This window comes from Leuciscus leuciscus (assembly GCF_965113295.1).
Source record: "Leuciscus leuciscus genome assembly, chromosome: 17".
NCBI classification, from domain to species: domain Eukaryota; kingdom Metazoa; phylum Chordata; class Actinopteri; order Cypriniformes; family Leuciscidae; genus Leuciscus; species Leuciscus leuciscus.
The window spans coordinates 26,734,587-26,795,534 of NC_138741.1; the positions used below are offsets into that span (position 1 = coordinate 26,734,587).

At 37.4% G+C, this 60,948-nt stretch overlaps 4 protein-coding genes across 4 annotated transcripts; 2 read left to right on the forward strand and 2 right to left on the reverse strand.

Annotated features, from left to right (window-relative positions):
• Positions 1-16,422: 16,422 nt before the first annotated feature.
• sec23a (Sec23 homolog A, coat complex II component) lies at positions 16,423-49,616 on the reverse strand. The gene is made up of 20 exons (XM_082142326.1): positions 49,483-49,616; positions 47,160-47,395; positions 46,921-46,978; positions 46,476-46,562; positions 46,151-46,387; positions 45,968-46,047; positions 41,330-41,474; positions 39,613-39,771; positions 39,007-39,122; positions 38,604-38,727; positions 38,374-38,454; positions 38,164-38,253; positions 31,169-31,275; positions 30,581-30,734; positions 30,388-30,465; positions 30,142-30,303; positions 26,641-26,727; positions 25,078-25,233; positions 18,981-19,046; positions 16,423-18,822 (listed from the first exon to the last, which is right to left on the reverse strand). Exons 2-20 carry the CDS (start codon positions 47,378-47,380, stop codon positions 18,733-18,735), a joined length of 2,298 nt encoding a protein of 765 aa, XP_081998452.1. The 5' UTR covers positions 47,381-47,395; positions 49,483-49,616; the 3' UTR covers positions 16,423-18,732.
• On the forward strand, positions 31,286-38,157 carry LOC309478715 (adenosine receptor A3). The gene is made up of 3 exons (XM_082142399.1): positions 31,286-33,875; positions 34,488-34,641; positions 36,646-38,157. Exons 1-3 carry the CDS (start codon positions 33,182-33,184, stop codon positions 36,836-36,838), a joined length of 1,041 nt encoding a protein of 346 aa, XP_081998525.1. The 5' UTR covers positions 31,286-33,181; the 3' UTR covers positions 36,839-38,157.
• Positions 49,617-50,218: 602 nt separating the features above from the next.
• Positions 50,219-55,977, reverse strand: srp54 (signal recognition particle 54). The gene is made up of 17 exons (XM_082142338.1): positions 55,855-55,977; positions 55,193-55,313; positions 54,972-55,073; positions 54,801-54,892; positions 54,627-54,711; positions 54,351-54,455; positions 54,176-54,242; positions 54,027-54,084; positions 53,789-53,939; positions 53,527-53,675; positions 53,341-53,441; positions 53,132-53,218; positions 52,934-53,007; positions 52,732-52,840; positions 51,425-51,595; positions 51,233-51,328; positions 50,219-51,019 (listed from the first exon to the last, which is right to left on the reverse strand). Exons 3-17 carry the CDS (start codon positions 55,047-55,049, stop codon positions 50,928-50,930), a joined length of 1,515 nt encoding a protein of 504 aa, XP_081998464.1. The 5' UTR covers positions 55,050-55,073; positions 55,193-55,313; positions 55,855-55,977; the 3' UTR covers positions 50,219-50,927.
• Positions 55,978-56,330: 353 nt separating this feature from the next.
• Positions 56,331-60,249, forward strand: LOC309478691 (uncharacterized protein). Its single transcript, XM_082142364.1, has 8 exons — positions 56,331-56,534; positions 57,104-57,225; positions 57,312-57,450; positions 57,539-57,660; positions 57,927-58,037; positions 58,132-58,238; positions 59,370-59,469; positions 59,603-60,249. The coding sequence occupies exons 1-8, from the start codon at positions 56,438-56,440 to the stop codon at positions 59,723-59,725; spliced, it is 921 nt and encodes a 306-aa protein (XP_081998490.1). The 5' UTR covers positions 56,331-56,437; the 3' UTR covers positions 59,726-60,249.
• The last annotated feature ends 699 nt before the right edge of the window (positions 60,250-60,948 follow it).

Below are 60,948 nucleotides of genomic sequence, written 5' to 3' on the forward strand. Positions count from 1 at the left end.
TTTGTTAATGTGATACCAGAACTTTAGTCATTTGGAGTGCTTAAGAAAGAGTAAAGAAATGAAGTGAGAACGTAAATCAGAAAAAAGAAAGACCATGGCAAGATCGGAGTGTTTAGATCTGGAGTAAATTCCCCTGGGTGCATGAGCCATGAATGCTGTTAAACATGGCTACAATCGAATCTGAAAATAGAAAGAGAAGACCATTTCGAATGGAAGGTTAAAGGATTCCACTTTCTGTAATGTTGCTGTTAAAGCATTTCAACAATTGCAAAGTTACAATGCACAGTCGAGCATGGAGGACTTAATTTAAAGAGATTGCTTTGTAAGGACTACAGTAACGCTGAGAGGGACTGAGCGGCATTGCTCCCGGATAAGTGGCATTGCAAACCCTAAAGTTACATGAATCCAGCTCCCAGATATGATTTATAGCCTATCGAGACAGGATGAGATAGTGAATGACTAGAAGATTACTACGCATAAGCTACATAATTCATCGACTAACCATCCGGAAATGGTGTCTACATGTTGACGCTTCTGAGTCTCTCCATCTCTGAGTAGGTTTGAACGAAGCTAAAAGTTTTGAAAATGTCTGTGAGTAACCGGAGCTGCAAAACGAGCTGTTGAAACTCCACCCCCTGTGCCAGGGAGCAGCAGCCTGACTGCATCCAAAGGGACAGACAGAAACAATGCACTTTACTCACACACAAATGACAACTCCAGCATAATAGAAGAAAATATCTTTGGAGCATTCCAAGTCAAACCCCTCACACACACCCTGGAGACCCACCAGACATTGATTTCGTAATTGTAGACTTGGAAGGAACAACCGGCCGTGATGAGGATGGGAAATAAAGGAATCTGAAAAGAAAACCGAAACATTATAAACAAATACCGCAGAAATATAAGCTTTTAAGATGTAGGGAGCCACGCCTCCAGTGATATATGGACTAGCTGGATTGAGCAGAGCGACTAATTTACATAATCACTGTTAGAGGAGACGGGGTGATGGACAAGGGTTGCTGAAGGCAGAGCCACCTGAAGACTAGTGTGTAGCTATAGCATAGCAGTGGTCAGGAATGTGCTCAAGCAACCTTAATCATGAAATTGGAGACTATTGCCAGATAAACATCTCAGGAATAGCATGTTCGTCTAATGAGAAGATCTGCCTTGATGCAACCGAACTTTGTTAGCACATACAACGTAAATTTTTTTTTTTTTTTTTTTTTCACCACTTCGGACCCAAAAGGATGTTAGCAGCCACTATAGGATAATTTCTGTAAAGCGTGAATGAACGAAGCCTGAGCAGGCTCAATAATTATTATTATTATTTCTTTATTTATTTTAATTAATTAATTAATTAATTTATTTATTTATTTAATAACCACTAAATCTTAATCTTATTAATCCTATTACAATACTTACCTGAAGTAAGGTGACGGCATACCGATAAGATACAACCTCAATCACACTTGATATTCTGTTGTTGACTTTTGAGCGCAGAATCTATTTCTCAGCTGTGCAGTGTACACCTGACATTACTCTCGAGTTGCCTTTGTACGAGTGAAGTTTTATTCACGGCCGAGAGACCGCTGGCCATGGCAACCAAGTGAGTCCCTTGAATAGAAAAATCTCTGAACATTTAAATCATACAGATGAGTGAATATGTCACTCGAGTCTTCTTGACTAAGATTCCTGGTGATTGGTTGAATGATATAATTTAAACATAACTATTAGGTCTACTGTGTTAATCACATTGGCAAAGTCCGTGACCTTTGACCTGAGCATCCTAGTCTGCCCTCTTTGTACATTTAATATCAAATACCTATTACGTAAATATTTCTATGACACATATTGGTGGATTAACGTAGTCGCCGAGAACAGTTGCGTTACAGCGATTGTACAATATTTCTGTTACTGAAGAACTTAAATGCAAGTATTAAAAATCTTGATATGAAGAAATATATATCAGCACTGTAAATGTATAATTTATTTCCTTTGTATTATATACTCCTGCAACATAGGAAGTGGAAGTGGTTGACAAAAACATCTCCAGTCCATAAATGCCGAAGCAATACCGAATTCAGAAAAGGCGTAAAACAAGTTGGATAGGTAGGCTATGCTACTGCTCCTTTAAGACGGAGTGCACTCTCACGATGGTGAGTGAGCGGGTGAGGAGCGCGAGCTGTAAGCATAATTATGCATATAAATCCGATTAATATCTTAGTTGCTCTAAAGCTTGTTTTAAATGTTATTCAGCAACCCAGTTGTTAGTATTTTGCAACTGCCCATGAGTGCGTGGGATCAACGATGCTGAAAATAGATTACCAGAGCTGTGGGATATCAGTTACGCAAGTCTTTGCATACACTTGCTACAACCAGCGAGCTATCCGGCCCTAGTAAGTAGTGTAGTGTAGTAAGTAGACTGTAGTGTAGTGAGTAGACTTTTTTTTTTTTTTTTTTTTTTTTTAAACTACCACGTCGCCAGTCGCCATTTAAACTTGACCGCTGATGAAGGGAACAGTAGAGTAGCAAGTTATACTTACCTGAATGAAGTTTAATCATAGTAAATAATGGGGATATGTAAACAGTGGCCGCTGAAGCTCAACGTAAAACTTTGAAAGTGGAACTTGAACTTGAAAAAACCCTGTGTGGAAATAGTTTCTCATGGGATTTCAAGCTGCCACGCGCTTGTTTCCTACACGAGTGTGTCGCACTCGCACACCGCGAAAGTTGCTGAGATCTAATCAACGATATGACTTGTGTTGTTAGGGTTGGAATCAAAAACGCGAGAGCGCGAACTCCGGTGTCGGTTTCTGCGAACCGAATGGGGCGCGTAATTGGCGCCGTCAGTATGCGAACTCAGACGGATGTAAGTACCATTCTTTTATACTGAGAGTGTTAACACATGATTGGTTAGAAGTGAGTTAATTCATGACGCGCTGATTGAGTCTTCCTGGCAGAACTTAACGCTAAGCTTACATTTCCCTTTTGCATGGGAACTCACACTGTGTCTGAACAAGATACTATGGGGAACACCTCAGCATGACCGGTGTCTGAAGCACATGTCTAAACGGGATAGTTGTATTGGCCGGCGACAGCCTATGACGTCACTACCAGTAGGACGTAAGAATAACGGGACACCTGAGGAACATGTCATCCACTTCGTCGTCTGAAGGAGCTGTTTGTTTGTATGCACATGTAAGACAGAAATGACGCGTTTGACTCCTCGAGCAAGCTGGATATGCTCATAAGATGATGCATTCTAAAAACTACTGAAAGAGACTGATAAGAAGTTTTGTGCTTCCTTTATTCTCTCCTGAGGGAGAGTAGTCAGCATTAGCATGAGCGCGTTTGGCTCACGAGGGAGTTAAAGGCACTCGTAGCAATGCAATCATGGCGGCAGTGTCTCGTTCCCCTTCTTAGGGAACCTATACATATATTACCCAAGACGTTAGTTGCCAAGGCTACATTCCCCCATTTCATGCTTAAGATTTACATCTAAAATGTATATTTTATTTCAGCTTTATTTCAATTGAAAGAGATTGTAATAGTCTTAGTTTTAGTTAACATTAACAGCACTGTTGGCTTTCCCTGTTTAAAAACTCTACTGCCAATTGGAGATCTAGAGAGAATTCATGTGATTTTAGACTGTGCAGAACTTTAAAGTGTGTTATTTACTATTGGGTCAGTAAGAAGGACTTGTGTCTAATATGTATAATAAAAAATAAAAAAACTGAGTTCATTTATGGTTACAGTGTCGTTTTGTCGCAGTTGGATAGAGCTGAAAATGGAAGTGAGCTAAAATGACTGGTAATCATCAGCACTGAAGAGGAGACAGTCATCAGAGTAATTTAGCTTCAGCAGATCCAAACACACCAGCCCATCATTACCCAACAGAAACCATTAAGATATTACTCCAAAAAGAGCACTAATTCAGTTCCCCCAGCAGTAAACGCATTATACACATTATAGAAAAGTAAAATCAAAGCCTAATTTTACAGTACGGTGTGTGTTTAAGACAAAGACACACAACTGTTCAGCGATGTGCAGAATATTGGAGTGCACTGGCAGACTGTGAATCTGTATAAAGCTGTCAAAGCTTATTCCTGTGTGGGGTGAGAAATGTGAGGCTGTTAGTCTAGCACCACATTTTGTGATTAAAGTGACCTACTACTGTTAAAGGATGGTGAGAGAGCAGCGCTGTTGGACTCAGGGACACAATCACTGACATTTCACACATCATTAACTCTAATGGTCTAATGTCAGAATAACCTGCCGAGAGGCCTTCACATGTGCTGGCTTTCAGAATGGCCAGTGAAGACACTTAGAGCCAACACTGCTTTTATGTTTTTTTAAATGATTATTTTTTATCTTTCGCTTATTTATTTATTTCATATTTAACCTTGTGGCATGTTGAATACAAAAAAACAAAGTGATTTGGACTTTTGTAAAAATCATGTTTACAGTAATGCACTTACAATGGAAGTCTATGAGGCAATACATTACACTGGAAAAAAAAAACTTATGCACACAGTTTTAAAAGTATACTCACTTTAAAAATGTTAATATGAGACCAATGTGATAAAATCACTTAATTTTGTCTGTCTAAAGTTGTATCCAATTTTTGAATACCTGTCATGGCACTAAAGCTGCTAAGCCGCTGAGTCACTAAAGTAACTCACTACCAGAAGTTCATCCACTTAAAACTCCACCACAAAAAGGATGATTTTGACTTTAAAGCTCTAATAATACATTTTTGTACTGAAGAATTAAAATAAGTGCTTTCACAAAAATACAAGCAATATATTTCTGCTTTTAGACTCCATGAAATGTCCTGCCCTACAGATTCCATTGTACGTGCATTTTCATATAACAACTTTTTTGTTGTTTGGTTTTTGTTTGTTTTACAAACAGAGTTTGTGGTCTGTGGTTTCGCCAACATGCTGTTTAGTACCCAGGGCCCAGTTGTTCCATGTTTTGCTATCCAGGTTAAAGTCCGCGTGAACCGGAAGTTGCAAACGACTTTTCTCCAGTGCTGTGACGTATTTCCCAGTGAAAAGGAATATTGAACAGAGGGCAGGGTTTTACTCTAGCGCTCCTCCTCTCCATCTCTCGCTCATTACAGACTAACGATTTGAGGGGAGTGGTTAAGCGTTTCCCAACCTAAGTCCTCAAACCTACGTCATCAGGGAAGGTCATCCAATGCAGAGGGGAGGGGCATTTTCAGATTTTGATTAAAGATTACGAAGCCAAAAAAATTGTTTGTGTGTTTTAACTTGCACGGATTAATTGTTCACCACAAGACTAGTAATATGCGCTAACAAAGTAAATACGGTCCATTTTGATTTCAGTTGGACTTTAAGGTAATCCATCTAACTTTTGTGCTGGTTTTTCAAAGCAAAATTGGATTGGATCACCCTGATCCAGATACACACTTTTACAGATTACCAAATCTGGATTATACAGAGCCCATAAAGGGACATGGAGATGGAAAAAAATATGAGATGGGGGGGGGGGATAAAAATATTTCATTGCTTTTGCGTTTTCTCAGAAATGTTTCGCGTTCACCCGAGAAACTTTGAGTTCACTGATCATCTCTTATGATTGTGCCAATGTAGTTTACAAACAGTATCCCGTATCTTACTAAAAAGTTGTAGACTTTTTTTAAAGTAGACTGAACACGTAATATGGATGCGCATGAGATCACGGTTTTCACAATTGCATGTTTTTATAGTTTACACAGAGACAATAAAGGTATCGGTTTAAAAAACTTGCATTTTGAAACCCGTTTTCATAAGTTTGCGTTCTCTGCCCCCCAAAACACTGTTGTCGTGTAAATGAGCAGCCAAAAAGCACAAAAAATGTATGTTTTTAGTTGAAAACGGTGTTGTGTAAATGGCCCCTATTGTGGTGATCATTATTATTAGCTGTGCTGGCGGTGTCTAAAGCCTGTGTGAAGAGTTGAGCAAAAGAATGTTGGTGTTTTGTAGTTGCTGTAATTTATTTCTCTTCTCTCTGCTGTAATATAATTTCACCACTTTGTGTATGTCCATTTCTTTTAATTTGTTCTTACTCTCTAGGTGTCCTATCTAACTCCTCAGTGGAAGTCATGAAGCCACAGCACCTTTCAAATGCTTTGAGCTTGGTTAATATAATTGTTTCCTTTAATCTCTTGTTGCGTTCCATCTGGGTGACCGCAGTATGGGTCGTAACATAATTTCTACATCTCAATGAAGAGGAGCTCATTAGAAAGTAATTTGATTTTTGTCAGCCCAATATACACTCAAAAAGCTAGTAATATGGAAGATTAACCTTTTTTCCAAGAAATCTTCATCTGACAGTTGTGCTGAAGTGCTGGTTGACCTTTGAAAGTGTGACGATTCTCTATTAATGTAAATGCTCTCAGTGTTGAAAAGTAGTTTCCGACTAATCACCTGCTTTAGTGACAGCTCATGTCAGAGACTGACAGGAACATCCAGAATGCGTTGCATGTACATAGCATTTTTGAAAAAGGTTTCACACTATCGCTGCTGTACGCTGTGCACAGAATGTAAATGTATGCTTTGGTGCTTACAACCCCTTGAACTATATGCAACATGGATGATGCCGTCTTTTTTTATGGGCTCCACAGTTCAATGCCATTTGATCATTCATCACTGTAAAAATGAATACGCTATATCTAATCAATAAAATTGTGACAACAGATTACAAGCAATATTATTAATTAAATTTAACAAATTAGAATTGAGTAATAATTAATCAAATTAATTCCTTAAAAGTTAACCATTTAAAATGAGTAAAATGTAAAACAATTGTTTAAAAAAAAAAAAAAAATGATTGCCAACATTGAAGACACCTGATGTTGACAAGCAGAATCACTGAAGGAGAAAAACTTAATTTTAAGTCACCATTATGGTGATCAGTGTTTGTTTTAGTTGGGCTCTTGACCCTTAAATCATTTACTTTAGATTTTGTTTGGCTGCTGTACCTGAGTTATAACAGCCCGATGAACAACGAGAAAAGGTGATCTGATGGTGTTGGTTGTGTTTTAACATAATCATTATTTCACAATCATTTAACCTGAATCACTAAACTCATATAGAGCCCAAATTCTGAGTTAGGTTTACTTTATTAATTATAGCAGCTCTGTCCTTGTACAGCATAATATTTTTAGCCTTTTCAATGAAATCCATGTGATCAAATCAATAAAAAAAAAAAAACTTTAAAAAAAAGTTATGTAGGCACACACAGACATCAAGAATTCGCGTATGAATCTCAGCAATGGTGACAAACAGATCACCTCTGATCATAAGCTCATTATTTATTCATGCAGCAATGTATGATGGGAGCCATGAATGAGTTTTGATTGGTGGCACCCAGAATGCACTGCAACATGCTTTATAATTGTCACCATTGTTGAGATTCACTGGCTGATTATTGATGTCTGTGTGTCTAAAAACTAAATAAAAAAAAATAAAAAATCTTTTTTAATAATAATAATTTGTTACATTTATATAGCGCTTTTTCTGAGACCTCAAAGCGCTTTACATAGAAGGGGGGAATCTCCTCAACCACCACCAATGTGCAGCATCCACTTGGATGATGCGACGGCAGCCATATTGCGCCAGAACGCTCGCCACACACCAGCTTACTGGTGGAGAGGAGACAGTGATGAAGCCAATCAGTATATGGGGATGATTAGGAGGCCATGATGGACAGAGGCCAGGGCCGGAGTGGGGCCACTTTTCAGCCCGGGAGTTTCAGGCCCAAGACCGGCCCACTTTTTCCATGGTGGAATTCCAAATTAGCACTTTTTCTAAATTGGATAAATGAAGCAACAGTTCAGCTATTGTGTAGTTTGTATTAATACCATGGTTCAACAAATAATGTAAAGGTTAAATAATAATTCACTTAGACTTTATAAGAAGCAATTGCGACTTTATCACACAATTCTTACTTTATATTTCGCAATTCTGACTTTATAACGCGACTTTATATCACACAATTCTGACTCTATATCTTGCAATTCTGACTTTATAAGCAACTGCAACTTTATTTCACGCAGTTCTGACTTTATATCTTGCCATTCTGACTTTATAAGAAGCAATTGCGACTTTATTTCACACAATTCTGACTTTATAACATACAATTGCGACTTTATATCACAATTCTGACTCTATATCTTGCTGACTTTATAAGCAATTGCGACTTTATTTCACGCAGTTCTGACTTTAGGCTATATCTTGCAATTCTGACTTTATAAGAAGCAATTGCGACTATTTCACACAATTCTGAATTTATATCTCACAATTCTGACTTTATAACACACAATTGCGCCTTTATATCACGCAATTCTGACTCTATCTCGCAATTCTGACTTTATAACACGCAATTGCGACTTTATTTCAGGCAATTCTGACTTTATAACACGCAATTGCGACTTTATTTCACACAATTTTGACTTTATATCTCGCAATTCTGAGAAATAAAGTCAGAATTGCGAGCTGTAAACTCGCAATTGTGAGATAAAAAGTCGCAATTATCTTTTAAAATGTTTTATTCTGTGCAGAAACAAAGCTTCCATACCTCCTGGCCTCTTCCTCCCTGACGCGTACCGTTACGGTAGGGCCGGCCCAGCTATCGGTAGGCGCTGGCGGTGCCGCGGTAGCCTACCTGAGAAAACGTTTTGGAAAAGACGTGTTATGGACCCAACCAACTCTATACATGGTACAACCCATGCAGAGGCTGCGCGCTGCGGTGTCAGAATGCGGAACGTGTGTAGCCTAATGTAACTAACGTGACATTGAAATGTGAAAAAAAAAAATATATATATATATCCTCGACCGGCCCAAAAGTGAAGCGGCCCACCGGGAATTCTCCCGATTACCCACTCCGGGCCTGACAGAGGCCAAGGGGCAAATTTGGCCAGGATGCCGGGGTTACACCCCTACTCTTTTTCGAAGGACATCCTGGGATTTTTAATGACCACAGAGAGTCAGGACATCGGTTTAACGTCTCATCCGAAGGACGGTGCTCTTTTGGCAGTATAGTGTCCCCGTCACTACACTGGGGTGTTAGGACCCACACAGACCACAGGGTGAGCGCCCCCTGCTGGCCTCACTAACACCTCTTCCAGCAGCAACCTGGTTTTTCCCAGGAGGTCTCCCATCCAGGTACTAACCAGGCTCAGCCCTGCTTAGCTTCAGTGGGCAACCAGTCTTGGGCTACAGGGTGATATGGCTGCTGGATATGAGACAAGTTTAAGAAATCTTTGGATTACATTGTAAAAGTTCAAAATATTATGCTGTGCAAGAAGAGTGTATATTAGAATGTCTTTGAGTAGACAACTGGAAAAAACACACTGTTTTAAAGAGATCTCCAAAAACAACTGCAATCATCTTCTATAATACAATAAATACAAGGCTATGCACGCATGACAGTGTAAATAAGCCAAAAGCAATATCAAAAGTAGCAACAAAATTGCATCAAAAATTTAATTTAATTTTGTATGAATTAATAATGTAACACAATGAGGTCATGTGTCAACAATTTTATTCTATTAAAAAATTCTACACTCTTAAAAATAATTTTTTTATTGAAATTTATGATTTTAACATCCATGGAACATGGTCATTCCACAAAATATTTTTTATCAGGGAAAAGGGTTCTTTTGAGTTTAAGGATTCTTCTATGACATCGCTGTGAAAACACCCTTTTGGAACCTTTACTTTTAAAGAGTGTAGGCAATATATAATGAGCAGCAAACAAAATGCTATTGAACACAGTCCAGGGGTTTGTGTTTGAAAGGGTCACAACCTCACATACTTCAGAATCATGCTTGGCAGCATCTTTATCGACTCTAGTTCTTTATTATTGCAGCCCTTAAATCAATTCCCTGCAGGCGTCATCTTTATATCAGGAGATTATTTGCTGTTCAGTCAAAGTAATCAGCGCCGCAGGTACAGATATAGATAAACAGCATGAAAACCACTTTTAGCTCACAGCGCTCCATATGGTAACATAAATAATTAACAGCGCACACACATATACTCTTGACAAAAGCATCAGATCCGTGTTGTTATTGCAGGTTGTGTGAGTGTTGATGCAGATATGACAAATTAGTGCCTGGTGGCTAATATAAAAATAACATACTATATTTAGCCATATTTCAAGCTGCCATGAAAAGAAAAACAGCATAACTCAAAATAAGATGAATTCCTAAATGAAAAATGGTTGCTTGGAGGCCTTCCAATTTAACAGTGGTTCCACTTTATTTTGATAGTCCACTTTAGACATTCTACTAACTATAAGTAACTTTTCAACTACATGTCAAATAACTATCATTAGAGTATTAGTATACTGTAGTAGACTGGTTATGGTTAGGTTAGTAGAATAAGTTGACTTGTAGTTGCCTAGTTACTTATAGTCAGTAGATTGTCTGTTGGGGGACCATCAAAATAAAGTGTTAGCAGATATTAAGCTGAGAGTCTATTAATACTCTAATGACAGTTAGTTGACATTTAGTTGCGAAGTTACTTATCGTTAGTAGAATGTCTAAAGTGGACTATCGAAATAAAGTGTAACCTTAACAGTTAATTTAGGAGCCGTTTATACACGACACCGTTTTCAACTAAAAAAGCAAGTTTTTGAAAACGATACCGTTATCGTCTCTGTGTAAACTACAAAAACGAGAATTTGTAAAAACGGTGAAATCATCATAGACAGTATAAGAAGGAAATCATACACATGCGTATTCAGTCTATAGGAATTTGCTTCTTTACAAAGTGACAACGCCAACTACTGGCCTGGAAGCACAATACAAATTTTTTTTATAATTTTTGGCATATCTGTGTAAATAGGGAACGTTTTGACAACGTTGACTTCTGTACGCGAAAAACACGAAGAAAATTGTTTTCCGGTTTTAGTACATCATTGTCGTGTAAACGTATATGACTTAATTATTTTAAAAAAGTGATTCATTTTTATCTTCTTAATTTGCATTTTATCTATAAAATTGTATGGGTAACACTTTACAATAAGGTCCCATTAGATGTTAATTGAGACAATTTATTCATCTTTGTTAACGTTAATAAATAAAAATTCAAGTGTTCATGTTTTTTTTTTCATGTTTCATGTTTCTCAGGTCCATTAAATAATATTAACAGATAGTGATGTAGTTAACTAATGTTTACAAATGGATCCTTATTGTAAGGTGCTAACAATTTTTGTTTTATTTGATTGAAAGCTCTAAAAGTAGCCAAATGAGACAATTTGTTGACATACAGCTGGAGTATAGAGCTATAAAATATACATGGATAATATTTGGTCATTGAGGAAATTCATAAATATTTGAAATCATATTGAGATCTATGATTTTTGAGTGGTAATGTGGCAAAGCTGAGCACAGTTTAAGAAACTGTCTTTTTAAAAAAGAAAAATGAGAAATGACTGGGGTCTTTGTTTCAAGAGATGAATCTGAGAAGCAGGAAATTTAAGCAAAAGTGTCTTACCATTTAATCTCATTGATAGAAACAACTGAGATATTAAGGCAATCTCAATCATGATTTGCATTTTTCTACAGATTTACCAAGAAAAGGGCTGCATCCAAAACCACATACTTCCCTACTCTATATGTTCAAGTTCACAGTGTTCATAAAACAGAAGACAAAAAGTACCCAGATGACTTACTACTTCCATCGGGATTCTGAAGTGTGCATCTGTTGGACACTTTACTACCAAATGACGTTGGTATGCCACATGACAATGACAGCATGGATTTCATTTATACACACATACACAATATATAGAACTTACTTTTTAATGGTTGCCAAGTAATTACTTATTTTCAAGAAGTACGTACTCAGAGAGTATGCAGTATCGGAAGCAGCCAAGATCAATTCTATTCTCTAGCTCTGTTTCACAGATATGACTGACTGAAATAGAACTGTCAATCGCACAGGAGAGCGATCTGTCAGTGATGTCCCAAAATGAGGGTTCAGTGAGCCTGCAGCGCTTTGTATCTGAGAAATCATTCATTGGAACACTTGTCCCTGGACATCTGGGCTTTGCCTTGAATGAGCAGCCCATATCCTCGGAGATTGTGTGCTGAGATATTAGAGAATTACTGATGTGCGGAAGACTAAAGCAAAAGCACAGTGTACTCAAATGAATGGGCATTAGTTACTTGGCAACACAGGACAAAAGAAACAAACTGCAAATATGAAATAACATATGGGTCAGCTATTAAAGGGCATCTATAACTGTAAAGCAATGACATCTCTACTTAATAATGCAATTATATTTCACCCTTCATAATTCATCTTAATACACTGACCCAGTTGCCAACAACATAAAACAGAACTAAACTTGACTTGGGTAAGATTCTCCACATTATTTTGTTTCTCAGTTCAGAGGATAACTTTGCTTGGTAGTTTAAAAATTACCATGTAACCATAGTTTGCACTAAACATCAAAGCTGGTAACTTGTATTAGGCACCATTGTGGTTCAAAAAGAAATTAAAATAACAAAAATGGTGGCAGTTGCTATGGATAGACATGGCAAACATTCATATACCACAACTGTCAGGTTACATTCTCATTTTTCATACACTGGGGAAATCATGATTTTATAATACATTTCCACAAAAAAAAAAATCTTTTAGTTTTAAATAAGGTTTTATTATAACACTCTTATCATAAAGCGGTGACTGTCATGTAAAAATGTGAAGTCATGGTCACGTAAAGCTGAAACAGGATTCGCTTACACAATAAGTAGGGTGATATCAGCTAAATTGGGCCACTTTTTGGTAAATCGTTTGGGACAATAATACAATACCATATATGTCTTTTCCATGTGTTTTTATGATTAATAATGACTGTTTTTGATAATTTTGTGCTAAAATTATGTAATAAAATATATTTATTTATGCCCTACAGTTCTTGAAACATTAGCTGTGCCAACTTTTTTTGCATGAGCAGTTTCAGGTAAAATGGGCCAGTCAAACTACAAAGGGAAATATTTATTTACAATCAAATTTAATTTTAAAACACAATTGCTTATACAGCCACATAACATTTAAACTGTATTAAACAAACATATTAATATTGTGCTATTAAAAAAACAAACATTTTGGGTGCAAAGTCAAACCCATATTCAAATTGCAATTGCAATTAAACAAAGTCATTTTGGAACAGCATAGATCAGTGAACTGATGTGTGTGTGTGTGTGTGTGTGTGTGTGTGTGTGTGTGTGTGTGTGTGTGTGTGTGTGTGTGTGTGTGTGTGTGTGTGTGTGTGTGTGTGTGTGTGTGTGAATGTGACATGCACTACATTTATACATTTTTATAAATAATATAGCCTATTATCAATTTAAATATATAAAAAATGTGTGTAATAAAACATTTACACACACACACACACACACACACACACACACACACACACACACACACACACACACACACACACACACACACACACACACACACACACACACACACACACACACACGTGTTTGTGAGTGACAGAGATAATGGCCCATTTTAGCTGAAACCATGTAGCCCATTTTACCTTAGTGGGTTAAGGTAAATTGGGCTACCAAGAAAATCATCTCCTTATCAAAAAATATGTTCAGATACCAAACTAACAACATTATTTCTGATTGATGCCATCAAGACAGATATTATGCATATTTTTTTATGTGCATGTTTTTTTTATTTATAGATTTATCATCCTTATAATAGTTTAGTCACATTTGGTATGCCAGACTACTTACCATGCAACTTTCTGGTGCAGTCTTGATTAGAATGATTGCCCAGCCCACCATAGCAACCATAAACCAATCAAATCACCTGTTACTTGTTAAGCACAGTTATGACAACAGTTTGAAATCCTTTGCAGTCATTGGCTTTAAATTCCAGAGGGGCTGGGACTCAAAAACCTTATATTGCCCATTTTACCTGATGGCCCATTTTACCTGATATCACCCTACTTAAAACGGAAAAGTTTTTCCTTTGTTTTTTTCGCATACAGACGACAATGTTGTTAAAACGAACCTCGTTCACCCGGATCCACGAAAATTATTAAAAACGCCAGTAGTTGGCGATGTCACTTTATAAAGAAACACTAGGCGCCTATAGACTGAACCTATATGGACTGAACACGCAATATGCATGCGCATGACATCGCCATTTTTACAATTTTCATGTTTTTGTAGATTACACTGAGACGATAGAGGTAACGTTATCATTACTAGAACTAGTTTTCAAAAGTTTGAATTTGTAAATTAGCGGCCAAAACGCAGAAAAAGTTTTCCATTTTAGTTGAAAATGGTGTTGTGTAAACAGACCCTTAGTGTCAGTTTTCACAGACGAATATTTGAAACCAAGTGACAGCATAAAAGTAAAGTCTGGATTAAATTCCCTCAGATAATGATATGCGAAAAAGAAACCGGAGATGCATGGTTGCCATGGAAACATTAACCACAATTCATTGCCGTACAAGAATATGGTATTTTTTATTACATTAAATAGCTGTAATTTAAAACCTTTGAATAACACAAGCCAGAGATCAAAGTTAACATGCTGCAGGTGCATGTTTTCTTTGAAAGCACTCTTAGCAGATTTGATTTAAACTGCTTTAAAATGCTATATGTAAGGTGTTGAATTTGTTGAGTTTTGAGTGAAAAGTAACCTCGCATTTGTGGTAAATTTAATAGTAGGCTAGTGCTTATAGGTTTAGGGATATGAACAAACTACTAACTCCAAGTAGGCTATTAAACTTGTCAAGTATCTTGTCCCTTAGCATTGATTCCATTTTTTACTAGAGACATCCAGGTTGGACAGTTGCATTGTCAGACTGTACATCTATCCCTCAGATTCTCTTTTGTATTTGTGAAAAAAAATTATATGGCATCCACTGTGAATAAGGTCCATTATTATTACACAATAGCAAACCACTAACAACAACTCAGCAACTGCATAGCAATACCATAGCATCATGGCAGTGATGGATGGATGGATGGATGAGTGGGTCTATGGATGGGTGAGTGAATGGATGGATGGATGAGTGGGTCTATGGATGGGTGAGTGAATGGATGGATGGATGAGTGGGTCTATGGATGAGTGGATAAGTGGATGGACGGGTGGAGATGAACTTTGACTTAATATGTAGCTTTCTCTTTAACACTTTTTGAGGTTGTTTTCAATATTAACACTACTCTAATTAATGAAATACAGGTTGTTGAAATGTTTGTGAAAGAAATCTTTGTTTTTGTTTGACTGTAACAAGTTTAATCTACCATATTTTTACAGCAATGTTCTGGCAATCACAGCTGCCAAAATTGTTCCCTTTTTTCCCTTTAAAAAGCAACATTTGTACATTTTTCCCAGGCTTCCCATAGAAAGCCCTTTATCCATGGCAGTAGCGTTTCAGCATGTCCTCTGGATTCACTTCTGATGCACAGTCACATACTCTGTCACTCTATTTTGTGACGTTACTGTACTAATATAATCACAGATAAACTATGTGCTCATCCTCATGTACAGCCTTTTCAATCTAGACTCTAAAGCAACCAGCTTAAAAGACACAGTTGTCCTGAATATAAAATATCAGCTTCTTCAAAGGTTATTTGAAAGACCTGATTATATTATCTATAGACAGAACTGCAAAAAAATAAATAATAATAATTCTGGGATAATTTATGTAGGCAGGCATTTCAAACCTGCTTGTGGTTAATATGACATTATGTGTGCATTCAAATATGCCTGAATGAGGCTGCCTTGAGTTTGTTAATTTATCAAACATTCTCAATCTAGAGATATTTAGAGAATTTCAATCAGCAAGACATACCTTAATTTTGTGTAATGAGTAAATGTCCACCCATCTGTGAGAGGCCAGTATGTGTGGGTTAATTAGCTGGATCTATCATGCCTAATGAATTGGAAAAGTGAAACACATTGACCCAAAAATCTGTAGCACTGAATTTCTTCCAGTGAGCAATTGAGATTTTATCATCAAATTTAATGAAAAATTAAAGTGCATATTTTGTACCAAAATGCAGCAGATCTCCGTCAATAATTAATGGAGCATTTCTGGCAGGAGATAAGATAATTCTCAACCTCTCTGGAGGATGTTACAAGACAGCGGGTTTAACAACACTCCAGATGTGGTTTTGGTCGAGACATGTCTTAATTTGTCTTAACAAGCGTGAGATTTCATAATTTTCTGCCCCTTGGCAATGATCTAAGTAAAAGATTGTTATCTAAGATCAAGTCGGTCAAATCAATGAGACCGCCATGGAATCACAGCAATAAAGTTTGGGAATATTGTCTGTGGCAATATGCTTTGTGTTTCTACTCTCAGTGTCTACATCCTGCTTGCATTCTGCACCGCAGTGCTTATAAACTGCATCGGGACACCAACCATGATTTGGGTTTTTATTGCTACAAAATGACTATTTTTCATGGAGAGACAGGGAGCTCTCAAATACACATTGATTTGTATGTACAATTGCAATAAAAGACCATAAAGTCACGGTATCCAACAACTTTCGTCTCCAAATCATCAAGTAAAGCAGAGAGGTAAATATTACAAAATTGAAGAAAATAATATAGGAGGCTACAGGAGGAATTTACAATTGTAGTAACACTTTCACAGCCATTGAGCTGAAATCAGTGTGAAAAGAGTTTCAGAATGCATTATAGGATCAGAATATAGATGACATTACATTGTGCTCAGGGGGTGAAACTAATATCCTTTTCATACCGGCCTAATGCAGGTAAATTAATGAATTTAATAAGCATGAAAATCTAGGCATGACTATTTGACAGGACAATCCATAAAAGTATGCATAGGGAGACTGATGAGAAACCTTAAATGGGAATAACATGATGAGTTCTGAAATAATGAACACGGAAGGCATGAATCGGTAATTGTCTTTCCATAAAAATCTGGATCAACTGCTGTGAGAGATTAATCATTTACATACGGCATTTAAAAGAACTTTTGACTTATCCAACAATTGCAGTTGAACCAATAACCTTAGTTAATTGCTGCTCCCATGTGGCCATCAGTGAAAACAACCACACAAACGCTGTCAATGGGCAAGTAAATCTTTGTGTTGGATGTAGACCATGCTATCATATTTCATGATGATGTAATGCAATTAATTATTTTGCACACCAACCCAAACTCTTGTGGAACATGCAATAGTTGCGCTCTGTTAAAGGAATATTTCACCCTCATGTCGATCAAAGTCTCCTGTATGGTAAAGACAAACTCAAGAGATGTCAAAACCTCAGCGTTCCACAGATGCAAGAAAGTCATGCAGCCTGGAATGACACGAGGGTGAGAAAATGATGACAGTGTTTTCAACTATTCTTTCATTGAAAATAGAGACACACACATGGGCTTCCGTGTCCTTTGAGACTCACAGGATGCTGATTGAAAGGCAAGAGTGACAAAGAAAGAATAGTTTTCAGTTTTCAAAATTTGAACAATGCAGACCAGCTGGGATCATGAAGCTGGTTTTATTAGAAACAAAACATACAATACTGGCTCATAAATATCAGAGCGACAGACAGAAAGGCAGCTTACAAATTCCGCAAGTCTGTGTTTGGAACGGGCCACTAAACCTCGTGGTGAAACACAAACCATCAACAGCAACGAGACGAGAGACGCGCACAGGTTCTAAAAATAAGCCATTGTTCTGCAGTGTTGGCTAGAGGCGGCGTTCGAGCGCTCATGCTTAATTGGCTACATTGGCACAGCTTTCACCTTCCATGACTGGGAAAACAAAAGTATCTGCAGCAGGTATGCTAAAAAGAACTAGTTTCCTCCCTCCGTTCAACATGAGGTCTCACCACAGAGCTTCATACATGTAAACATCAGATTTGAAGCAACAGTTCAGTCAAAAAAAAGTATGTTCCATCATTATTTACTCACCCTGATGTTGTTCCAAACCCGTATGCTGTTATTGTTTTTCAATTAAACACAAAGTAATAATTTTTAAAGAATTGTCGTTTTTGCCACAAGAAAAAAAGCACAATAAAAATAATCGATAGGACTCATTCCAGGTTTTCTGAAGCCGTACGATAGCTTTGTAGAAGGAACAGACCGAAGTCATTATTCAGTTATTTAATGTGTAGCGCATGTGCACATTCAAAAATGGTGCAAAAAAGCCATCAAACAAAAACGGCATTGTTTTTTGTTTGTGTAGTAAGCAACACGCCATTTTTGAATTTTGGAGGAAAATACTAGACCGTGAATTGAAGGGAAATGCTGACTAGACAACTAGAAAGTTATCATATGGCTTCAAAAGACTAACGATTCTTTAAAAATGTCAGTTTGTGTCCAAGGACAAAAAAAAGGCAGGGTTTGGAATGGCATGAGAATGAGTAAAGAATGACTGAATTGTCTTTTTTGTGTAAACTATTTCTTAAACCATGCAGCCACTTCACTCAAGTAGCTAAATTCATTCTGCTTAAAACAGAAACATATATCTTGTCCTGATGTATACTCAACATGTAGTGTTATGAGGATGCGGTGTTTGCCATTTTTTTGTCATAATTAAATATTAAAGAATGATACTTCCATTCACGATTGACTCAATCTCTCTTTTTAAAGGTCTGGGCTCCATATTTGCATTAAATAAATGGAAAAAACTGAGGGCAGTGCCAATGTAATCCTGCTGGCTGTGTGTTACTGACAAAAAAGATTGACGATTGATGGCTCTTATGCAGCGCTGGAAACTGCCAGCTTTTTCAGATGATCCATAAACACCTGAAGACTCACGTCGTCTGTCAGAATGGGTGCGCCAGACTCCTACACAAACACAGGAAGTGTGATTCAATCAGCGGCGGTGAATATTAGAAAAAAAAAGACATTCACATTGTTGTATAACAACAGCTTGTTACAGTAGACTAATCAATATTCCTCTCAAAGGAAATGTTCTTGTGTTGGTAAAAAAATATAGCACTCACCTGACCCCATGCATACATGTTGTTGTGAGTCTGAGAAGGATTCACTTTGGAGAGAAGGAAACGAGCCTGGAGGCAAAGAAAAATAAATTAATCGTGGTAAAATTCCAGACCCTAAAAACAGTGTATTAATATGCAAATCAGTTGATGACCCATTACAGTCATTTATTCACAAGCAGCATTTAAAAATCCTCGAGGGCGAGTTTCTCAAGCGTAGAAATTGACTGAAGAGCTGTCAGAAAAACTGTTTTCAAAGTAGCACCTTCCATTTGAGCCGTCATTTATCAAGGCTTGAGAAAATGGAGGTGGTTTGGTAAAGCAATTTATAAATATTTGCACTGACTAATCCAAAATTACTGTATTCAAACAACTGTCGTTTGCTATTAAACAACATGGCTCATTCAAACCAAATCCATTATTTAAAAGAATTGATAGATCATGCTGTAAAAATCAGTTGTACAATAGCCGATAGGCCTACACACATACTCTTGTACATCTATCTTTATGAGAACATTCATTGGCACAATGCAATCTCTAGCCGCTTACCCTAACCTTACCCATCACAACTAATTGCCTAACCCGAACCCTTACCCTAAACCTAAACCTACCCTTAACCTAATTATAACCTTATCCCTAAAACCAAGTCTTGACCCTCAAACAGGCCTTTAAAGAGGTCTCAGAAAGTGAGGACCGGCCAAAATGTCCTCACTTCACTCTCTTTGTCCTCACTCCAATGGGCTAAAACTCAAACTGGTCCTTACAAAGATAGTTGTATAAGTACACGCGCACACACACACACACACACACACACATTGGGTTTTCATGTGTGACCAAACATCATCTGAATTCCATATTCAAGAGCCAAGTGCACTTAAATGTTGGCTGCAACACAGAGAATGATCTTTGCTTTTTTTTATGCTGCTTGGCAACCATAAACCTCCATCAGGCTAATGAACTATTCTACTTGGCAGAAGAACTGCTTGTTTGTTTGGGTTTTCTCATTATAATTAATCAATATAACTGTTTATTGAAAATGGGCATCTTATACATTATAACGGTTCCTACCATTCCATTTAAAAAAAGCAATAATCCACCATGGTACTGTGATTTTTAACACAATTAAGAGGGTTCTGTTCCAAAACTTAGTGACCTGCCCACCTAGACAGCAATTTAAGGCATCATTTGTGCGCTCCCAATATGAAGGCCATGTCAAAAAATTAGGCAGAAACATTATGCTGAGTAAAATCTAAGGCATGAGGGAAAATTGAAAATGCATTTGGGCAAGATGAGCAACAATGTTAGTTACACTTTATTATTGTCCAATTTAGACATTCTATTAACTATAAGTAACTTTACATATTCATGTCAACAAACTCTCACTAGAGTATTAGTAGTCTGTTAGGTTAGGGTTTGGGTTCGGGTTATTTCATCTATTAACAGCTCTATTATAAATATATTTGATTAAATGCCTTGATTAAAAGTATTGACAATCCAATTCAATCTAATGAAACTATCTTTTATCTATTTTACCAGAAACTGTGCTTATAAGATTATCGCTTGGCAACATGCTAATATCAGATTTTATTGAAATCAACTAAGTCGAGTGCAGAGTTGCTGCCAAGTTGCTGCCAGTATCTGTAATCAGTCACTTTTTAAGCTTCATTTCTGTTAGAAGGCACCTTACAAGGCATCTGTCCATGTAGATTTTATGAACAAATCTCATATTACACAACAGCTTGTGGCTTATTGCTTTATTTAATTAAGATCATAAAGGTTTGTGAATATTAAAGGGATAGTTCACCCAAAATGAAAATTCTGTCATTTACTCACCTTAATGTTGTTCCAAACCCTGAAGACTTTTGTTCATCATCAGAGCACAAATGAAGATATTTTTAATGAATTCTGAGAGATTTCTGTCCCTTCATTGAAAGTCTGTTCACACAAACCTCTGATGCTTCAAAACGTTCATAAAGACAACGTAAAATAAATCAAGCAATTTAATACAACTCTTCGAAAGAGACATGATTGCATTATACGATGAAACAGATTGAATTCAGGCTTTTATTCACATTTAAACATTGATTAGTGAACATAAAACAGAAGCTCAACTGTACTTGCTTAATGCGCGAGAACAAACCTCATTGATTCTTGTGGAAGCTCAAAAGGTGTGGTGTGACGCACGAGAATGAACCTCATTGGTTCTCGCAAGTAAGCATGCTTTGAGTGTGTTTACCAAAATTGAATGCTGTAGAAAATGTTGCTGATCAAAAATGGCTAAATTAAAAATGTCGATCATATAATGCGATTGTGTCTCTATTAAAGATTTGGGTTAAACCCCTCAATTCATATGGATTTATTTTACGATTCGCTTTGAAGAGTAAAAGTTTTGAGTGAATAGACTTTCAAAGAAGGAACAGAAATCTATGAAAAAATGTGTTCATTTGTGTTCTGAAGTTGAATAAAAGTCTTAAGGGTTTGGAACAACAGGAGGGTGAATAAATGATGACAGAATTTTCAACTGTGGGTGAATAACTATTTTAACAGAGCATGTTCGCAGAGCGGAGAGCGCCTTTCTGAAGATTCTGCTCCGCTCGCTCAGGGCCGCTCACGCAACCTAGAATGCTCTTTGTGATATGCATGTTCCAATATATGTGAAATAAGCAATAGGTCTAAGGTTATGGAGTTCAAATATTGTTTTAATGAAGTTGTGAACCTTATGCATAAATGCACAGTAAACTTCAAAGTTAAGAACGAAGAGGGAGAAGAAATCGAAAGGGAGTGTGGAGAAACTGATTTAGCAAAAGATTCATTTAGTGATATACTAACAGCGAAATCCTGTTTAGCTTTTTTGCTTATGGGTAAAAAGAAGTAGCCTGGGAAAACCCAGACTACTTCCGGCGAATTTTAATTCTCTCTCCAGGATAGTCTGGAGAAGAGCCCATTCAAACTCATTTCTGTGCCGCCGAAATCGCGGCACCAATCAGAAACGTTTGGGGAGGGATTTACATGATGACGACAGTGCAGCGACACTGAAGGAGATTTCATTACAAAGATGGATCGCCGTGGAACATCAATCGTTCGAATCATAGACAGTATATAAACGAATCAGTTATCGCGTCTGTTTTGAGCGATTTAAACTTACCGTTTTCGTTAAAACCGGAGCAAAGAACAACACTCGAAGCATACGTCATCTCCTTCATCGATCTGATTGGTTTTATGACTATCCAATTGCGCCCAGAGGAATTTGAGCTACGTCGGTTGGTGACGCCCCTTTGGAAATGATTTGTCTACATAGCTTCGCCAGACCCTACACTCAGTTTCAACTGAGAAGGGTCTGGTTTTAACCAGGCTAAAAAAGAAGTTTAAAATAAAAATAACAGCGGTGAGAAATCACCTGATCATAGTGATGTGGATATGTTTGCATTAGCTCTTCAATTTGGCACTAACCAGTCAAGTCACATCACGTTTATTTATGGTCTACTACTTGCTGCAGTCCGCAGTTTTTCCTCTTTGTCGCCATCTCTGTTCGAAATCTGCAATTGCAGTTATTCACGGAATTATCAACTTCACGTGCGTTGTGCCTCGGCACGGCACAGCGCGGATGAATCTAATGTTTTGAGGAGAATGTGCGGCTGTCAATCACCGCGCTGGTGGTGTGGATACTGTCATTCGCAATCACAGATTCAAATTTTTGGAAGTATGACCAACATAAGAATTTTCACCAGAAAATGTCGTCTGAACAAGTAAGTAACATCCACTTTTGTTCTGACCAACTAAGGGGAAAAAGCATTTCAGTAAATCGTGCTGATTAAATCTAACGCTCGCTTATCAAATCACGTCAAACCGTGCAAATTATACTCTGTTCTCAAATTGTTCATGTTAACAACATCAGCATTGCATGACTACATTTAATGCCCTTCCGATTATTTGTCCTTGTTTTCGCATGGGCCGGTTGCAGTCTCTTTTTTTTTTTAGAGTCTTTTTAAAAAAGTCTTTCACGTTTTACAACGGGTGAATATCCAGTTGTCACTGGTGATTGTCGTTTGAACCTTTCTGGTCCGCCATCAAATTGCTAAGTTTAATTATATCAAGTGCTGCGAGAAAAGGCTATAAATCTCCACCTCCAACATCCTCACACTCATAGCCTACTAGCCGAGACACCTTCTTTATGTGTACAGATGTGACGTAATGACGCAAAGACATGCTCGAATTTCCCACGGAAATCCACCAGTACCACTGGTATTAAAAACATTATTACAAGCTTACCATTTTGAATCGAGCTAAGTATCGAGTTATGTACTTGCTCAAAAATTTATTTTGAATAATTTTGAACCCAAAAAAGCTACGGACTCATAACTGTTATCTATAGGCCTACATAATTGAGAAATTTACCGGTGAGAGTGAGCGGTACACGAGTGGAGCGTTCGCTTGGGCCGTGAGCGATTGAGTGGAGCGCACTGTCATAGAGCGGAATATTGAGAGGAACGTCACAACCATAGACTGTAAAAAATATGGACAAAGCGTCTGTGACGTCACCCATAGACTTTCTGAAGAACGGGTTTGAAGCCGTTTATGGGGGGTATGGGCGGCGCCATCTTGGAAAATCTTGGGAAACCCTAACCCCGCCCACCTTCTGACGCAGCGCACGTCACTCAGCTCGCTCTGCTACTCCGGTTATCTCTGTGTATATTTTAGGCAACGAAATATGTTATAAAACACCATACTAACTCTTTTCGTTTTCATTTAAAGAAATCTTAAACATTATAGCCACACAAATGTGGTTCAGGCAACGCGTATTGATTATATTCACTGCACATAACGTTTGCCTATTTATAACAAAACGAAATATAAAACACAAACCTGCCTCTTTTCGTTTTAAATATAATATAAAAATATTAAACATTTTAATATGGTCCAGGCAATATGTGCATTTGTACCAAACAACAGATGTTGCAGTAAACAACATTACAGATCATCTTCGTTATATTCAAATTTAAAATGACAAAACTCAACCCAGTCTCTTTTTGTTAAATTTCAGTTTTATCAATATTAGCTATTATAAAAGTATAAGTAAAAGGTAAAGTTACAATAAGCTATACAAATAAAGCAAACAATTCAGTCAAACATAAAAAGTCATGCGCTCGATCTAGTCTAACCATACAACGGTACAAGTTAAATATAGCTTATAAAGTTATGAAACTTCCCCTCAGCCAAAACGATTGCCCACGAGACCAAAAATCGCCCGTTAGATATAGACAAGACGAATTATATCTCATGTTTAACCACTACAGAGACGCCAGAGTCAGCGGCAAACCTCAAAACGTCTAGCCGATGAAAGGCTGCTCCAGGCGGGGTACATCGCGCCGAGCGCCCGGTCATCGCTGGATCTCACAACTGGATACAATTTTCATAAATCTTTATAAATAAACCACAGATTTGAGCTTTAAACAACTACATTCTCGCCTGAAAAACTCTTAAAACTACATTTCATGATACAGAAACAGTAGTATTATATATCAACTGTATTAAAAAATGGCGCTTCTTATGTTGTCATTCTGCCTTTCAGCTGTCAATCAAGCTGTCAATCAAAGTTAACCACGCCCTTATTGTCATACATTTTATATCTAAATACTATCTAAACTAACGAGTTAGAAAAAAATTCACTACCCTCGCCGTTGTCAGGCACTCGGAACCTATCGAAAAATCCAATAAAAGTCCATGGGACCAACCTGTAAAAACATGATTTTATGCTGTGAAAACTGACATTTTAACATGGGGGCTATGGACATTTGCTCCCTTTTGGGACCTTCCCCTAGCGGATTTTCGATGTATTGCAGTTTTTCGCACTTCCGGGTAGGCTTCATTTTTCAGATCAGAATGTTGCCCCTTGGTCACAACGCTCCACTTCGCTCACATGCCCTGCCCTTGAATGACCTTTCATTTTGAATTATGAAAATTAATGACCTTTAATATTACTTTTCAACTAAACTCTCATATAATTTTAGACTGAATCAGTGTAACCCGTTCAGTGCAGTATGAGTGCCTCATAAATATCCATGAAAGAATTCAAAAAGAAACTATGTCATCACATCGCCTGTACCTGACTGCCTCCGTGCTCTGTGTCGATGTAGCGTGGCATGGGGAAACGAGTGTGTAGAAGCTCTTGGGCATCATCCACGGGAGCCTGCAGCAGGTGGCGGAAGTTCTCATACTCGGGCATGTCCTGGTACCCGGCTTTACGCCACTGAGACACCGTCTACATGAGGGAAAACATTGTCAGAAGTCATATTATAATATGATCAATCTGAAAAAAACTTATTTACTACTGCTAATAAATGGATTTTTTGAGCTGTGACTCTATGAGAACATCTCACTTCATTTTTATTTTTTTATTTGTATATTTCACTTCATTACTTCAGCGAGACACCTACAAGCTTTCACCAGAAAATGTCTGTCTGCTGCAACACAGCCAAGTTTAAAATTGTTTCAGTGCAAAACTGGCTCTGATTTCATGAGCTCAGATTATTGAACAGCTCAGACCGAGACCAAGAAAACAGACTGCATTCTTAATTATTGAACACATGAAAAAGACTTGGCGTTAAACCAACATCTACCCAGTCACAGGAGAAAAATATACCACAGTGCAATTGGAAGACAGAATATGTGCTGTGATTTACAGTAACACCTTATTTTGACATTCTGCAAACTATAAGTAACTTTGCAACTACATGTCAACTAGTAGTCATTAGAGTATTAGTAGACAGTCCGCTTAATATCAGCTAAAACTTTATTTTGATGCTCCCCAAAAGACATTCTACTCACTATAATTAACGTCGCAAGCTGTGCTGGGGAAAGTTACTTTGAAAAGTAATGCATTAAAATATTGCGTTACTCCATTAAAAAGTAACTAATTGCGTTACTTGGTTACTTATTAAGAAAAGTACGTTGAAATAATAAGCCTCAGACTGAAGGAAGTGCAAATTTATGCGTGTACAGTAGAGGGCGCAGCTCAAACAAAACTTTCAACTTTCAACCCTCACTTCACCAATTAAAACACTTTTTTCACCCAAAAAAAGGTCATTTTTAGTAGTTAATATAAAGTACATTGGTCAACAACGAAAGATTAAATGCATAACAATATTGGTTTTATTTAACATTTAATCATTGGAGGTTTGCATTGTCTGATTTTGCATTTGACTGATTTTTTGTGTGCAAGTGAGATGAGTAAATGCATGCTCAAATTTAGTCTAGAACTACAATAACCATCATGTTCACACACAATGCCTCTGCACTTACGATTTTTCTCAACATTGGGACGAGAGCTGTCAGTCAATAAATGGGAAAAAAAAAAGTAACTTGCGTTACTTATTTGAAAAAGTATATTATAGTATATAATAGTATAGAAAGTATATAGATATTTTGTTGTAAATTTTAAAAGTAATGCGTTACTTTACTAGTTACTTGAAAAAGTAATCGGATTAAGTAACTCAAGTTACTTGTAATGCATTTCCCCACAACACTGTTCGCAAGTACATCATTCTACTAATTCTACTAACCCTAACCTAAAAGTCTATAAATATTCTAATGAAGGTTAGTTGACATGTAGCTGCAAAGTTACTTATAGTTAGTAGACTGTCTAAAGTGGACCCTTTTTACACCGTACCTCTCCGTGGTAAATCAGAATCTGGAAGAAGGTGTCCATGAGGAGGATGCGGTCAGGCAAGATACTGCTGCTGTCCAGCAACACGGGCTACAATAACAAGAAACAAAGCCTGTTATTGGACTGTCATTGTCAATTAGATGCTTTGATAAACATCTTTCCTGAAACTTCCCCCCTTCTGTTCGCTGTGTCAGGGGAAAAACAGTAAGTGACATAAAGCCCTCCATTAAAAGCAGATTAGAAAACGCGCGTCAGTTTGAGTTGCTCATTGTATCATCACCCTGATGTTGTTTAACTCACTCAGTACTACTAAAGAACAAGCACTACAGACCCTCAGATCATTATGTAGAGTTTAAACAACCCATTTATACAACACTTGCCCGCTTGCTTGCTTGCTTGCTTGCTTTCTACCTCACAATAATTGTGTTAAAATGCATGCAACCACCTTCAGGCTCCTGGGTCAGACGGGTGAACCGCTAATATTTGATGTAACGGGTGGAATAATGTATGTTGTCATTTGCGTTGCGGGTCGGGAATCAATTGGCAAAGGCAGATTGCGGGTCAAATAGCCAAGACTATTTTGACTCAGTTCAGTACCCACTGATAGGCTGCTGCTTTCAAACAGTCCCGTGCTTGTTTGTTTTCAAGCTCTGTAGTCTAAAGACTGTCAAAGGTTTGTAATTACATCATGGTTGGCAGCGTTGAGCATTGTAGCCAATCGCTGTGCAAATGAAGTGATTGACAGCTTCAGGCATTATAAAGGGAGTGCTCTTTGCTCGCTTTCTGTACATAATCTATTCACAATAAAAAAAAAATAAAAAAAAATGTCATGGTGCTAAAAGGACCAATGTCCACATACATACTGCAGAGTTTCAGGAGACAACCGCATTTAAATGTAGAGTGAATCCGCTAAAATATCCTTGATGTTATATGACAGTGAAGGCTTATATTTGGCTATATGTTCTTTTAATTTATGGAGACTTCTAAGCGTCTGTATATCCTATGGTGCGATTTAGCACAGTCCACTAATTAAACAGAACACATTTTAATCTTTTGTGTCAGGGGACATCTATTGCAGAACAATCATCATGACACTGCACTTCAGAATCAACGTGAGTCATGACGTGATTTACTCATTAAGCTCATTGAATTAATACCAGGGCTGCCAACCCTCACGCATTCACCGTGAGACTCACGCAATTGACACTTTTCACACGCTCTCACGCCACACATCCATTTTCTCACGCACAGAAAATTTGCGAAGCAAAGAGGACAAGGAGACCGACAGACAAGACAGAGAAGGTTACTAATGATATTTTAAAAAATCTCGAAACAAAATTTAATTACGAAATTCAAACAATACCGTTTTGGCGCTTGTAAATGTGACGTGACAGATCCCTAGCGGCATGTGAACCGATCATCACTACTAGCAAGTAAATAAACAAGAATGAACAATGTTGAAAGAGACCGTACAACTTACCGAAATGTATATTCCTCATACATAATATCGATCGATCAGTGTTTTTCAACCGCGGAAAGAGGTCAATAAAACAGCTGGAGAACAATTGTCTCGCATAACATTTACCTCAGGAAAGCCATTTAATGACCATAATATACAGCACATTAGTTGGCTAGAAAAAAGAGCTATAGAGAGTATTATGCTAAATATGTGTACTATATTACATATGTATTATACTTTTACTTATATCATTAAATAAAGTTGTTGTTATAATAAAAAACAAGTTATTTTTAACCTTAAATAATACTACCAGCTGATAGGGCTCAAAGTACGTTTACAGCATTAGGTGATTTTTTTTTTTTTTTTTTGAGAAAAATTCAAAAGTTGGCAGCCCTGAATACTGATATTTAAAGAACGCTTTTACTAAATTTTTAAGCGAGTTTCACTTTCTTCCAAACTTTCTAAGTTTGGAGTCAGTAAGATTTCTTTATCTGAAAAGAAATAAATACTTGAAAGACATTTATTAATAAATTGAACATTTATAATGTTAATTCTGTTCTCTTGAACCATATAGTCCTGAAAAAAAAAGTATCACAGTTTCCACAAAACAATTAAGCAGCACAACAGTTTTCAACATTGATAATAATAATAATAATAGAAGAAGAAGATGAAGACAAAGACGAAGAAGAAGAAAAGTCTCTTGAGCAGCAAATCAACATATCAGAATAATTTCTGAAGGATCATGTGACACTGAAGACTGGAGTAATGATGCTGAAAATTCAGCTTCGCTATGAGAGGAATAAATTACATTTGAAAATAGAAAATAATTATTTTAAATTGTAATCATATTTCACATTAATGTTTCTAATGTACTTTTGATCAAATAAATGAAGCCTTGGTGAGTATAAGAGACTTCTTTCAAAAACATTAACAAATCGATTTTTATATTTTATATTTAGTGTAACACATAGTTTTGTGTGTTATCTTGTGTAAACCAGTATTACCCTCTTACTGAAATAGTTCTGCTTATCAGCTGTGGGCCACTGTTACCTACAATTGTGTCGATTAATGCAGATTGTCTGTCGTTCTAATTACTTGGGAGTAATGATAAAGGATGGATCAAGATTTTGGTTTACAAACTGTAATGTTTGTACACTCATTCACATTTGTGCTCGACTAACGTTTGTACCATTATTGTTTGGGTAAGTGTTTACTATTTAGCTGTAGCCCGGTTCGCTAACATAAGTGTAAAACAAAACATTCTTTCTCTGAGTCTTTATGATTAGAACAGAGTAGAGCACTATTAGTATTATAGTAAGATGTAAAGACGCGAGCACTGTCCACAGAAGTCCTCGCTAACTTGCTCAAGTATCTCTCTGTAAACACCCCTAGCAATGTCAAACTATGATTTATGCCATTGTTCTTCGTTCATAGTTATGACGAAAAATATCTGTGTACACCTATGACCTAAAAAGTTAGATGCAGTACTTGTTTTTTTTATAAACTTTATACAATGTTTTATGAAATGTTTTTATTTACTTTAATTTTGGTTTTGAATTGATTTATATGGCCTTTGGTCAATATATAGATTATAATAGACTGTAATCACAACAGACTGGGCCATCTGACCAACCACAGCACAGTAGGCAAACGGAAAGGTGGGGTTTATAGAGATTGAATCTTCAAACTGCTTTGAACGAATCATTTGAAAATCTTTGAGAAATTAGGTGAATTTAAATGCATATTATGAGAGAATTAAAGTGTTTTTTGACCTTGGATGCATGTAAACCTGTCATAGGAGACCTCCTAAACAAAATTAGGAACCTTTAAAATAGCATAATAGGGGCACTTGAAATATAGATATGGCTAAAGAAATAAATATTGTTTATATACATTGATTTCTACCAATTTGGGGAAAATTAAAAGTGTGCAAGTGCATGAATTTCCCCCAGGGAACATAGTATCTACCATTTATGAAGTCCCTCATTGGTCACATGAATCATGCAGATTTTACATGTCCAATGGGAGAAATTATGCATTTTTACCTCTGGTGGCCCGTTGAACGAGTATGCATACAGGATGGGCTGTATCATTATCAGAGACTGGGTCAGATCCTGCCTCATAAACTGGTGTCTATAATAGGTGCTTTCATCAGGACTGTTGTTGAACACTTGTAGAAATGGAGACCTCCTCAGATGAAACATAAACTGCCAAAGACAAAGTCAAGATCTCATTTTCGCTTTGCTGTTAAGTTCAGTGCTGTCATAAAGTGCTAGACAGGCGGTAAGTACCTGAGGATACAACGAAAAAGTCTCGGAGAAACGGAATGAGTTGGGATCGTCTTTATGATAATCTCCAAATTTCTGGCACTGAAAATTAAAGAAAATAATTGGAATTATTGTGCATTCCTAATACTAAAAGACTGATTATACCAAGAAATCTGTTGCTAGTCCCATCTGAAAGAAGAAAGGCTGAAAGACTCACCAAGCGGATGAGTTGTCGGTCCAACCAGCGCAGAACATCTGGACCCTCCTCCGTCTCGGCTCTGTAGACGGCCAGGCGGGCCATGAGGATGGCGGCGGCCTCCTGATCGAAAGATGCAGCGATGCTCTGGATCTGAGTCTGAGCATCAGCCCAGCTGAAGAGGAAGATGAGGAGAACATGTTATAGCACAGTGACCTTCTAACACAAGCTTGTACATCAGTCTGACTCACACTGATTCATCCTCAATGTCTGATATTAAAAAAACAAACACAAGGGGTATATTCAAAAAGCAGCAGAATAGTCAAAGAAATCCGGAAGGTTCTTTCAGGCACTTAAAAGCCTTCTTAGTACGTTTGAAAGCCCGACTCTTTTGCGGTGCATCGATTCTGACAAACATATGCAACGTTCTAAAAGGGGAATATTTTGATGTCTTTTTCACATTGTCATGGAAACTGGACATGGTCATTGAGGATAACACATGGATGATGTGCAGAGATGATGTCTAAACTGAGAGGTATTTATGAAAGGAGGAGGGTCAATCTAAGAACAATCTACAATCATGAAGTTGTGTCCAAGGATCCGACTTACTTCCTTGCAATTGTGGTCACTCTGATGCGCCTCTGTCCGCTGGAATGCTGATACTGTGTTACGAACTGTATGGCTCCACGTCCACCCTGTGGGATAGGAGCGTTGTGCTGAGGGGGGGAAAAGATAAGGAATGAAGACAGCCTAATATTTTGCTTAACAAAGAACCCACCAAATGGTATGGCAAAAATAAAGGATTGCTTTTAAATAGGTTTCCCAAACCTTCCCACCATCCTGGCACCAATATGCTATTGTTTAGACAAACTTGTTATAGGTCGTCTCACCCAAAGTCACAATTAGTTGAGCAAGAATTTTGCATGTTGTATATTTGATGAAAATTACAGTAAAAAAAAAAGTAATATAGTGAAATATTACAGTTTAAAATAAATGTTTTTTTATAATGAAATTTATTTCTGAAGCTGAATTTTCTTCAGTCACATGATCCTTCAGAAATCATTCTAATATGTGACCCTGGATCACAAAACCAGTCACAAGTCGCACGGGTATATTTGTGGCAATAGCCAACAATACATTGTATGGGTATCGATTTTTCTTTTATGCCAAAAATCATTAGGATATTAAGTACAGATCATGTTCCATGAAAATATTTTACCGTAAATATATAAAACATTTATTTTTGTGAGTGAATGCAGCACAATCGCGAAAATAAATGGACAACTTTAAAGGCGATTTTCTCAATGTTTCGATTTTTTTGCACCCTCAGATTCCAGATTTCGAAATAGTTGTATCTAGGCCAAATACTGTCATATCCCAACAAACCATACATCAATGGAAAGCTTATTTATTTATTTAAAAAAATTTACCCATGTGACTGGTTTTGTGGTCCAGGGTCACATATGATGATTTGCTACTCAATTACTGCTCAAATTGGAATGATTTCTGAAGTGTGACATGATGTGACACTGAAGACTGGAGTAATGATGCTGAAAATTCAGCTTTGCATCACAGGAATAAATTCTATTTTAAAATATATTCAAAATCAAATAGAAAATGATGATTTCAAAGTGTAATAATATTTCACAATATTACTGTATTTCTGTGAGAATGAGACTTAAAAAAAACATTTAAAATTTTTTTTTTTTTAAAGCGTAGTTGTCTCTAAACATTAAACAAGGGTAGAAAACACAACCTGAAAAATCTCTCTGTAACACACCTTTCTCTAAAATATAAATATCCCAATAAAAGCTCCAGCATGCATCTCAATCACAGCTCTTAAATGCTCAACATGTCTACAAACTGACTGCAATTGTGAAATAATTATTACGTTTTAATATATCTATTTGACTAAATTATTACATCCAGGTAAGGTACTGCAAAGATAGCTTATGCTATACCACCAAAAAACCTGTAATCTAAAAACTCTTCCAAATCTATAATGAAACGAGGCATGTAGCAGGATATAACAGATATAACTGGAATAGAAGGCTTAAGCACTGGGTAAAGGCACTGAAGCCTTAATTAATGATAACGGCTTAAATCGAATTAGGGGCATGCTTCTCGCCAATTACACACAAAAAAAAAACCCACTTGAGTATGAAATGGGTGAAAGTCGGCAACAGAGGATATTGAATCTCAAGCGTCATGTTTGCCGAGCAGTGCAGCTCCAGCCTCCCCATGCGCCCTGTGTCCACAGAAACATGCTCTTTAAATGTTAGATGCTTTATTTACCTCGCTACATGTGATTGTAGCTGTTCACATAGTTTTGCCTCTCAAGGCAACGTGTTTGCCATTTTCAAACAGACTGAGGCAGGTGCTGATAGTAAAGACGGAGGAGGGCTTGACTAAACTCCCGAAAGAGATCAGTGCTTGGTGAAGTGATCGTCTACTCCTAAAGATCAGCATGAGGTACACTCCTCCCATACAGCAACACCTTCCCTGGTGGTTTGGCACTGATAACGTGACCTCCTCTTTCCACAGCTTCCATTGTGGTCTCTGTCGTCGAACGGGTGTTTATGTTTTGACTGTACATGCCTGCATTTGAACACCCATGTAAACATGCAGTGGACTTCGGTGGTTTATGGAGTGTTGATGATTGGTTCCAGCTTCTGCTCCATTTTGGGGAACTTGCTACTACTTTTGGTGGTGTCACTCAACCAGAACTTGCAAACGGACACCTGGGTTCTCACATTGAGCTTCAGCCTATGCGATCTGGCGTTGGGCGTCTCCACCATCCCTTTTGGTATCCATAACAGTCTTTTCCAAGTGAAGAGCTACCCCAGCAAGAGTGCCACCTGCAAGGGCAGCGCCTTTCTGTTTTTGTTGCTCCAGCTCGCCTCCATCCATTCCCTCACCTGGGCCACTGTCGACAAGTTCACAGAGATCTGCTTCGCCCTCAGCTACCCGGTGATCTTTACATCGCACAGGGCCAAAATCATCCTCGCGATAGTGTGGGTCTACAGCATCCTCAACGCAGCTCTGCCACTTTTCGGTTTCGGCAGTTACGTCTACAGCGAGACAAAGTTCCTCTGCGTTCCCAGCTTCAAACCGTCCAGCATCGCCTTCAACATGCTCTTCATGGTGTTGGGAATAATCATTCCCATTGTACTGATGTGCTCCATGTATGGATATATAGTGCATATAGCTAGGAACCAGGTGCGAAGAGGGACATTTGTTTGCAACGAAGACCACTGTTTCTATGTGCCAGCCAATAACTACTTCAAAAGCTCCATAGTAATGGTGACAACCATCGGTAAGCATAATTAAAAAAGGGGACATAAAGCAGTTTTATTGTATTTGATTTTGTCACCGTGTTTTGGAAGTTCATTAAGTGCTTATCTTTCTGACATCATTCTGTAATTGGTATTTATTTTCCCTTGGCATATAGAGATTTTTTCCCTGCTTAATGCAAACACAGAAAGGCTTCTGTTTAAATGTTTTAAATCAGTTTTGCAGACAAACATAAATTGTCTACGTATGAATTTCTATTAAAAACTAAAACTTTAATTTATTTAATGGAAGAGTTGGACTGGAGAGGAAGGAAAAGCAACAAGTGCTTGAATGCAAAATAAATTGCAGTGGATTAATTGTGATTTAACTCAATGTCATTAACTTAATTAAAAATTTGTATCAATTGACAACCTAATCATTTAAAATGTATAATGTATGTTCCTATGTCTTAGGTGACTGAGAAACCCCCCCAGCAAGGGTCCAAGCAGATTGTGGAGAAATTAATTAGCAAAATACATCACACATGCAACACAACCTCGAGAGAGAGCAATTCGATATTCTTCTCGAGCTAATGAAATGAGCTTGTCCAAAAAATCTTTAACCACATCATGTGATTTGTGCGTGTTGTTGACAGTGTTCCTTCTTGTTTGCTGGCTGCCATACATCGTTATCTGCTTCTATGAGACACTGACGGGAAAAGAGAGCCCACAGCCTGCCTCGGCTGTTGCCACATGGCTTGTCCTCTTCACTTCAGCTCTCAACCCATGGATCTACTCCATGACTCAAACGTAAGCAACTAAGTGTATAATTTTGTCGACTGTATATTATGTGGAATTAGGGTCCAAAGGCAGGTATGTTTCTTACAATGCATATAGGGCTGGGGCAGTATGACGATATATTCAGTTTGACGACAGAAACACTTGTCAACCAGTACAGATTTTGCAATACCGTTTATACTGTAATGTACTGCTATATTCAGGGGTGCACATAACTGGTGCGCATGCATGGAAAAAAATATATGATGCGCAGCAGAAAACGTGGAGGGAAGTGCTTTTGAGTACCAATATTTTTGCCATTTTTGGGGACAGAGACACGTTTACTTACTGGAAAAGGATTTCTCTCCATCTCTGGTAAGATAGCAATCATGATCATCATGAAATCAAGTGTTTTCATTATTAGGGGTGCAATAGATCGCAGTTGATCCGTGATCTGCACGGACCAGGCCCCACGGTTCGTCACATGTGCTTCACGGATTAACTGCTAAGTTTAACCATCATAGAGTGAAAGTTTATCATTTGGATGCGTTTTGTCTTGCCAATTTACACATTCTAACGACTTTAAACGAGAAAGAAGAGGCGAAGGAGAGAGATGCGCGTTTCAGACAGAGCTTGAACACCGAACTGATCCCTCTTTCGTGTTTACTTGCGCTTGAACAGACACATACACAAAATTATGTCAAAATAATACCCGTCTCGGCAAGTATTCTCTCGGTTATGTCTTAAGTGAACAGTTGAGAAAGAAACCGGATGTGTATCAGTATATTCGGTCCATGCATTCGGTCTTAAAGTGACAGCAGCCTAATATTCCTGCTGTTGTCGGTGTCGTTAATGTTAATAAAATAAAAAACCATCATCATTATCATCTACCATGTTCGAGAGAAAAGAAGATAGTGAGGAGAGCAGTCAGGAGGAAATTAAATAAAGTACAATATTGTTCAAAAGTTTAGGGTCTTATTGTTAATAGTTTTTTTTTTAAGTAATTAATACTTTAAGTCAGCAAGGATGCACTAAATTGACTAAAAGCAAATTTTCACATTGTTACCAAAATTCTATTTCAAATAAATGCTGTTCTTTTGAACTTTCTATTTCAATTTTTTATATTTTTGACATTTATCTATGTCAAATAAAAAACAATTATCATGATTTCCACAAAAATATTAAGCAGCACAACTGATTTCAGCATTGATAATAATAATAATGTTTCTTGAGCAGCAAATCAGCATATTAGAATGATTTCTGAAGGATCATGTGACACTGAAGACTAGAGTAATGATGCTGAATATTCAGCTTTGCATCACAGGAATAAATTACATTTTAGAATATAATTTTTAAATATTTAAAATTGTAATACTTACAATATTACTGTTTTATTGTATTTTATGACCAAATTCATAAATATCTTACAGACCCGAAACTTTTGAACGGTAATCTAGCTTTCATTTGTAAAACATTTAATTCAGTGGACTATTCAATATTTATTTACATATTAATATATAAACAATTTTATGGTCAAATTTCAAAAGGAAACAACTATATTGTGATATTTACTACATCATTACTAATACTGCAAGTATAAGTCTTTGGTCATTCAGCCCACCGCTAAATGTCACAATAGATAGAAGACAGACAGGAAGATCCATAAAACAAATTCTCCCAGAAAATAAGCTCTCTATTTTGGGAAATGTAATCATGGATAGACATTACCTTTTTATTGTTGATTAAGACTTTTCCGGCCTTTTAACTATCAGATGTGGCAGCTCATATTAATACTTGCCACATTCAATAATGTTTCGTAAATAAAATGTGGCAGGAATTGAATGTGGAGCAGGATAGTAAAAGGAAGGTGGAGGTAAAAACCTGCTGAGGAAAAACTCGATGGCCAATTTGGGCAACATTTAGAAAGATAGCTTGTATAGAGCTATGATTCATGGTACTGATTTGTGGTTGTTATTTAGATTCTAAGAGCATGAGAGTATGTGGGAGGTTTACCGTGACCTTGTTTGTATCTTTCAGGAGATACAGAGCCGCGTTGCGCAAAAGCCTGAATAAAATCCGACAGATGTTTGACTATCCTCGTAAAAACTCTCTCTCCCAGTGCACAACCATACAGCCACGCCGCGAGAGCAACAGCTCTTTGCCAGCTCCCAATGTACCTCCGGCACTACAAACAAACAACCAACCCCAACAGGACCTCACGCTGGTTTGAGCGCGACGCTTCCTGACCTTTGCTGGATGGAATAGTGTAGAAATAATTATGACTTAAGGAAGCATCTACAGCATCGTTTCACCTCAGCAGAAGAGGACACTGGGTTGGCGGAGCTCACCAGAAGCTATTTATGACGTAAGCAGACTTCATGCAGACAGAAGGAACCTTGTGCGATAGTCTACAAGACTTTTGCATCACAAAGATGCATTGTGTTCTTTTGTGACTTGAGAAGAAACCGTGATTCACTTTAATTCTAAAGGAATGCTCAAAGGACAATGCAATGTGATTGTGAAAAAAGCTCTCTCTAAAATGTTCAACAGACACCTGAAACTGCCAATCAAAGTTCAATAGCTTTCAGAAACTTGAAAACTGCATTAATGACTGACTTCAATAGCAACTTGTGTAATTTTGATGGCACAATCTGATCTTATGTATATCATTGGCTATGTAAATATAGTTATCTTAATATATAAGCTCACACCAACCTCAAAACTAAATGCTCACATTACAGTTACTGTGAAATGTATGACGGCAAGCATTAAGACCACGCATTACCCGTATATTTATAATATAAAAATAACTGAAGATGAGACTAACTTGTGCAGAATGATTCCCTGTAAAATGTCATGTCATATTCCTCAATATATTTTGCTACATTTGGAATAATTTATGTGAATCACTAAAAGCTATAAAAAGGTTCAAAACTACTGCAGTGAAGTAATGCTTTAAATTGAAATGCAGTAAAAAAGAAAAAACATCCCATGTATGATGAAAGTTTGCCCTCTAGTGGACCACCTGCATATAAGGTGGAAATCTACAAGAACCTGAAAACGTGTCAGACTGCAGCGACAACAGTATCTGTGACAGGTGATTTCACTAAGTACAACATGTTCCTGGATCAACATCTTTGTTGATCCTGGATCAACATTCCAAATCAACCAAACAGATTTGAGGGACAAGTTAAAAGTTCATGTCAAGTTTAGGCTTAAAACCAGGGTGAGGTGCTTCTACATCAGTGTTATTCACCTACCATTTCCCTCTTATTTTAGGGATAAGTTATGGGTAGGGTTAGGTTTAGGGACAGGGTTAGGAATACATTTTCAGTCAGGAATGTTGTTTCAGGGTCAACTAAATATGTTGATCCAGGAACATATCTTACCTGACTAACTCATGGCATTAAGTGATTTTTGCTTGTTTTTTTGCAAACTGAGAGACAATTATTTTTCTGTGATGGTTTTCCAAAACCATCTGTGGCAATGTTAACTTGTAAATATGCATATCAAGGGTCATTGTAAGCAGATCAAACAAAGTTTACTGGCATGTACCTGATTCACAACCTCAAAGTAGAATGCAAGAGTGGTATTTGGGTCCAGTCCACAAATTTTCCACTGACTTGTGCCGCCAGTTCCTATTTCCTACAAGCAGAGGTCAAAATTAATGTCAGTATGTTCTCTGCATTGCCAGAGATAAAGCTGAACCTAAGAGAAAACACTGTATAGCGTGTCTATTAGATTTAAAATAGATGAGCTACTTACGTTTTCTGACACACAGGGACCTTTGGCGTTGAGGGAGACACACGGGCCGATTGCCCCAGAAATCTTTATCTCTCTTGAAGTCTGAAATAATAGTGTAATGATATTAAAAGGAAAGCCACATGTAGCACAATTAAATCATATAGTAATTAAAATAGCCAAGACAAGCCAATTAGACCAACTTTTTTTTTTTATTGAAAAAAAGAAAGAAAAAAAAAAGAAAAGAAAGCCACCTTAATCTCCAGAGTCCCTGCAAGTGCCATCTTAAAGGCACCCTGGACATCTTTAGTGAAAACTCTTTGGAAAGTTTGCTTGAACAGAGATGTATTGAAAGAGTCCGCCATGACCATATAACCCCTGCATTTACAGAAAAGCAGAAAGGTGCATTCTATGTATTTGGATTGTCTTCAAGAATACAAGTATACAGTCAGTACAACGACATAATGGCGAAGGAAGAGAGTTTCTCAAATTCGCTCGTACTTAAAATCTTGGGATTGAGAATATGTCTAGATTTGTTTTCTCGATTCTCAACATGTTTTAATATTCAGCAATGTCAACTCATATCTCCAAGCATACTCTATCAGTATGCTGAAACCATTTAAAAAGAAAACTGAAAACCTTTTTTGAGTTACTTACCCTGTATAGTTGGTGCAGCACTTCATTTCCAGTAATCCTGTCTGATCCAGAGCGCATGCATAAATATCAACGATGTGTCCATTGGCGGCGGCACGGTTGGCCAAGGCTTCATAGTGCTACAAGGGAAAAATACCCTTTTAAATGTGTGCAAAAATTTCAAACTGTTTAAGCAACAAGAAGGCTTTCCCAAATTAGTGGAGCATGGCATTATCTACTACGCCAAGGTCATGGAAAGTAAAAACGTCTACCTTACAATGTACAGTAAGTGTGTACCAAATGCATAAATGTAAACTCAAATCAAGTAAGAATTATGAGCATCAGTTTTTAAGAACAGCTAATTGCCAGTTTTCACACATATCATATGTAAGAAAAAATATGCATTTTTTTCCAGATAATAACTCTCTGATATTACTGTGTTCTTCTCTGAAATGTCAAATAGATTGTAAACCTTCCAATGCACCTTTGTGACAACACATTTTTAAAACCCATCAGTCAACAGTACAGCCACTTGAAGATACTTCACCTTCTTGAAAGCATTGGTACCACCAGTATGTGGGTACTTCTACCAAGCCAAATAAAACAGACAACAAATACAGGAAAACTCACTTTAGTGCCTTTCTTCATGAACTTTGCATTGTCCTTCTCGATGTCGTGCCAGGATCTAATAGGTGTTTTCAGTTCATCTCCTACCACCATGCCTGGACCCTGAGTGGAGGGTCCACCGATGAAAGCCATGATGCGAGCGCCAGTGTTAGGGTAAGTGCACTACAAGAGGGAAGTAAATGGAGGGAAACAATAAACAAGCACAAAGCTAGAGTAAGATGAGCAATTCAGTGTTTGGACACTAATGAATTTATGCCTTTCATGATCTTAAAAACCTTTTGGGATAAACGCTTAATGCAATTATAAATATAAGTTGTGCGCGCACATGTGAAGTTTGTCGAAAACTACATTTTCATTACAAAAATATGCATTTCTGAGCAGAATAATGACTAAAAAAGCAGTCAGCAACTACTCAGCATACATAGTCATTTCTTAAATACTGTTTAACAAGCATTCCCAGGATGCCCTTCATGATGTTGAGCTTGAAGAAGCTATACGACATTGTTTTATTTCATTTTTTTGATTCCTTTATTATTAGTCCAAAGTACAGCTGCACAATTAAGGAAAAAATGAGCATCACTATTTTTTTTTTTTTTTTTAAACAGAGTTCACGATTCTCCCACTACTCTGATTAGACAACTAAACAAAATAGCATTTCATTTACTAGAGGTTCTGACAAAATGTGAATTGCTGCAGTGTTTTTAAAAAACATTCGGTTTGAATGAATGATTCATTGACTCACTCATAAAGACTGAGTTTCATTACTGGATGAATTAGTGTTTTTGAACACATCTCTTTAATGAATGATTTAATAAATTATACTTTTTTTTAGCAGTCACTTGTCGCCACCTACGGTGTAATGATGTAACTGATACAATATTTATTTGAAGTGTCAAGTTACTTTCAAAAGGTGATTTACTCCATTTTGATCACTACCATTGACATTTGTGTTTATATCTGAACCATAAAATGTATGCCTTTACTTTTGTGATAATTTGAATTACTGAAACAGAAATAATGATACTGTGTGTTTGAAAAGACTGGTTGTGAAGTGGTTTTATACTTATACATGACAACTGCTTTCTCTGGCTCAGCTGAAACGCCAATGCAGATTTGAATGCTCCACTGTGATCATATTGCTCAAAGGTTTAATAGACATAGTTGAATAATTTTTATTTAGGAATAAAAAAAATAGTGTGGGTATTTGAATCGATACTGCTATCTTTTACCGATTTATCAAGCAGCTCTAGTCAAAAGTGTGGAAAATAGTTATGGTAACACTTTATTTTGATGTCCCTTTTGAACGTGCTGTTGACTAAGTAACTTTCCAACTATATGTCAACTAACTTTCATTGGAGTATAAGTAGATAGCTTAATATCTGCAAACACTTTATTGTGATGGTCCTCCAACAGACACTCTACTGACTATAAGTCATTTTGCAACTACATGTCAACTTAATCTAACCCTTACCCTACCAGTCTATTAATACTTAACTAACACTCTAATGAGAGTTAGTAGACATGTAGGTGCAGCGTTACTTATAGTCAACAGAACGTGTTAAAGGGACCATCAAAATAAAGTGAAACCATAGTTATAATAAAGAATGAGAAGGTGTGTCCAAACCGGTAATGTAAACTTATAATTTTGTAACTGCAGCTGGTAGAAAAGCTGCCAGCACAGCAAACCATTAAAGATAATAACATAAATCCTGACAGTCACCTCTAACAGACCGACAGCAATGGAAAGGGCCACTCCGAGTGATCTCAGTGGTCGTTTGCCTTGAGTGACAGGCCAGGGGTCTCTCTGCAGCTCTCCCAGCAAATCTGTCAGATTCATATCTATCTTCTGTACTGGCTGAAGAAACCTGAGCACATATAAAATCAGTGACCACCATATTCCAACACAACCCCAAAGATATATTAAAGGGACCATGACATGGATTTTTATTTATTATTATTTTAATATGTTCCTTAAGATTCACTTATAATGGTTTGCACAACAACAACAAAACATATGCGGAAAAACTATTATTTTCAACGTTCTTTCTGCCCCTTTGTCTGAAATGATCCTTTAGCAATGGACGGCTCCTTTACGGCTTGTCAGTAAACGGCCACTGTTATGACTGGCTTACGTCATTGCATAGGAAACAGTATCAACAGTATCAACAGTACCCACTCTCTTTTGCACGCAAGTGTTTTGAAAACATTACCCATATTAAACAGTCATTTACAGACAAAACATTATGAAATCATTTACTTGCGGTTTGTGATGCAGCTGCTGTCAGAACCAATACAGTTGGGTTGCTTAATTTTTCAACAAAAATTTCTTTACATTACACTTTACCATTACACTGTGCCTCGTTTACAAAACAAAATGCTCCGAACAAATATTTAACCAGGGGTGCACATAACTTTTTTGGTCTGGTTCTCAAGGAAGCACCTGGAGATGCTGCTTGGTACTCACACTTTACACGGCACACTTATCCTACTTATCCTCATCATCACAAATGAAATAAGTAGTGCTTTATGTTTTTCAGGTAAATCTAACTGTATTCAGGTACAGACATTGAATAATCAAATCTAAAATAAGACTATAGTCTTCACTGTATAAATTAAATATAATTAATGTAATTAATAAAATGTATCTGTGTTAAAGCTAATGATTTTCTCTTTCTCGCTTGTTGTTTGATTAACATTGGTGGTACCAAACGACTGTTGGTATATTAGGCTGCTATCATTTTAAGACAAATGCACAGATCCAATGATACACATCTTGTTTTCTTTCTTAATTGTTTACAGCACATAATCAACCGTGTTTATGAGGATACTTGCCAAGACAGGCATTATGACTTGATTTTGCGTGCAGTGTCTGTTCAAGCCGTGGTTCAAGCTCAAAAGAGGAGAAAGGGGCCTGTATTCGGAATTGTGAATTCGTTCCTGTGCTGTCTGCATGGCTCTGTGTGCGCGCGAGTTACAGTCTTGTTCTTGCGCTTGATGTTTAAACTGACAGGACTTAAAAACACATGCAAACGATAAACTTTCACTCTGTGATGGGTAAACTTTGCAATTAATCCGCGAATCACATGCGTTCCGAACCGGAACCGATCAACATAAGCCGCGTTTCCACCGACATTACCCGGAACAATTTGTCCCAGGAACTTTTTTTGCCCCAGACCGGTTGCTTTCTGCGTTTACACCGCGGTCAAAAGTACCGGGAAGGTAAACTGCGCGCAACTGCTCCTCCCAGTCTGCGACGTCAAAGTCCTTAAAGTCCCACTCCGATCATATTTATGAGCTATTTTTAAACATTCTCAGTGGTCTTTAAATGATGATTATGCCGTTTTTAGCCAAAATCACAAAACCTGTGCCGTTTTCTGGGACTTCGCTTCAGCAGAGCGGCAGTAGCTCATTAGCAATTCGCCTCTGCGTTGTGGGCGGAGCCGTTGGCTGAAGCGAGATACATAGGCAGCAACAGCCTCTTTCTGTCTTTCTTTCTTTCTGTCAACACAGAAAACATTTCATCACTGGATAGTTTTTTTCGTTTAATTAAAGTGTTGTTTTATGTCAGCTGAATGTCCGGAACGCTTTTCAGAGAAGATAAGGCAACTTATTTAGCACAATTCACACCCAGCGGCAATTCAGAAAAAGAAAAAAAAATCTCCGAATGCTCCACATGAAACTTTGGTCTTCCGACCTTTTACCGCCGTGTCGATTTATTTTGATTAATATGTGCGAGGGAGAGAGAGCAAGACAGCGCTTAGTTTGGAGACGGTGAGGTCTTGTTTACATTTTCGCCTGACTCCGAAGACAGAGAGTGCGCGCGCGCGCGTCCGGGTCTCTCTCTCTGCTCGTTCTTTCAGTTAAACATGTCCTGTCACAAGCGCAGCAGTTCATCTACATTACTCACCGATCAAATAAGACTTTGGCGGGACAAAAATTCACTTTGGCGGGCGCTAAAACAAGTTCAATGCAGGAAAATTCATGCGTGAATTTAACTGAGTAGTACATGACCATGCACTCGCACAAATGCGACCACATACAATTTTAACTCGCACATTCTCAAAAAATGGTCGCAGTCTGGAACCCTGGAACGTAATCCATTCATCTCTCACAGCAACATGTTTTGGTAAAGCATGAAAGCTAATACCAATATCTCTCCTCTTAGCATTGCAACCCGCTACCGCACATAGGTATTGATCCGCCATCGTCTTCTCTCTACTCCTCAGAACCTGACCGACCGGGCGGGCCCCGCCCAGTGGAGTTACTACGTCACAACTCCAGTCTATTTTAGCCGGCATTTTAGCGTCTGCTACTGATTCACAGCCATTTGAATGCAGAAATACTCAGAAATACAACTTTGAGCTTATTTTTCTCAAGATATGTCCTCTAGCATAAGAAAAATGCCACAAGAACATGTTAACACCTAGAAAAACATGATTTTCATCGGAGTGGGTCTTTAAATTGTCTCTGGCGACGTACAGTAATCAGTTTTGAGCGCCACATTTATAATAAGTATGGAGGAGATTCAAACTGTGCTGCAGTTATGTATTGGTTTACTAACGAGGTAATTAACAAAACAAAATACGAGCACTGATACTAAAGCGTGTTCAGAAAGCTCGTATGCGTATAAAATTAGACAACGTATGTTATCAGTTATTGTGAGATGCCTGGGACGAACGTGCAAAAATGTCCTCTTTCGCAAATACGCTTAAAAAAAAAGCCTTAACCCCGTCTATCAATCATAAATACCGTAGTGAATAGTCTTGTAAATAGTTGTTTTGTTACTAACCTCAAAGCGCTATTTCAATCCTGTTATAGTAAATTTGTAACATGGTTTGGAGTGCCTTGCAATAGATGGCAATGTGTAAACATAATGACTTAATAATAAAAGCTGTGGCAGAAAAGAGACGAGCACTGATAAAGCGTGTTCAGTAAGCTCGTAATGCTAACGTTAGATATAAAATTTGTATGTTATCAGCTATTGCGGACATTGACCGTGAGATGGCTGAGACGAACGCGCAGAAAGTTTCCTCTTCCACAAATACCCTTAATAAAGCCTGAAACTCGTCGCCAGTCCACCAGTTTTTTTTTTATTAAATTCCATATTTGCAGACAGACAACTCTTACTGCATGAAGCCACGACACGAACCGCAATAGATTTTTTTAAAAGGGAGGTTAAAAATAAATAAATGCTGCGTGGAGTCATCCAACCAAAATGCGGCGTGAACACAACCAATCAGCTTGTGCAGCGCACAAGTCCCACCCCTGAAAGTTCCTGAGCTTTGAAAAAGTACTACCTCATGAGCAGGGACTATCGGAGGGGGAAATATTTACCCGGAACTTCATTTAGACCCTGGTTCCTGCAGTGTAAACACATCGAGTACCAGCCCAAAGTTCCTAGTTCCTGGGGAAAGTTCCTGCGGTGGAAACGCGGCTTAAGATCCCTATACGTGCATGACATCGCACATCCTGCGATGTGACTATTTTCCGGATACGAACATCGCGATATCGATGCTAAAACATTATATCGTGCTATCCTAATCATGATTGCTATCTTACCAGAGATGGAGAAAAATCCTACTCCAGTAAGTAAACGTGTCCGTGTCTCCAAAATGTTGGTACTCAAAAGCGCTTCCCTCCACGTTTTCTGGTGCGCATCGTTCAATTTTACCACGCATGCGCACCAGTTATGTGCCCCCCTGCATATAACCCTCTGATGTGATTCGGGACGGCATTAAAATAAACCATCCATTTGTTTCTGATGCTGGGATCCTTCTAAAGTCTGTACAGAGACGCAAATGAGCTGTTTAAACTGGACGCGTCATTTTGTTGTCGACAGACTCAAGCACATAGAGTGTGTCAGGAACTGAATGCGCATCTGTATGCTGTATCCAGTGTAGACATTGTCTGACAATGGGTTCTATTTGCGTTTGACGCGATGTGACGCTCACATGAATGCCAGTGGGCAGGACCTATGGTGCGATGATGTAAAACTATTCGTCGATGTCTTGCTCTTGAAGCGGTGATATGTAAATGTGTTCACCCGTGTGATGTCACAGATCCCGCAAAATATCAAAACGAAACGTTTTTGGAGCTTGATTAAATAAATGCTTTGTTTATAATGAGGAGGACGTTTTAAGCTATGAAACTTGCAGGACGTTTTAATGGTACAAAGACCTCTCATATTTCAAGAGATCAAGGCAAAATTTGATTTCTCATGTCATGACCCCTTTAAATATATAGAAGAAAACAGAAGCTGCCCTGTGAACAGTTATCAAGGTTCTTGCGAGCTTCAATTTGATTATGCAAAGTAATTATTCATCTATATAACTTGAAGAGGCTGTTGAATTTAGCACACCTGTTTGAAGAAGGAACCTGAGGCTGTTGTGGACCTCGGCCTGCCTGCGGTGCAGCTGCTTTAGTCAAGCCAAGCATCTCCTGTACATGAAATTTAAATATTGCATATTAAGAGACACTTGTGCTGACTAGTTCAGTCAAACACTTGTATCTTAAATTAGTTTCTCATGCATGAAATCTTCACCTGGAGCTGTTTAGCACTGAGGTCTTTGGTTCCTCTGAAGACGTAGCTCTTAGAGATGCCTTCACAGCCCAGCTCGTGAACTTGGACCATGCGTCCAAACGTGATGAGGCCCACCAGAGCTGTGGGAGGCAGCAGACTGAGGGACATCTGAAGAGACTCCTTCAGCGCCTGCAGATCATCGTCTTCCATACATGTGTCCACCACATACAGGAAGTTCAGAGGCATCTGCACACCACGCTACAGAAAAGAAACAGAATCAGTAGCTATTCATGATTCCACGTCAGTATTTCTATGGCAATGAAAGGTAATTAATTAAAGGTGATACCTGGACAACATATTCAATAGTGGAGAACTGTGGGAGAAGCTCAGCCGGTTGGTTGACCTCTGATATTCCAGCATAAGTTGGAGGGAACTATGACAGGATATTGTTTAAGCCAATAATTAAATGACAATGCACTTTTCCAGGGCTTCAACAACTAATGATCAAATCAATAACGAAAATAATCAACAACAAATATTATTATTGATTAGTCATGTAATTGTACAGAGCCTTTGGTACATACATTACATAAATACATTCACTATGTTTGTTTACACTGCATTCAAATAGCATATTTTGAGGACAACATTGGGCAGGATGTGGAATAACAATTTTGTAATTAATGGATGCATTTATTATTATTATAAATAATAAATCATTTTAGATTTTTTCATCGATTAATTGACTGTGAGCTTCAGCCCTACTCTTATTAAAACTGCAATGACTTTACCTGATTTCTCTGATAACAGAAGTTGCATGCCCAGAGTTTTGCTCTGTAATCCACTTGACTGATTGTGCAAACAATGGAAAAAGAAAAAAAACAGAAGCATAATAATATTAGAGCATCGCATATAATGTATCCAGCTTCCATAATAAATGTGTTTATTTGGAAATTACTGCAATGGATAAGTAGAAGATCCTCCATCTGTGAACTCATTATGCGGTCTGCTCTGACTTAACAAGACTTACCACAGAGGATTGAGCACAGCTCGGCACGTGGCCCGGCTGCACAGCACCGGCTCGTACTGAATCGGGGGAAGATCCGGACGCTCTTTCAGCGGGGTGAACAGGGAGGCCACGGGAACCACCATACGAGTGGCTTCCAGACGACTGGACGGCCACACGTTCCAACTGAAACGGACTCCATCGCGGTCCTCGTTCTGCTGGATGAACTCCTGGAAGGTCGCCATAGCACCCTCTGGAATCTATAAGTTATACACACTTTACAGATGGAGCACTACTGATTTCCATGTAATGGCATCTTAATTGAGGAACAACTAAAAGATCAAGCAGTGAAACAGTCACTACAGAAATTTACCCAGTGATGTATTCAAATAAGACATGCAATCTGATCTGTGTGTATATTACAGAGACAGGCCAGCCCAGTCTGATTCATCATTACTCTTTGGACATAGGGCAAACTATAACGTCTCATCATACATCATTAAAAGCAGGAATGAGATAAGAGATAGAAGCTCTGTTCAGAAAGCACCTATGATGACAAATGCCATCTAGGTAGGCATCTCACTAGGGTTTGAGTAACAGCCTATATCTTTGTCTGACCGTGACTTTGACGCACAGAAATGCTGCCTACTAGGTGGTATTCAAACTTTTTGAAAAAAAGCCAAGGTCATGAACATATGATACCCTTTATGAGAAACCCCTGTCCTAAAATATAAAGGTAGCTACGTATATATTAAGATAGAATTTCAGTATACTGGGCAAAAGTTTGAAACATTACTTTTTTTTAAATGTTTTTGAAAGAAGTCTTAAGACTCTTTTGAAAGTCTTAAAATTACAATTTAAAATAATGATTTTCTAAACTTAACTTTAAAATATTTTTTTTTTTTCTGTGATGCAAAGCTGAATTTTCAGCATCATTACTCCAGTCCTCAGTGTCATATGATCCTTTAGAAATCATTCTGATATGCTGATTTGATACTCAGTTATCATCAAACAGTTGTGTTGCTTAATACTTTTTGGAACCTGTGATGAAAAGTTAAAAATAACAGCATTTACAAAATATAATTATTTTCTATCAATATAAATCTTTACTATAACTTTTTATCACTTTAACAATAAAAATAAAAAAATAAAAAATCACTGACCCCAACGTTTGAATGGTAGAGCATATTGTTACAAAAAGATTTCTATTTTAAATAAATACTGTTCTCTTTAAACTTTTTATTCATCAAAGAATCCTGAAAAAAAGTTTCCAACATTGATAATAAATCATCATATTAGAATGATTTCTGAAGGATCATGTGACACTGAAGACTAGAGTAATGATGATGAAAATTTTGCTTTGCATCACATGAATAAATTACATTTTAAAATATATTCAAATAAATGTAAATGATAAAACATTGCACAGTATTACTGTTTTTCTGTATTTGTAATCAAATATGCAGCCTTGGTGAGCATAAGAAACTTCTTTCAAAAACATTCAAAATAGTAATGTTTCCAAACTTTTGAACGTGTGTGTGTGTGTGTGTGTGTGTGTGTGTGTGTGTGTGTGTGTGTGTGTGTGTGTGTGTGTGTTAATGTAAAGTTTTCTTAACACTGGCCCCAAACCAGTGTTTGAAACCCCTTCACAGACCAAGCCCTGACTACTGAGCACCCAAAAAAAGAAAAAGAAAAAGAGCCACATGTGCAGCTGAGAAGAACAGACCAATGAGAGAGGACATTCAAAACAGCCAAATGTGCAAATTAAAACACTTTTGGGGAAATAATAGGATACAAGATAAATAAACAATGCAACAGTCTGCACAGTTTCAAATCAGTGACTATGCTAACATTATAAGGCTAATAGCAAATGTAGGATTATTTCCTTCTCTCAAGGAAAGACAAAACTATGGCTATATAGTCAGCTATACAGACACATCCAACTCTGTTGAATAAGTTTAGTTTCTTTTAGTTTAGTTTACTTGAACTGGGGGATCCACTGGGGGCATCAGCCCACCCTCCAAAATTAGCCACAGAAAGCTAGTTCGGTAGCTTATGAAATACTACTCATCTTACACCAACAAGAAAACAACTTGAGTGCTACAACTACTTCATAAAGACATGATCAAAGATTTCAGTTAGCATCACCTTGTGAATGCCTGCCTGCTTGTTGATGAAGAGATACGATGCTTCCATTCAACACTGACTTCAAGCTAAATGCCCTTTAAACCCTCGATTTCTTGAGCTACAGTCCATCTAACGCTCTACAATCGTAAACATTGATCGAATCATTAACGCAATTTAAATGATCATCTAGTTGTAAAGGGAAAGTTGTGTTATAACATACCTGAAGCCTTGATTTTGTGTTTCCTCGGAGACTCTGAGTCAGTGACAGACAGCGGCGCGCTCACGGGCGCAAGCGAGCTCTCGAGCTGATGACGTATCAACTCAACATGGAGTCGGTGCCACGTCAAGAGCCCGAGACTCATTTCATGAGGCATTTCAAGAGTTGAATTGTACATTTTATCGTTGAGAAACTGCATAATATTCACGATAATAATGCAATAAATATTTTTTACTTAAATTACTAATTTAAATAAATTAAAATATTATATTTGTATCTATGTATTAGTAAAGTATTAATAAAGTAGTGACGTATTTTATCATATTTTTATGTTTTAACCATTATTTTCATGCAATAACATTGTTTTCTTGATTTTGTAATTCTTCGATATGAAAATATTTTAGACATTACATTAGAAGCAAATCAGTTTCCCCACATGCAATTAATTGGATCAATAAATGTATTAAATTGTAATTGTAATGAATGCAATTTAAGAATTAAAGCAATAAAATATATTTTTACAAACAAACATTTTATGTATGTTTCATGATGCATCATTATCTTTAATTGCAGTTTCCTTGATTTTTGCATTAAAAGCAATACAAAACTTAAAATGTGAACAATTTACATTCACTGCAAGAATTTACAATTTAAAAGCATTTTAGTAATTTACTTTTTTTTAAGCAATTAAAATCATTTAACCAGGGATACAACAAAAAATTTGACCAACTAATCTCTGTGCAAATTTATCAAGCGCTGTTGCTTTATCTGGATTTCAAATGTACATAAACAGTGAAAGTACTCTGTCAGTATGTTAAAAAAAAAAACAAGTTACATATTTGATGACATTTCAGCATAATCAGAGGATAATAAGACAACTGCTGTTAAAATGTTGCCATATAAATTTTATTATAACGTTATGACAAAAATATTGCCACATACTCTTTTGCAACTACTGTATTCATCTCTGATACAAAGCCAAAGCTTTTCTATGGCAAACCAAAAAAATCAGAAATAGTCAATTATACAATAAACCATGATTTCTACTCATGAATATATTATGCTATGAAGATGGTCATAGCAATTACTGTAAAATCATATAACCTTTACGGCTTTACCTGTAATCCAGCTTAGAGATAGTAAAAGTCAGTTGTCATTTTTGTTGACAACTTTTGTGAAGCACTCAGATGCCTGTGAGTACATTTGCCAAGATGAACACTCTCTGACATCACAAGACATCTCAGGAAGCAACATTTCTTCTAACAGTCCCCATTTTTCTGCTCCAGAAACACTGGGCTTTACATTTAAATGAGTCTTTGTTAAATGTTTTACACCTTTTAAAGAATTAAATTATATGTGGCAAGACACAGAAACCAAACCATCTTCATCTGCCCAGGTTTTGCTTGCTAAAACCATCATTTGCATCCTCTGTTTGCAGGATCAGAGGTTCACATGTTGTTAAATCCCATCATGCCTTTCATGTTGCCAGCAGCTCCCTGCTGAAACTGCCTCATCATGGACTGCAGTCCAGCCATGCCACCTTGTAAATAAACAAAGACAGTTGTCTTTAAGTAAAGCTTTTACAACCATAGTCGATATTCAAAAATCCTTACATATCTCCTGATGATGACATGATATTGAAAAGTGCATTTTAAGTAGGTTCTTGCATGCAACATCTTGCCCATCTATAGTAAAGGTAAGTCAATGGTCAAGCAACAACTAAAGCATGTTATGGTTTTAAGGAAGCTCATACCCATGTGATGAAGCACTCTGGGATCCATCATTTTAGCCATCTGCTGGTTCAGTTTCGCCATCTGTGACGGGTTGACGTTCTTGGACATGTCCCCTCCTTCAAAACAATGATACAATGAGTCACTGATTTTAAATGCCAAATTTTTTTGAATTGTTTGGCTGGTTTAAAAGCATTGGATACAAATCACTCAACCTTTAAACAAGCCTTTGATGCCTCCCATTTTCTTGACCATCTGCGCAAACTTTGTGTACTGGGTGAGCAACTCTTGCACATCCCTGGTAGCCACTCCAGATCCCCGGGCCACTCGCTGGATGCGGTTAGGCTGTTTACTGAAGAGCTTGGCGCCATCCTTGTTGTCGAGTTCTGAGTTAAAACACAATGTTAACTGAACCGGTCAAGTTCAGAACTATGCCTGCCATTTTCCAATAGAGTGCTGCAGACGTAACGTCAAAAACCAAAAGACTAATTCGCCAGCGGTTCACTCAAGATTTTTCTCAGTTTTTAGTTTTTTTTTCAATATATGGAGTAAAATAAGGTCTGTAAACAACTTGATACTTGGACGTTTTGTTCTACAACGCAAATTACACACACACATCTAAAACACGAAATTTTAAGCTGTAATGTTTATTTAAAAGAATAGTCTATCATATTCTCACCTAAAGTTGTTTCAAACCTGTATGAATTTTTCTTCTGCTGAACACAAAATCATATTTTGAAGAATGTCAAGTCAATGGGGTCCATCAGCTGTCTGGCAGAGGTGTAAAGTCCAGGGGTCAGAAAGTAAAAGTTCTTTCACTAGTATATCTCCTGGCTGAAAAACTGTGCTAATTAGCAAATCCAGGTGATTGGAACAAAAGACTGAGGAGGACTTTTACTTTCTGAACCTGGACTTTACACCTCTGCTGTCTGGTTACCGAAATTCTTCAAAATATATTTCTTTTGTTTAGTAGAAGAAAGACATTCATACAGGTTTGGAAAAACTTGAGTGTGAGTAAATGACAGAATTTTCATTTTTGAGTGAACTATTCCTTTAAAAAACATGTTTCTGATAAGTAACTAGATAAGAACATTTGGGGTGTGAGTGTGTACAGTTTACGTTGTAGAACAAAACATCTAAAGCCCAAAGTATGCGTTGTTTTTTTTACGTGTTCGTTATTAAAGTTGTAACGTATGCGCACAGTCAAAGGCATAGCTGATTTTTTGCGTGAACGCTGGCAGTCGACACAAGAGCTCTGGTAATTTCATCTTGGTCCTGTGACTGCGCCATTTTCTCCAGAAGTTATGGCCAATAAAAATATCTTCTTATTCTTTTAAACTAAAGTTGAAGCTCTCTCATAACCCCCTTACAAAAGTGCTTGTCAATGTGGACGTTTGTTGTTGTTGCAGAATAAATCTTCCCGGGTTTGATGTCACGCTTTAAGCACTCTATTTAGGCTAGTCAATGCTTTATTTACATATAAGTTATAAGACCGTATTAAAAGAATTTAAAAAGCACATACCCTGGTCATTCATGCTATCCATTATTGTCATGAGTTTCTTTAGTCGGGCCATAGACTCCTGTTCATTTCCTTTGCTCATGAAATCTGTTCCAAAGCCTGGGATCATGCCCTAAAACAAACAAAGAATAACAGAAATTGTGAGAAAAGAACTACTCTGTGGGTAATCATAATTAGACATCCTTTCAGTTAAGGTTGGCGTTACCATGATCTGACCAAAAGGTCCCATTTTCATGATGTTCTGAAACTGTTCATACATGTCCCTGAGTGTAAACTGACCTAAGAGAGAGAAATGTCACATCTGTTAGTGAAAAAGAAAAACACTGGAAAATATCTTATTGTCCAAAAAATGGCATTGAAAACACAAAAATACACATTCTTATACACAACATGTTATAGTTACCATGTTTGAGCTTGTCAATTAGCTCCTCGTTGTCATCAAGCTTTAGTTCGTTCACTTTGTCGATCAGTCCCTCAATATCTCCCATTCCTAGAGGAAAAATACGAATTGCAACATAAACAGTACAGTTCCAACGACAATCAGATGGTTGTGCGTTTAAATCTTTTATCTGAAGGTTTTGACAGAAGCTCAGCAGTATTTTAAAACCTTACCGAGCAGTTTGCTTATGAAGGGCTGAGTCTTGAAAGGCTCGAAGTCATCAATGTGCTCGCCTGTGCCGATAAATATGATGGGACTCTTTGTGGCCGCCACACTGTAAACATAAATTGTCTGTCAACTCTTTCATTTATTTACTTTACTATAGTGCTGAAAGTACAAAGCATAAAGTGTGTACTTACGCACTGAGTGCACCACCACCCTTGGCATGGCCGTCCAGTTTGGTGACAATAACAGAAGCCACATCTACCTTGTCTTTGAAGGCCTTAGCCTGAGCCTCACAAGCCTGACCAATGGAGGCATCCATCACATACACTATGTTGTCAGGTTGCTGTGGGAACAAACAGTAACAGCCACAAAACATCAAGCTTTATTATTATATAATTAATATTTTTCTATCTTTATTGCTTTATTTGATCAAAACAGAGGACGTCTTTCTCTTACCACAGCATTTGACACCTGAAGCATTTCCTCAAAAAGTGAGTCTTCCTGTTTATGTCTACCACTAGTGTCCACAATGATTATTTCAAAGTTTTCTGTCTTGAATTTTTCCACACCCTCTGCAGCTATGATCACTGGATCCATTTCTGTGTAACTATTAAGTCACACCAACATGAATCAATGATTAGGTTTGGTGAACAAATGCAACAGGAAATAATATGGGAAATTACGCTTTTATTACCTCCCATAAAAGGGTATTCTGGCTTTTGTTGCATTTTGCTTGAGTTGGTCGAAGGCACCTTTAAAAACCAAAAAAACAATTAGACTTTTTCCCCTTAAGTACAGAAAGTATTAGTGTGCAAACACATGTAAAGACAGAGTGGACTTTACCTGCTCTGAATGTGTCGGCGCATATCAAACATGTTTTCCATCCTTTTCTTTGGAAGTAGTATGCCAACTAATAAAAAGGAAAAAGACAATTCTTGCTTGTGTGATTAGCTGTATAAAAAGAGGCGTTTAATCTAAAAAGTCTAAAAATCTGGGCAAATACCCAAGAACTGCTCACCTTTGAACATGTTGTGGTTTTCCCACTGCCCTGCAGACCCACAAACATGATAACGTTGTTCTTTCCCTTTGTGGGAGTCCATGCTTTGACTCCAGGATCCACCAGCTGCAATTAAAAGCACTCAGTATTCATCTTATAGAATACATTCCGATCATCTAGCGGTCAATTCAATTTGGCTTAATATTATTTCTCTCCTCCTTTAAAAAAATAGAGATCTCCTGAGCAGGAGATCAGAGTCTCCTTGAATAGAGACAAAAAAAGGAAACAATTACTTACCTTGACAAGTTCCTTGAAAACAGCATGCTGGATCATTCTTCTCTTGTTCAGCCCTGAGGCCATCTCCTCCAGATCAATGGCTGCCCTGAAATCATAGGGTGGTTATAGAGAGAACAAGCATTCTATAATAGGGAATTTACAATTAAAAAGACAAAAAAAACTCTTGTTACATACTTGACATTTTCTCTAAGCTGCTTTACCAACTTTATATTCACATCAGCCTCCAGCAGGGCAGCACAGACTTCCTTGAGCATAGCATTTAATACCTAAGGAAAATTGTAAACAAGTTAGCATTTTATGGACCACAATGCTTAACAAGCCCAAAATGCATTATGTTCACTGTACCTCCTCGTTGATAATGGTGGCATTGCTCAGAGACCTCAAAGCTGAGGTTATTTTCCTCCCAAGATCAGCTAAAACCATTTTTGCGGTTAAAGAGCTGCCAACCTGCAACAAATAAAAGAGAAAGAGATTGAACAGATGACCAGCTTCCAGTCACAAAGCCATTGAGTAGGACTTGAGTGATGACATTACAACTGTGATTGATCTAATGTACATTTCCTTACTTGTTATGAGAATGAGACTTTCCAATGTGATGGGGGTTTCCCCCAAAACAACCCTCCTGTCACTGCTCACTCTGAACCTCGAGACTTCAGTGGAACCAGCGCAATGATGTTTTCAACCTCTCTAGGCAAACACAAATCAGAAAATGTCAAACAATAATGGATGAGCTGTTATGTTATTACCAGCTATGCACTGTACGATTTGGATAAGAATGGAACATTTTAAGCCATGTATCGGGATTACATGACTACATTTGACTACAACGAATGTTGGCACACACATGAGTATTTAAACTATTATGAAATCATTATATTATCAATTTGAATGTTTGTTATTACCAGCTATGGACTGTACGATTTGGATGAATCTGGCATATTTAAGCCATGTATCGAAACTACCTCAAAACACAAATGTTGGCACACACGAGTATTTAAACTGTTATGAAATCATCATAGTTTTATATTATATATTTGAATGCCTGTTAAGACTGACTTAAGCTCTATGCTGAAAAGAGGCCAAGAGAGCCGCTGTAACCCGCACAGCCGTTGTTGATTTACTTAAATACAGGATTTAATTCATGTTTAAGTCAACCCATGTCAGTTTAAAACGTTCGACGTCCGATATATTAAGATATAGATATATGTTTCGATAAAACATTACTTACCTAAACTCGCAGCAGCTGTTTTTCGGCGAGTGGAAAAGCGACTACAAACGTCATCTAACCCCCAACTTCCCGTGACGTGACTTTACTTCCGTGTAAAACAAAAGTTCGCCTTTTTATTTTAAAAGAAAAAATAAATATTATTTATAGTTTAGATTCGTTTTCATTCACTTAACTTGCGTGTCATATTTTTATATCTCTGTGTATATAAATGTATTCCATTATTGTTTCTTTTTAAAATATCCTTTATATTAGAGATGTTGGTCATGAGGCAAAATTATGGAAGCTTGTGTTAAGGTGGCACAGCAGTAGATAAATTTGATTCCAACGTAAAACAAAATGGTAAAAATGTTTACCTTTAAGAGTCATTCAAAACGAATTAAGGCGATTTAAATTACAAATGGAATTATCACCTGTAATATTTTATAATATCAGGTTGATGTTCACAAATATGTAAAGTTCTACCTTAAACAAGACTCTTCCCACTGATTCTACCGCAGGCTCATACGTGTTGCTTAGTAGTAGTAGCCTATGCAGGCAACCTAGATTGTGATTGGCGTAAAATAAGTATCAAGAGCTTGAATCGATGAATTTTAACGAAGCAAAGAATGAAATTCTGCAGGTGTTTTCAAAGACGGAGAGGCAACATCTTCCAAAACTCCTAGAATGGTTGAAAACATCTGGTAAAATCAGGAACTTTTGTTATTGTCTTGTTAGCTGAAGATTAGATTATGTGCAAGATGTAAGCATGTGTTCTTATTAGACTTAATGCAAAAACAACTTAAGGCAATCATTGTTTTTTCATGGACTGGTCAGTAACTTGTCTTCGTTCATGCCAGTGAAAAGAAAACATCCAACATACACATTTAAGTGTTTATTTTACTACACTTTATTTATTTATATTTATACTTTATATAATTACAATGCATAGGCCTGTCTTTCAATAACAATATCTTTAATGGGCTTTTTTATATAACATTTATTCCTAAATGTCAACAAAATTATGTTTTGATCCTAGCTTTATGTAATGTTCACATGTCTATTCTGGAAATTTGTGCAAATTAGTGCATATTTAATGCTCATTTGCATATTTAGACATACAATTGCTTACTTACATTAACAATTTTGCAATGGTTAATGTAACTTAAGTATACTAAGTATACAGTATATTAAGAATATAGTGTTATCTGTTTGTTTAAATGTTTACCCTAATATTATTCTGTCAATAACAGTTTTTCATCTACATTTTTAGGTGATCTTGATGATTTCCTGGTGGATAACCAAAGTGTTATTCTTCAAAGTATTGCAGAGGACCTAAGGAGTTGCCTTCCACTGGAGGCTATGGCTCCCTCAGAGACCATGGCAATTCAGAAGGTTTGTATATTTGATTTTTAGTATTGTGCTCTGGGAATCACAACCACATTTCATTGTTAGATCCTAAAGCACACTTGAACTTTTAGACTCAACAGAAACCTCATCCCACTGTGCATGTAGATGCATTCTTATATGATGAGGAAACTGTAGATTCATTGTGTGAAGAGGGAAAAATGAGTCGCAACTACTGCCTCAACTGTGGATCACACAGAACAGCACCATTGGGTAAGTGTTTGCATGGATACTTAGCTGTGTACATAAACTTGTGCAATAAAAATCAACATCATAATATGCAATTAATAATTTCTCAAAGAGTTCATCTCACATTCATTCTCGATCCCGGAGCTCCAGTTCCTATTCCGCAACGTTCTTCCAGACCTCACAGGAAAACTGGTGGTGGATGTGGGATCTAGATTAGGAGCTGTGCTATTTGGGGTAAAGTGCTGATGATGTTTGTTTAAGCACACTTAAACTCATTATCAATTGTGAATGAAGTGATGTTTATAGTATACTGAAACAGTAACAGTCGCCCTGGGGCAACCAGGGGTTAAGTGCCTTTCCCTACTGGGTTTAAACCTGCAACATTTTACGTACCAGCCCAGATCTGTATCCACTAGGCTACACCAGCTTTTATCTTTTTTTTTAAAACATGGTTTGACTCTGATGATCCATTATTGCCTCTGATTTTTTTCCCTTTTCAGGGCTACCTTTACAGTGCAGCATCTCAGCTTATGGGGGTTGAAATGAGTTCAGAGTTTGTCAAGCTTCAAACTATGGCTGTACAGAAATATGGCTTCAGTGACAGAATCCAGGTAATTGATCATACCTTATTTTTTTATTTTTTTGTATGATCATTGTTTTGTCCGGATAGTATGTTTATAGAGATGTTCAATGTGCCCTACATAGGTGATTCATGCAGATATCCGCTCTCAGGCTGCCTTGGTGCAAAATACAGACGTTTTGATCATGAATAACGTTTTTGAATTCTTCATGGAACCGATTGATCAAATGCAGTAAGTGCCAAACCGTGATTGTACTTAAGAACATGCAGAGATCTTATTGAAATAATGCATAAATAAAAAATAAAAATTTATAATAAACAAATGATATATTGTGTGTGCATAATTATTATGCAAGTCGATAGAAATACTATATATTATTAGCCTGGGAAAACCCAGACAACTTCCGGCAAATTCAGATTTGCTCGAGAAGTAGTCTGGCAAAGAGCTCATTCAAGCCCATTTCCATGCCGTCGAAATCGCGGCACCAATCAGAAACGTTGAGGCGGGCTTTACACAATGACGATCGCTCTGATTGGTTTTAGGTCTATCCAATTGCGCCCAGAGGCATTTGAGCGACGTCGTTCAACTTTTAAATGCATTATTATATTCAAATTGCAAACACATGAGGACAGTCTCCATAAAAGACCCACTGGCAGATGAACGTGCTACTACATTTCTTTCCGAAACGGTAGGAAATTAAATTTGATTTAATAGAGGATTTTTTAACTGTGACACAATGATTGACAGGGCAGTTTAAGTGACAGGATGCACGCGACAGATCCGTCCGATAAAGATGACGAAGTAGTATGTCCTAAAGCTTGCCTACTTTTTTGCTACACATTCAAAAGTAAATACCTTTTCTTCACAAAAAGAGTACATACTTTTATGGCGTAGTGTAACTTAGGCAAATTGGGACGCAGCATATGGCTTTACACAATGACGATCTCTGATTGGTTTTAGGTCTATCCAACTGCGCCCAGAGGCATTTGAGCGACGCCCGTTGGTGACGCCCCTTTGGAAATGATTTGTCTATGGAGCTTTGCCAGACTATAACTCAGTTACTACTGAGATTAGTCTGGTTTTAACCAGGCTAATATATTATGCAATACTATAGAAATTGCAAGTGTGACCATTGGACTAGATATGCCTGTTAACAATTATAAATCACTTACAAATGATGATACACAATTTTATTAGTAGTTATTAAGATTGATGTGGTTTGGAATTGGTAAAATGTACTTGGACAAAAAAATTGAATCAGAGTATTGACTTCTTATGTATAGTATTGAATAATTATGTATAGTATAGTAATTGTGTCTTAAATAAGGTTTACACTAAAATTATAAATTTGTTCTTTTTCAGAGCTTGGCTGTTTATTAATAAAAATTTCCGAAAGAAAGGTGCACTGTTAGTAACTGTACCCGGCATTCAAGAAGCACTTACTCTACTTCAGGATGCTGTTGTAAGAAGCTTTGCTCTGTCTCTGATATTACTGTATTTGTCTCCTAATCGTGTTTGGCAGTAAAATACAATACATCAAGATTCAATCAAGATTTGATGAAACAATTCTAAGTTGTTGTTTTTTTCTTTCCCAGTTCCTAGAGAAATTAGCACTCAGCCAATGGATAGAGGAAGTACAACTTGATTACACTGTTTATCTAAAAAATGACACAGATTCAGATTCTCTCAAGCAAATCCATCTTTATACAGTACTTTGACCCTTAAGCCGAACTCACGTCGTAGCTACGTTGTAGGCTGTGTGTACCCTTCGGCGTACCCTGATGTGCACCTCTCCAAAAATGTAACAACGTGTCAATTCTACGCGGACGCAAGCGCTGTGATTGGTCTGCTAGAATTGCACATCAACGCGGACAACGATGCAGAAGTATAAATGAAAACCAACGTGTTGCCTACAGTGTTGCCTACAGCGTAGCCATAGAGGCTCCGGCGAAGGTCCAACGCAGAAGTATAAATCAGCCTTTAGGAGAGAAAGCTCTAGACTCTTCTGATGCACTGGAACAATGAATACAATTAGCCTGAGTGAGGTCTTTAACAGGATATATTTAATGTATCATACAACATCCTGTGGTGAACTTTAATTTGTCAACTTTTTAAAGTTATACTTCAAACTGTTTGTTTATGTAACTAGTCATACATGTCAGATAATCTATGTCATGTTATGTTGGCACTGCTGCATTTTAAAGAAGTCCTTATTGAGTGATAATAAATATGTATTCCTTTATGTGGCCTCTTCCTTGGTTTGTTTTTGTTCTAATGCATTTCTGTGTTACACTCTTTCTGTTGAAAAAAGGAAGTAGGGGATGTTTTTTTCTTTTCGCTAGAAGAAAAGTTTTTTTTTTCTTTTCGCTAGCAGAATTGTGTGTGTGTGTATATATATACAGTGGGTACGGAAAATATTCAGACCTCCTTAAATTTTTCACTCTTTGTTATATTGCAGCCATTTGCTAAAATCATTTAAGTTCATTTGTTTTCCTCATTATTGTACACACAGCACCCCATATTGACAGAAAAACACAGAATTGTTGACATTTTTGCACATTTATTAAAAAAGAAAAACTGAAATATCACATGGTCCTAAGTATTCAGACCCTTTGCTGTGACACTCATATATTTAACTCAGGTGCTGTCCATTTCTTCTGATCATCCTTGAGATGGTTCTACACCTTCATTTGAGTCCAGCTGTGTTTGATTATACTGATTGAACTTGATTAGGAAAGCCACACACCTGTCTATATAAGACCTTACAGCTCACAGTGCATGTCAGAGCAAATGAGAATCATGAGGTCAAAGGAACTGCCTGAAGAGCTCAGAGACAGAATTGTGGCAAGGCACAGATCTGGCCAAGGTTACAAAAAAATTTCTGCTGCACTTAAGGTTCCTAAGAGCACAGTGGCTTCCATAATCCTTAAATGGAAGACGT

Bases quoted from the DNA above. Each gene is read 5' to 3' on its own strand.
- LOC309478715 (XM_082142399.1), top strand. From the start codon at position 33,182: ATGCAGTGGACTTCGGTGGTTTATGGAGTGTTGATGATTGGTTCCAGC. The intron at 33,876-34,487 runs GTAAGCATAATT...TGTTGTTGACAG, and splicing joins AGTAATGGTGACAACCATCG to TGTTCCTTCTTGTTTGCTGG. The intron at 34,642-36,645 runs GTAAGCAACTAA...TGTATCTTTCAG, and splicing joins ATCTACTCCATGACTCAAAC to GAGATACAGAGCCGCGTTGC.
- sec23a (XM_082142326.1), bottom strand. From the start codon at position 47,380: ATGGCGACCTTCCAGGAGTTCATCCAGCAGAACGAGGACCGCGATGGA. The intron at 46,979-47,159 runs GTAAGTCTTGTT...TTGCACAATCAG, and splicing joins GCTGTGCTCAATCCTCTGTG to TCAAGTGGATTACAGAGCAA. The intron at 25,234-26,640 runs GTACGGTGTAAA...TCCCTCATGTAG, and splicing joins TTCTGATTTACCACGGAGAG to ACGGTGTCTCAGTGGCGTAA.
- srp54 (XM_082142338.1), bottom strand. From the start codon at position 55,049: ATGGTTTTAGCTGATCTTGGGAGGAAAATAACCTCAGCTTTGAGGTCT. The intron at 54,893-54,971 runs GTACAGTGAACA...AATTTTCCTTAG, and splicing joins CCACCATTATCAACGAGGAG to GTATTAAATGCTATGCTCAA. The intron at 54,712-54,800 runs GTATGTAACAAG...CTATGATTTCAG, and splicing joins CAGCTTAGAGAAAATGTCAA to GGCAGCCATTGATCTGGAGG.
- LOC309478691 (XM_082142364.1), top strand. From the start codon at position 56,438: ATGAATTTTAACGAAGCAAAGAATGAAATTCTGCAGGTGTTTTCAAAG. The intron at 56,535-57,103 runs GTAAAATCAGGA...CTACATTTTTAG, and splicing joins AGAATGGTTGAAAACATCTG to GTGATCTTGATGATTTCCTG. The intron at 58,038-58,131 runs GTAATTGATCAT...TGCCCTACATAG, and splicing joins GCTTCAGTGACAGAATCCAG to GTGATTCATGCAGATATCCG.